At 35.3% G+C, this 72,089-nt stretch overlaps 6 protein-coding genes across 8 annotated transcripts; 5 read left to right on the top strand and 1 right to left on the bottom strand.

Annotated features, from left to right (window-relative positions):
• The first annotated feature begins 6,149 nt into the window (after positions 1-6,149).
• Positions 6,150-7,908, top strand: LOC121802574 (protein LAZY 1-like). The gene is made up of 5 exons (XM_042202262.1): positions 6,150-6,212; positions 6,286-6,352; positions 6,462-7,195; positions 7,268-7,532; positions 7,638-7,908. The coding sequence occupies exons 1-5, from the start codon at positions 6,207-6,209 to the stop codon at positions 7,655-7,657; spliced, it is 1,092 nt and encodes a 363-aa protein (XP_042058196.1). The 5' UTR covers positions 6,150-6,206; the 3' UTR covers positions 7,658-7,908.
• A 1,441-nt stretch (positions 7,909-9,349) lies between these two features.
• Positions 9,350-13,815, bottom strand: LOC121802451 (sphingosine-1-phosphate lyase). Its single transcript, XM_042202127.1, has 15 exons — positions 13,510-13,815; positions 13,374-13,419; positions 12,888-13,039; positions 12,716-12,775; positions 12,252-12,476; positions 12,024-12,165; positions 11,715-11,765; positions 11,543-11,634; positions 11,157-11,283; positions 10,718-10,733; positions 10,450-10,557; positions 10,314-10,368; positions 10,099-10,245; positions 9,933-10,011; positions 9,350-9,663 (listed from the first exon to the last, which is right to left on the bottom strand). The coding sequence occupies exons 1-15, from the start codon at positions 13,710-13,712 to the stop codon at positions 9,541-9,543; spliced, it is 1,626 nt and encodes a 541-aa protein (XP_042058061.1). The 5' UTR covers positions 13,713-13,815; the 3' UTR covers positions 9,350-9,540.
• A 7,282-nt stretch (positions 13,816-21,097) lies between these two features.
• Positions 21,098-23,446, top strand: LOC121802418 (probable WRKY transcription factor 75). The gene is made up of 2 exons (XM_042202090.1): positions 21,098-21,551; positions 22,856-23,446. Exons 1-2 carry the CDS (start codon positions 21,169-21,171, stop codon positions 23,031-23,033), a joined length of 561 nt encoding a protein of 186 aa, XP_042058024.1. The 5' UTR covers positions 21,098-21,168; the 3' UTR covers positions 23,034-23,446.
• A 3,040-nt stretch (positions 23,447-26,486) lies between these two features.
• LOC121802169 lies at positions 26,487-32,366 on the top strand. The gene is made up of 13 exons (XM_042201758.1): positions 26,487-26,736; positions 27,306-27,379; positions 27,487-27,564; positions 28,138-28,213; positions 28,892-28,956; positions 29,795-29,896; positions 30,673-30,762; positions 30,854-30,928; positions 31,046-31,078; positions 31,166-31,252; positions 31,331-31,387; positions 31,754-31,861; positions 31,934-32,366. Exons 1-13 carry the CDS (start codon positions 26,694-26,696, stop codon positions 32,111-32,113), a joined length of 1,068 nt encoding a protein of 355 aa, XP_042057692.1. The 5' UTR covers positions 26,487-26,693; the 3' UTR covers positions 32,114-32,366.
• A 688-nt stretch (positions 32,367-33,054) lies between these two features.
• On the top strand, positions 33,055-39,084 carry LOC121805927 (probable DNA primase large subunit). Its single transcript, XM_042205971.1, has 20 exons — positions 33,055-33,320; positions 33,734-33,795; positions 33,904-34,007; positions 34,110-34,191; positions 34,292-34,351; positions 34,443-34,491; positions 34,592-34,611; positions 34,804-34,887; positions 34,969-35,033; positions 35,149-35,197; positions 35,272-35,319; positions 35,405-35,494; positions 35,577-35,636; positions 35,965-36,024; positions 36,385-36,459; positions 36,822-36,907; positions 37,298-37,391; positions 37,481-37,588; positions 38,585-38,637; positions 38,863-39,084. Exons 1-19 carry the CDS (start codon positions 33,179-33,181, stop codon positions 38,603-38,605), a joined length of 1,359 nt encoding a protein of 452 aa, XP_042061905.1. The 5' UTR covers positions 33,055-33,178; the 3' UTR covers positions 38,606-38,637; positions 38,863-39,084.
• A 9,505-nt stretch (positions 39,085-48,589) lies between these two features.
• LOC121805466 (putative squamosa promoter-binding-like protein 19) lies at positions 48,590-50,644 on the top strand. 3 transcript variants are annotated; one of them, XM_042205334.1, is made up of 3 exons: positions 48,590-48,816; positions 49,380-49,695; positions 50,030-50,644. In XM_042205334.1, the coding sequence occupies exons 2-3, from the start codon at positions 49,502-49,504 to the stop codon at positions 50,487-50,489; spliced, it is 654 nt and encodes a 217-aa protein (XP_042061268.1). In that variant the 5' UTR covers positions 48,590-48,816; positions 49,380-49,501; the 3' UTR covers positions 50,490-50,644. The 3 variants fall into 3 exon arrangements, with proteins under 3 accessions (XP_042061268.1, XP_042061270.1, XP_042061269.1); XM_042205336.1 differs by having other exon boundaries at positions 48,590-49,005; XM_042205335.1 differs by having other exon boundaries at positions 48,590-49,283.
• The last annotated feature ends 21,445 nt before the right edge of the window (positions 50,645-72,089 follow it).

The raw sequence follows: 72,089 nt of genomic DNA, 5'->3' as shown, positions 1-72,089 counted from the left end.
TAGCGAATCCATAAATGCTCGCTATAAAAGGGTTTAATTAAAAGGACGAATTAAAAGGGTTTAATAAAAGGACAAATTTATAGTACTAGGCTAATTGTTTTTGGCCCAACATATTTACTATCCAATTCTTCCAAGACAAAACTATACATCAAATTCCTTAATGCCAAGATATGCTTTGCCAATCAAGCCCATTATTTTATCCAAAATAATAATAAATAAATAAACTTAAACTAAACATAATCCACCATGAAGGTAAGTGATAAGAATCAAATTATTATTTTTCTTTTACTTTATCACTTCTCCACCACCAACTTCTCCACCACCAACGATCGCATTATAAGAAATGATGCAGTTTGTGTAGAGTCAAGTAGGAGTCATCCAATTGGACAAGAAACAATGAAGCGAAGGGATCGGCCAGACACGGTGCGAATATAAGTAGAATGTTGGCAATAATTGAACAAACAAATAAGACCTCTTTGTAGAATTTGTAATCAAAGCCTTCAACAATAACACACCTCCATCTACAAGAAACAATTGCAACTATGGGCAACATGTTTCTTTGAACTTTGAAATCTCCAATAGAAGTTTGAGATGTCTTAAATTTTTAATTATGTGATTTTTTAAAATTTTATTTTAGCGCTTACTAATTTAAGTTGGATATATATATGAATATTTATAATTAAAAATTATATTAAATTAGAAAGAATTAAAAAATACTACTATATCAGATGAGACACCCTATTATGTCTTGTGAGTGTTTAATAGTAGTAGTATAAACGAAAAAAGTATGTCTAGAGAAAGATCTTAAATAGAGTATCCTGATATGACGTGCTTACATTGTGGTTACATTAATCAAAAAATTGACAATACATTGAATCAAGTAGTACTTAAAAAAGAATAGTACTCTCTCTATTCTACATAAAAATAGTATTCGGTTGTCTTATAAAAATAGTCATCTTCCTTTTATAGTACTATGTTTTTTTTTTCTCTTATAACGTCGGTTTCATTCTCTACTAACAATACTCCAATCACTTTTTATTTCTAAATTTTTCATACTTTATCAATTTTGCATTAAAACTCGTGTGTCACAAAACTTTTTATTTTTATGGGACAGAGGGAGTATAATTAGCCAATGATATTTTCATCTATCTAAACTATAATCATGGGGCTAAAATTAGCTGGTGATAGTATTTCCTTGGTCGACAAGAAAATAAGATTTTCCAAATCTGTTTTAGTAACTTAAACAAGGTCAACATGACATGACCTAAATATCACATTCCTAATCACTTAAACACCATGTCAATCTATCACTAATTAGAGATGTCAATTTTGGATGTGACGGAAAAAACGTGACATGAACATACACAAAGTTAATAGGTTGGTGTTAAACTTCTTGTCATGTCTGTGTCTTTATTAGATCGACCTAAGAAGGACACGAATAATTCAGATTAAGTTATTATAATGTAAGAGCATCCGCAGCGGTGCTCTTATGCAAGAGCACCCGTAGTGCCGACGGCAAGAGCACGAGCAGCCGACGTGGCATGCTCTGATTGGCCGTTGGTTTATCATTTTTATATTTTTTAATTCGAAAAAATCTGAAAATTTCAGATTTAATAAAAAAAATATTTTCCCACTTCCCAATAAGATATATCCATTTTTTTCCTCACTTTTAATTTATTTTTTCATTATTTTTATTCCAAAATTCACACTTTCATATATAAATACCTTCATTTCGACATAAAAAATCACACTATACCAAACAACTCTTTCAACCTCAATTTTCAGGATTTTAATTATGTAATTTTTAATTTTTAGGATTTTAATTATGAAATTTTTAATTTTTTAGTAATTTGTAATAGTATTTCGGGTATTTTTAATGCATTTTAATATTATGGAAATGTTTTTAGTAATTGGAGTATTTAAATTGAATAATAGAATGGTAGGACCCTTGAGCATGCTCTTGTGGAAGAGCATGGATGTAGGTGTTGTGCTCTTGCGGAAGAGCAGTGATTAAAAATGAATAAAAGTGGGTTCGGGCCCACATCCATGCTATGTGGCAAGAGCATGGATGGGGATGCTCTAAGGTTCGTGTCGCTACAGTCATATCATGTTGGATTCATGTCGCTGTCATGGCAGATCATGGCCGTGCCGTGTGCGAGTCGTGAGTTAAATATAGCATGTCAGGTTCGTGTTTGGATTTAGAATTTCCTTAGCAGGTCGTGTTCAGGTTTGACCTTAACAGGTTGAGTTATTATCAGGTCAATCCAATAACAACTCAACCCAGACAAATTACCTTAATAAATGACATATTACTGAAAAAATATGCTACCACACTTTGTCATGGATATGTGGTTACTTTGACACCACAAAACACCTTTCACAAGTAAGATAATGTGAATTATCACAACCATTAATAATAGTCATAAATCAGATAGAGAAATAGGACAAAGAGAAAGCCCAGGTGCAAAACTCCATCCAGTTTCCATGATGTTAGCTGCTGATAATAAAAATATAAAAATAAAAAACCAAACTATGTTGATTCACACCAAAAAAAAGTACAACTACTCTGTCTATACATCACTGGCAAAGGGTCACACTTCTTAGATTTTGGAAGTGAGATTTTAAGAAGATGACCCCCCCTACAAACCCTATAACAAGACAAATGATTTCCAACAAAATTTAGAAAGAAAAAAGTGCACAAAAGTGATGATCCATGCCATGCCATGCCATGCACAGGAATATAAATTATAATTTCTAATATACTTTCAGATAGTATGTGGACAAAAATTTCAATCAGCACAAGCTTGAGAATGATTCATGCAAATTGCATATAGGATTTTGTTGCTCTAACAGTATAATTTAATTAAGGCCCCTACTCAATAATTTGTGGTGAAAGGTACATTTCACTTGGCTTTGAGGCATATTCATTGGAGAGGACAGTGATTGTAAAAAATACCAGCAATTGGTGAGTTTAAGGTGATAAAAACAAGCAGCTACAGATTATTTACTTGTTAGATATGGCACTACCTTGGCACATGGTGGGAAAAGTGTATTGTTATCAATTATCATTGGTTATACCAAGATTTAGGATCCAATAAAGCACTTCCAAGGAAGAATGTTATGGAGGTAATGTTATGTTTTTATGGGGATTATGCGTGATCTCGTTCATTAAAGCGTAATTGATACGTGAAGAGAAGGACCAATTGGTGATATGAGTGATTCAGTAGGTATTTAAGTTGTTCTCCTTTTACTTCATATTTTTTATATGAGATAATTCACATGTAAATATCTGATCACGTCTCCTCACATTTGAGTCCCTTTCAAATTTGTTGATATTTGAACAAGACCACCCATGCCTCGTCACCTTCAAAGGTACATTCGGCTTGAGCATGGATGGGACTGTTCTCATGCCAACCCTCCCTCGTATATGAGTCATCAATAAGTATTTGTTAATATCTTAACAGAATCACCCATACCTTACCATCTCCAGCGACACCAATGTGAGTAATTTGTAGTGTATTAGTTAATATATGAAAATGATCACTCATGCCTCGTCAACTTCAATGGCACATTCGGCTCGAGCATGTGCTTGATTCCATGCCTTACATCCCCTCACATGCGAATCCTTCGTATAAGTTAATATTTGAATAGGGTCATCAATGCCCAATCACCTTTGAAGACATATTTGGCTAGAGATTGAGGTCTGCTCTGATGCCATTGTTAGATTTTTTATGATGGTTGTACGTTCATATTCATTGAAGTGTACCTGATACGCAAAGGAGAGTTCAATTGGGGATAGAATAAATGACATTTTTTTTATTTTTACATTTTCAATGTGAGATAATTCAAATATGATATCTCAACAAGTCATCCATTATTAAATTATAATGTTCAGTTGTACTACCATCCAACACAATGTTATCAAAGATGATCAGATCTTTACAAGATTCTAACCTTTCCAATTTACCTGACTTGCAGTTGGTATTTCTTTTTGTCAAAAATGGAATAAAGTAGTAAAACTTATTGGGCTTGAATAAATTTCAGGCAGTAAAAAACAAACAAAAAGCAATCAAATTAGATTCATCCTAAAAAATGCTTGTGGATACAACTAATGACCAAATCACACTATGACATAAGAATGTCAAGAACCTAACAAACATTTGCAAGAAACATTATTTTAAAGATGAAATTGGCTGCTAGTTGAAAAAGTGTCTAAATTCTCTTCCTTTTCATTCCTTTGAAAAATAATTTTTTTTACATCACACCACCATTCAACATGACAACATGGACTGTTTCTGAAACAATTCAAAGCATGTGGAAAGATAGATACTCAAAGATGGCCCTCCATAGATTGTCTCCAACTAAAAATCATCATCTGATCATTAGGTAAAATCATAATCCAAATATGTTTTCGCAAATTATCACATTAAGTACAAATTAATGGTGGGCCGGTGTGAAGTGTGTGATCACGAGAGCCACACATCAATAAGACTAAGGGTGCGCGTGAGAAGCCGGACGCCGTGCATATTATATGACCAATTTCAATACCGATAAATATTGTACCACCTTTTCGGTATTCTGGAATTTACGGCATACCTAATTCAGTATGCATATTATATACTATGATGTTGGTATATGCCGAAATTTTGGTATGTCGCGGTATACAATAGTATATGAAAATTCAAACTATTAACAAACCGGAATCCTTTGGTACGATGTCATACCATACCAAAAATTAAGGGTGTGCATTCGGGTTTCGGTTCGGTTTTTTGCCATAGTCGAAAAATCGAATTTAGTTCAAAATCCAAACCGAACCGAACCCGAAAAACCGAAAAATCGAAAACCGAACTTAAAAAACCGAAAAACTCGAACAAAACCTAAAAACCCGAAAAAAAATCGAAAAACCTGAAAAAAATAAATATAGTATAAATATATATTTATATATGTGTATTTCATTTTATTTTATATATACTAATAGAATATTTATATATAATATAAAATTAATAATACATATAATATATATTATATAGTAGAATATATTAAAAGAATATATATTATATATAATATAATATATTAAATTAATAGAATATATATATAATTCGGTTTTTCGGTTTTTCGGTTTTTTCTTCGCCCAAACCGAATTGAACCGAAAAACCGAAATTTTTTTATTTTTAAAACCGAACCGAACCGAAAAACCGAAAAAACCGAACCGAATTTCAAATTTTCGGTTTGGTTTGGTTCGGATATTCGGTTTCCGATTTTTTTGCTCACCCCTACCAGAAATCATGGCACACGAAAAATATGATATTTTCGATACGATATTTGTATTTTTGTCCACCCCCTAACCTAAGTACAATGCTTACTTAGGTGGCAAAATCTTCTCTAGGGTGATACTACTAAAATAGACATTTATAACACTTCATACTAACTAAAACCTAAACATGACAAAAAAAATAGCAAGCATTTCAGAATGCAACTTTGGTTCAGAAAAAAAAACTTTTATCCTAAACAAAAGCCTCATTGCTGGTATATTCTATCCAGAGTCCTCAGATTTGTACTTAACACTAAAACGAAGCGTAAAATCCATGGACCGGGCATTTCTGTCTCGGATTTTTAGTACAGGTCCCTTTCATGATCTCTGTCAATCTGTGGGCCTATGACTAACCATAACTGGCTATCAAGTTTTAACAGTTCTTGTGAACTTACAATCTTCCCTGTTGGCGCATATGTTGAAACGTTAGCATCGTACGAGATTCTTTACTGTCCATCCGCCTATCCGAAGCTGGGGCTGCTAGCAACAATATCAACCAAAATGCCAGAATTACTACTACAACACTGGGAATTTAGTAGTGAGTAAATGTGTGTGAAAAGATCTTGTTTTCTTACAATGAGAAGTAGTGAAGTACTAAAAGATGCATCAATGATTATAAGTGAAGAACATGACATGCATTTTTATGTCTGAATGAGTAAAATGAGCATAAAATATTGATTACAAAATAGACAGATAATTAAAAAAGGACATAGGAAAAGGAAAAGGGAAAAGAAGAGAAGTAGTTACCGATGTGATTTTAACTTGATAACTGTTGCTATTAACTCCTAATTAGATTTTTCCAACATGATTAATGGCCACCAAAACACTCAGTCTATATAAAGTTCAATAGTTTCACCAACTCTTCTTATCAATCTCTCTTAACAGTAAGCACAAGATGAAGGTATAACACTTTCTCTTTTCTTCTAACTCATCAAGTTTTCGCATTCGTCATCTTGATCTTGTCTCCGTTGCAGCTCTTAGGATGGATGCATCGCAAGTTCAAGCAGAACAGCAGCGAAACGCCAAAAGAATTCTCATTCGGTTAGTTAGTTAGTTAGTTAGTTAGTTACAACCTATAACTTCACATTACTATGTAAACATTCACAATATGTTTGTTTGGAGTATGAAGTCTTGATGTTGAAATTTTCAGGTTTTAGCGGGCAGCCCTCGTTGGACGACCTGCAGTCCTACCAGAAGGGAGGGTATGGCGGCAAGCCCTTCACGAAGGCGCACAGGGACATGTACCGGAGGAACTCCTTTACGAGCCTAGAGGCTGCGAGGGAGGAAGAGGAGGAACTTGAAGAGGAGGAAAGGGAAACTGCTCTGACAGAGCTCTTTCATGGCTTCCTTCACATTGGCACTCTAGGGACTGAGCCGGTGATCACGGACGTCCCACCAACCCCAACATTCTCCATCTCTGTGGACCACATAGCTGAGAAGGAGACCAAAGTGACAGAGAATGAGCTGAAGCTGATCAACGATGAACTTGAAAAGGTTCTTGCAGCAGAGGGAGACAGCTGCAATCTCTCATCAGGGAGGAACAGCCATGTTAGTGCTGGAAGGATCAGCCACTGCAGTGTTATTACACTAAGCGGGAAGCCGCCTCTCGACAATGCTGAGAGTGGGAGTGAGGCAACCATCTGTCCTCTACAGAGCTACCTTTTTGGATCAGCAATTGGGATGCAAGAGACGACTACACCACCGGTGCAGAAGGAGCAACGGACCTCTCTCGGGGAGCTGTTTCAGAAAACGAAACAGGCGGAAGAGAAGAGGACCGAGAAGGAAACAGAGAAGTCAGCAGTTCATGTCATGAAAAAGATGCTCAAGAGGAAAATCATTAATGGCTCTTCAAATCCAACCACAGCTGAAACCAAACTGCATAAGGTTTGTAACAAACTAACTAACTGACTAACAAACTAACTAACTTTACTAACAGAATGGAAAGTGGGATTGCAGATTCTGCAGATGTTCAATAGAAAGGTTCATCCCGAGAACTCGACTTGCTGTTCGCAGAATCATAACCCCAACAAGAATGAGGCGAAGAGACTCAGTGGTGGCCATGTGATGGAATACAGCAATGGAGGGCTACGGCCATCGGCCGAGGACATCATAATATATCCACATCAAGCAAGGGAAAACATGTTGAGCTACAAGAATAACCAATCCCAGAATGCAGCAAAAGCAAGTGGTGATGAGCTCTGGGTGAAGACTGATGCAGACTGTAAGTCGCGTAAAACTACTACTACTACTACTACGCTAAGGGCTCGTTTGGTTTGGTTTGATTGACATGACATAAACTAGTTTCTTTATTGTTTCGGATTTGTAGATTTGGTGTTGGAGCTCTGATGGTGATGGAAGAAGCAAGCTGAGGTGCATGGCTCTTATTGATGCAATAGTATTTTGAGATATTTGCAAATCTGAGATTTCCTGTGTGGATTTCATATTTGAGTGGTTGTTACTTTTTTTTCTCTTTCATGATGAGTTTGCAAGAATGATAATAAGGCAGGTACTGACTGTCTTGTGTCTGGTTTTATTGTGTGTAGAGTGAAAAACTGTTTTATTGTGTTCTATAAAACTTGAGATACTTTTACTGCTTAGATGGCATTCTATGTTTGAACAAATTTTTGGTTGTAATTTATTGAATAGAGAATGTGTTAATATAGATTGGGAAATTGCATTACATAAACATATTCTAAATTTTAGTAAGGATACTGTCTAAACTCAATTCATGTTAACATTGAAGGAGCACTCACTAAGCTATAGGTCAATTATGAAAATACTTAATAATCTGACAATAATAAGCTACACCAAACTTAAACTAACACAAAAAATGTGGAAAATAAAAAACATTGAAGTGATTTCAGGGCTACATTGTAGTTGGCTTGTGGTGATTTTCTCTTTATTTTTACACAATTTTTTATAGATTCCAATTTTAGTTATACATGGAAGATTTATTTATTTTTGTGCAAGACTTAATTTGTTCAAATTTTAATAAGATTCTTCTTGATTTGATTCTCTATATCTTGGCTCTGATTGAGATCTTCTTTTCAACATTCTCCCTCAAGTAGAGTATAGGGCTTTCCAATGCTTAAACTTTTCATGAGTGGCTTAGATTGTGATTTTCTGGAGTTAGGGGACTTTATTTTCCTTCTCCAAATTTCTGTACATCCTAGAAGGGAAATCAATCATCTTCGAGTCGTCGTCTCCCTTTTTCGTCGGCCATTGCGCGTCTCCTTTATTGGCGGCTCCACCTCAACATGATTAGTTCTATCATGTTGCACTTGATTATCTAATGCGTTAATTCTGGCTTTATTGTCACAAAAAATCTAGTAAGTATAGATTGGATGGGTGGAAGTCGAGTTCGATCAATAGCTTCAGTTGCCATAACATATTCCTTTGGCCAATGAAGATTCATCCCTTTGATCTGAGTACTTCGACACTTCAGAAGTATTTTCGTGCTCCCAAAAGTTTCATTAATAATTCCGTAAATATACTCTTTTTTATTTACCTTTTTAGCTCCCCATGCAAGAACGTGTTGATACCATCGAACTGATGGAGGGATCAACCCTCATTAGCACCAAGCGAAGCAACACACGAACTATATTAAATTTTGCAAATCTCGAAAAAGTCTTTGAATAGTCCTCTTATTCCATCTGAGAGTAGCATTTTGCTACCAACATGGTCATGTATCGTTCGTTCGATGGGTTAGTCTGGTCTCCGTTTAATGGTGAAGATCTACCTATAGCCCGAGGGTCACTTTCCATCAGGTAATTTGCAATTCCTTGTCAATGCGTCCATCGCCACCTTCATCTTCTAATGTTTGGTCTTTTGCGAACTTTCCTCTTCTTTATATAAAGCTACTTCAAAGGCATTCGTCGCTTTAGAGAGGCTCTCCCGACCTATTGGCCACTCAAAATATATAGACTTTTTAGCGATATGTTTAGGATTGTACCTCTTGGATGGAACTCCTCTCCGTAGTAGTAGCACATAGTGGGGAAATGTGGGAATAGGCTGAGTATTGATATTTGAACAGACTAGTAACAAATAATTGTGAATCTTCTCACTCAGATACCTGTCTCTCTCTTGAGAGGGTAATAATAATGTTGTAAATATGTCATGCAGAATTTTTTACATTAATGGAATAATATACACATGAAAAAGGGACATGGTAAATGAACGTAGAATAAGATTAGCAAGAATTTATTGAACAAATAGGGATACAGATTGAGCTAGCAGGAGTTATCCATGAAGTCGACCAACAAATCTTGAACCATTCCTCTATCCGGCATTTTTCCAGCAGCACCGTATATCGGAGCAAGCCCTCCTTTCATAGGCCCGGGATTCGCCTTCACCTGTTGCTTCATCCAGATATTAATACACAATCGCCACTTCTCTCTTAACATACCCCCTCCGTGCACTACCAATAGTCTTGGTTGCAGATGACATCGGTTTTAATGCAAAATTTGTAAAATAGGAAAGAGATAGAGAAAAGTAAGTAGAGAGAGAAACTTAACAAAAAAAGAAGGTTGTGGCAACTCGAAACAGAAAACAAGACTACTGGTTGTAGACGGAATGAGTATAATACTAGGTAAACCATCTTCTATGATAAGAACGGACTTACAGTTTGAACAGAGTCTGCCAGATCCTTGATGAAGTCGTTAATTACATTCACATGTTGAAGAGTCACACAGATATGGATGCTGATTATACAACATCGAGCAAACAGAATAATCAAGACAAATATCAACTAAATTCAACACTAGGACGGAGAGGAAAGATAATGTTACCTATTAGGCCTCTGTAGTGCATTCAAGTGCCATCCTTTCGATGACATGATGTCGTTCACTTCAAATATGTCCATGCTGTTGGACCCGAAAGCCACAAGTGTCATATCGGGCCTTCCAACGACAAACAGTTCTGGAATTTGGCGCACCCTGCAATGGAAGGGTTGGTGGTATAAGTTCAGCGATAACATTTTGAGGAGTTGAGTTGATCAGTTTACCCCTCCTCTAGTCTCTTTGACGCTTCCATGATCTTCCTTGTGTTTTCTAGATAACCTGTTAACCACAAATTTTTCGATTCATTCACGAGAAACACACCAGCGACAGTAAACAGGCAATGAATGTGAGAATTGTAACCTTCTAACCCAAGGGACATCATTGCTGCCCAAGCTCCGGCTATCAGAGCTCCAGGCCTGCTTCCAGCAATTGTCGGAGATACATAGAGCCCACCAGTCCACTCAGTGACTGGACAGAAAGCAAAAGAATACACATAGTAAAAACTATTAGCAACGGAATTATGTATGTAAAAAGAAGAAAAATATATATATATAATGGCTGCATGAATTAAATGCTTTATAGATTTATTTGGATGGAATAAAAGGTTTGGGTGGAGAAAGCAACTCACCAGCAACAAATTGATTCTTTACAAGAGAGTTCAATTGCCAAATGATCCAGCACCACGAGTAACCAGCAGAGTTCAAGGCAGGAATATCAGTAAAGATTATTAAATAGATAGACACGAATATGAGTAAAGATTATTTCAAGGGGTGTTTTGCAATAAGCTCTTTAAAACATCTTACAAGATGTCTGGACACTTGTATGCTCTAATTTCAAGAGGTGTTTTGCAAACTATGACATCACTAACATCTTGAAAGTGGTATTATCCAAACATTTCAACATCATATTTTAGAAATAAGTCGACATTAGCTCTAAGTATATCTTACCAGAACTTGTAAGCTCCTTTTAAAATAAGCTTTGACAAACACCATCTTAATGTAAAGACCAAAAGAAATACTTTGAAGCCACTTGGTCTTAACAAAAACACAAGCAAGTATATGTAGTACCTTCCGTATGTCATGGTCCCTGTATAGAACCACACTCGTTCCTTTAGGAGCCAGCCCATACTTGTGAACATCCACAGATATGGATGTTACTCCTCTGACAGAGAAATCAAATGGGGGCAAAGGATACCTAGGGACAAAGTCTGACGTTATTATCAAATATTATTCCTCACAATGAACAATAAGATATTCTACTCAAGATAAGATAAAAATTTATACACAACACTGCCATGATATCATGATCATATTTGGGAGTCGAAAACCAATCTCCAAAAGTCACAAGATAGAAGGCGTGCATCACAATTGCAGGAAAGAATTTGAAACAATTCCAAATAAGAATCATAAGATTCATCACTCATCAAATCATTTATGAACATTTGGCAACATACCCAAGCTTACGAGCAAAAGGCAACACAAACCCACCGAGGCAAAGGTCAACATGCAAACAGATCCCGTGGGTATAAGCTAATTCACCAAGCTCCTACAAAGAGAATCATAACGTCAAGATTTCTATAAAGTAAAAGAAGCTCGAGTTGAGCAAGATAATAGTGGACAACATGCCTCAATTGGGTCAATAATTCCATGAGGGAAGCCAGGTGCTGATCCAACAATCTGCAGAAACACAGTCACCCAAGGGGATCAAAATCGGCATCAGAAACTGATCATAAACTTTTACATTGAAAGCCAAAACTTTGAACTTCAGTGGAATCAAGCTGGCATGGACATTGAATTAGCTCTATTTCAATCAAAATGCACTATCCAAAATATTTATTGTAGTACCATTGAGGTCTTACAACATCAAAAGCAAATATCATAAACAACTAGATTATGTTACTTATGCAGCCTAAAGGTGTCAGAATAGAGTCTGACCATTATTGTGTTCCGGTTAATATGTCGTTTGATGGCTTTAACATCAGCTTTAAAATCTTGGTCCACAGGAACACGCCACAATTTGATCTTAAAATATTGTGCAGCCTTGTCATATGCTGAATGAGCTGAAACTGGTATAATCCTAGTACCAGAAAAGCATAGACTAGATCAGTTCTGTAACCTCTCATAAAACAAATTGGATATATCGACAGCGAAAGTTTCACTGACATTTCTGGGTTAGTTATTCCCTTCTTAGTTTTCATATAATCCCGTGAAGATTTCACTGCCATTAATATACTTTCTGTCCCTCCTGATGTCATATTTCCACATATTTGCCCACCAGAAGCCTTTTCCTTACTCCCAAGCAGGGCTGCTGTCATTGCCACGACTTCAGATTCAAACTTCACTACACTCTGGAATACATCTAGATGCAAAGGATTGGTATGCGCAAACCTGGAAAGCCATTCAAAAATCTTATAAGAGCATATATATAAAGACAAAAAAAAAATGATCAGTTACCCCATCCATATCGAGATTCTTAGTTCATGAAACTGGAAAATAAGATTATTTAGGAATACCACACTTCAACCTAATAGGTGAGAATTTATCCATTTACTGACAAGAGTTGCTGGCTATTCATGAAAGCTGAAATTGCTAAGCGGAAACTTAGTAAGAAGATACATCTCACTGACATGGAGCATGCCTCATTGATCAACGAAAAATGCCCTTCCTGTTCGCTTCCTGCAATGTATCTGAATGAAACACATAGAATTAAGAAAACCTGAACTATGAGTTGCAGCTAAACAAAAATTCTATATATAAAGTAACAAGTGTGGAAGGTGATATCATCGACGGAAGACATACACTGTACCAGAACATTTGCCCTGCCATGCCACATCTTTTAGCTTCTCATCTTTCATTTTATCAATAACCTCACCTCCTAAGCCTGCCATAGGCAACTCAGTCCTCCAACCGTCTCTCTTCGATTTACCAGAACCTTGCAACTTATCCACAACCTGCACTAGCAAAGTCAATGGTTTATATGAAGGTAAAAATTATTCAATCAGAAAACATATTGTAACTTGAACAAACATTTCTGTGCAGGAAAGCATGATTCATCAAATAGACATAAATAGAAGTTCAAACCATTAATGCAGTATTCTGGTTCAGAAAATCAGTTTATTTTATTCTTCTAGCCCCACTGCTACATTAATTGCTCCTCTCTTCCTCTTGCAGTTCAGTTAATGCAACAATCACACCTCATCATTTCATTTCAAACTTCGAGACTTACAAATTCCATATAAATGCTGAAACAAGCGGCAAAATATAAAATATGAACGCTAGTATTACCTTTTGCTTTTCAGCATCGATGTACCTCTGCACACCAGGCACCAATCTAATAAAACACAAACACGAATAAATCGATCAATTAGTCAGAGAAAACATTCCTTCACAAGCTGGATATGAATAAAATGTGAGATATTACTTGACAGAGGCCATGACCAGCTCGACGGCCGAAGATTTGAGACCTTTCTCGGAAACCACAGCAAGCATGGATCGAAGTAATCTGGCGAAGAAAAGCGTCGAGAGAGGTATGAGAAGCAGGGCGAGAGGCTCGAATTGAAGCAAGTAGGAATTAGCGGAAGCTCTGAATTGATGAAGAGAAGAGGATACGTGATGAAAATCCATGGTTGTGTTGGATGTTAGGTTTGTTGAGAGGGTTTGAATCTGGATATGATTCAATCTGATGCGTATGGAGTTAGAAATCCGTTTTATTATATAGTAGTATTAGTAGTAGTGTGATTGAACTGGCGTGGAATGAACATTCTCTACAGATTTAAATGCTCGATGAATATTATACTCCCACCGTCCCGGACTACTCGCTCATTTTCTTTTCGGCTCGGATATTAAGGAATGAGTGTATAGGAAAGTCAAAAATGACGGCTGTAGGTGAAATTTTTTACTAAAAATGGAAAGAGTGCAAGTAACTTGGGACGCCCAAAAAGGAAATAAGTGCGAGTAGTGCGGGACGGAGGGAGTATGATAGAGTCTATCTGTGTGGACTCGTCTGCGTAGCTTCATTTATGGAGTGAAACAAAGAGTCGTCAATTGAGTCTCTGCAATCATTAAACGTTTTGGGAATATTAAAATGCAAAATCTCCTAATCATTTGCTACCCAACCGATATAATAGTGCCAGTTGCATATTCTTTAAATATAAAATTAAGGATTAAAATTTTCATTAAATACTAATGTATCTTCTACTATACCTATATAATATTTCCACATAGAGAAATGAAATAAAAAGAAAATAAAAAGCAATACCTTAAATATTAAACCCTAAATCAATTATTTATCATTCACGTCTAAAAACCAAACAACTAAAACTATTGAACTTTACGGCGCATCAAAACATCAAAATTGCTTCAATTTGATTCTCTAATTAGAATTGAAGTTATTACAATGTATGAATCATTATATTATCTAATTTGTGATATGAAGTTTTGAATTTGTTTTAGTTAAATGATCTGTATTAGTTGAATGCGCATGATATTATATTATTATTCAATTTTTGGTGGACACATGAAGCTTTTGAATTCGTTTTAATTAAATGATCTTGATTAGTTTCATGCATGTAATATTTTGATTTATTTAAATGCACAAAACATGATTATACATTGATATATTATATTGGTATAGTAGAAGATATAATAGTATTTAATGAAAATTTTAATCCTTAATTTTATATTTGAAGAATATGCACATGGCACTATTCTATTGGTGGGATAGCAAATGGTGTATAAGGCGGGGACGTGATCCTCTCCGGTTATCTGGAACAATATTGCTTTTTATCACCAGATTTATTTAGTGCCCCATTTTAATAAAAACAAATATAAAGTAGTACTCCTATGATTTTGGTGATAGAAAAAAAACTAAAGTTGAAGACATGAAAAGAGTTCAAAAAAAATAGAATTATTATCAAAATGGTAAAAGTTGATGAGAAGAGGGGAAAAGGACGTTTTTAGCATGGGCTTGGGCTTGGGCTTGGGCTTGGGCTATCTTATAAGATTAGGGACTCATGAATATTGTATGTGCATTTCAGTCCAGATAAGTTTCTTATCTAAGTATTTACATGTTCCCCATAGACTTTTTCTTCTCATAAATTAGCTTCCGATTTATATTCCAACATATTTGAAAATGTGACACACCCTAAAACACTAATTAATATTATTATTTTTTGTCCTTTCATCCATGGTGTTCTTATGGAGTAATTAATAGTTTCAAATTTCAATACCCCACTACTTGATTTTGAGCATACATGTGAACTTAGGAAAATACATCTTCCTTTTGATCTATTGACCAATGTGACAATTACTTAGGCCCATCTTGCATCCACTTATAAGAAAGAAAAATTAAATTTATTTGATTGGGTGGAAATGAATGATGATTATATAATAGTACTATATTAGATGGAATATCATGCATTTGTATTGATGTAATAATATGTTGTCGTATTTTTGAGGTGGACGCATTTGGAATTTGTGGTGCCGTGTGTGACATTTGAATCAAGATTTTATTAGTGTGTAAATATTATATTTCGTGATTAGTATGGAGGAGAGATGTTCTGCTGAGCAACCAAACCAATTTTCTCCTTTTTCTTTTATTTTTATTGTCTGCAAATCTAATTCTCCATCAACATTATTCATAACCAAGCAGTTTCCTCTCCATGAATTTTTTCTCTAAAATAAAAATAGTGCTCCCTATAATAACCGATTAATATAAATCAAATAATGAGACTTTTTAAGTCTTCTTATGTTTTACCTTATTTAATAGACTATTAATGTTTTCGTCCTGTGCGAACAAAATTCCTCGTCGCATGTCATAGAAAGTGACATTTTTTGAAGAAAATGTATTTTAGTCCATTCAACGAAGAAAACCATAAAAATCCACACGCAATCGTATATTTTGCATTACTCGTCAAATTACGAACGTTTCTATTTCTAAATGTACTAATGTCAATTATGTCACAAAATATTATAAGTACGCGGTGGGGGCTAAATTTTTAAAATTTTATTTAAAAATAAATTTTCAGCTAATTTAAATTATTATTAGGGACTTTTATACACTAAAATGTACAAAATGTGTATAAATTTTAAAATTCTATAATAAGAAAAAAATTTCAAAATTGGATTCATTATAGGCTAAGAGCATCCACTATAGGCAAAAAGGGCGGACGCCCCGAAGGGGGCGACGACGGGGCGGTCTATAGTGGCCGGGACGTCCGCCCCGGGACGGACGGAAAAATGGGGGTGAGGACGGGGCGGAAAAGGCTTCGGCGACTAGGGGGCGAGGACGGGGCGATGGCCGGGCGATCTATAGTGGGGCGACAGGCGATAGGTGTCCGCCCCCTTTGATTTATTTATTTATTTATTTATTTATTTCGAAAATCACCCCTATAAATACTACTCCTTCACCCTCCATTTATTACTCCATTTTCACACACTTTCCCTTCATTCACGGAGAATTGGCGGAGGAATCGGACGATGCCACCGATTAGACGGTGGAGGCGTTTTTATTTGTATTTTTTTAACGTTCGTTGTATAATTTTACCTTTGTCAATACAACGAATATTCGGTCTCAATTACCTCATTTTATAATTATTTCCATTCAGCTGATTTTAAAACTGTACGAAAAAATTAAAATGAAAATTGGTTATGAAATTTCGGGGCTATTGGAAGTGTCCGCCTATAGTGGGGCAGTGGAGGAAAAAATTGGGGCTATGGACAAAAAATTGGGGTTGTGGACAAAAAAAGGAGGCGGGGCTATTGGGGAAGGCCGCCTATAGAGCATCCACATCCGTGCTCTTGCCAACGAGCACGGATGTGGGCCCGGACCCACTTTTACTTCTTGCTCTTAGGCAAGAGCACAACACCCACATCCGTGCTCTTCCGCAAGGACAAGCTCAAGGGTCCCACCATTCTATTATTCAATTTAAATAAAAACATTTTCGCAATATTAAAATGCATTAAAATTACCCAGAATAATATTACAAATTATAAAAAAATTAAAAAATTACATAATTAAAATCCTAGAATTAAAAATTACATAATTAAAATCCTAAAAATAAAAAATTACTCAATTAAAATCCTAAAAATTGAGATTGAGAGAGTTGTTTGGTATAGTGTCATTTTTTATGCTTGAAATGAGAGTATTTATATATGAAAGTATGATATTTGGGGTAAAAATAATGAAAAAATAAATTAAAAGTGTGGAAAAATGGATATATTTTATTAGGAAGTGGGAAAATATTTTTTTTATTAAATCTGAATTTTTCAGATTTTTTAAATTTTTTTAAAAAATAATAATAATAAATGATAAACCAACGGGTCAATCAGAGCATGACACGTCAACGCCTCGTGCTCTTACCGTTGGCACGGACGTGCTCTATGCATAGAGCAGCGCCATGCCGTCGGCAAGAGCACAACGGCGGACAAGGCTTGTCCTTGCCGACGGCAAGAGCACGTCCGTCGGCAAGGACACCACTGTGGATGCTCTAAAGCCCCTTCCTCATTGCATGTAGGTCCACCCATGGTAGGTAGTATATATGAATCTAAAGAAATTTGACTCTTGCGCAGTTAGTAGTGACACAAACATCACAAAAGAACACGAACACACACGAAATTGATGTGTTGGTGTTATGCCTTATCGTGTTTGTGTCATACACTGCAATTTCATGTTGGGTCCATGTTGAATTGGGATAACATGTTAACAGTTCATTATACGATTTTAATTATTTTGATTCTTAATTTTTTAATTTTTATAACTTTATTAGAGTTCAAATTAGGGTATTATGTTAACCACAATTAAAAAAATACAGAGGAACACCCTAAATTGAAACTTACGTGCATTTAAATACATGGTAGTACATCAGTTGAGAACTTCAAATAGAGTTCATCAATTAATATTTAATTATTATTTTTTGACCATTTATGTTTAATTTGATTCGCACACTCAATATATTGCATGGGGTAAAAAGTCTTACTAAAACGTAAGCAATTTGCATTTCAAGTGTCGGAAAAAATGAATGCATTGAAATGTACGGAATGCGCTCCAGTTGCAGTATATATTTTGTTTTTTTTTTCCTGCAATTTTCACTGTTTCCACGGAGAAATTGTCAATTTTGTGGACTTTAATTCCAGTTAATATCAAATAAATATGACGCCTTCTTCTAGATCTTTCCAGATATCGAATAGAAATATCGACGCAAGGCTTGTGAATTATGATTAGTAGTTTAGTACAATGGAGTACTATTATTTAGATCAATAGTAAACTCAAGATTGTAGGTGAATGACCTTTTCCTTTCTTGTTTGCGTATTACTATACGGACTTAATAACCAAGTGGAGTGGGTTTTTTTCCTTTTTATAAAAAGAATCACTAACGGTTCATCGTTTATTAATCAGAGAGAGATGTCTTACCAACTGAATTGTGCTTCATTGATACCTTCAAAAAAAGAAGTTAAGTGTATAGATTCTTGCATCCTTACCCGAAAATCAAGTGACCAAACCTTAATTTTAGGTATAGAATAACTTAAAATACATAGGTCAATTTGTTAAGAGGGGTTTTCCTCTCAACGGAATAGCAGAGTTTGTAACTCTGACAAAGGAGATAATCCGGCGCCCTACTTCGAGGGTCGGCGGCAATTTGGGAGGCTGAACGCAGGAGTATTCCCGTCAGCAGCAATTGGTCTAGGATTTTTGTGATTCAAGCCAAGTTGGGCGAAATACTCATTTCATTAATTGACTGAATAATTGAAATAATAACAATCTATCATATTTATAATACTAGAATACTATACCCTAACTTATAGAACAAGATAACAATATATGAAAAGATTTGGTGTATCAAAGATAACTAAATAATTGGGATATGATCGTATCACAATTATACCACTCTAAATGCACTTATAAGAGCATTCACTATGATTGGCCGATGGAGAGGCCTTCCCGATCAGCCCCCATCGGCCAACCATTGCGACGGAGGGGCCGATGATCGGCCTCCTCACCTTCCCCTCATATGGCCGATGCATCGGCTCTAGCCGATGAGAAGGGCTTTGATTGGCCCTCCATTGTGGAGAAATGGCCGATGATCGGCCCTCTCATATAATTTTTTTTTGTTTTTTTTCAAAATTTATTTTAATTTCTGTACATATACTTCCACTTCTCATCATTTTCATTCATCCCTCCACTTCCCATCATCCATCTTCTCATTCTATTTTTTAAAGTTTGCGTCTCGTTGTATTCTATTTTCCATTATTGTAATACAACAAAGAATTGTGTATTAATATTTTTGCATTTAAATTTATTTAATTTGATAACATATTAAATATACAAGTGCTAAAAAAATTAAAATAAAATAGTGATGATGTTGAAATGAAATGGAAAGAAGGCCCTCTGGGAGGGCCCTTCCATTACAAGGAGATAGGCCATTTGATAAAATAATGATGTGGAAATAATAAAAAAAAAGGGCCCTTTAGGAGGGCCCAACCATAGTGAATGCTCTAAACTGATAAGGTAACTTAGTCGTTGGGTCCACAAGTAGATGTTATAGTCAAATACTCCCTTCTTCTGACATTAAATGTCCATTTTTTTTCCTTTTTCGTCCGACCGTCAATAATTATCTCATTTCACTTTTAGTATAGTATTTGGTAAGTGGACCCTACATTCTACTAACTCATTTAACTCACGTTTTATTACAAAATTAATAGATATAAAAGTAGGTCTCACGTTCCACTAACTTTTTCTACATACTTTACTTTATAAAGCTAAATAATTTCTTAAAACCTGTACTGGTCAAATATGGGACAGTTAACCATAAACGAAGGGAGTATAAAAGAAGAAGAAGATTGAATATGAGATAAAATGAAACAACTAAAAAATAGTAGGACAATAAAATATGATGTGTAAGGATCGTATACACCAAAAATTCATACTACTTACCAAGACATATTTTAGTTTTATAAGCCGGAGGTAATAAATCACCACAACAACAAAAAATGTATAATTAGGAGTGGACGCTGAAAATAATATTATTAGTGACTAAATTTTCTTTGAAAATGTCTTTATAAGTAATTTAGATCATAACAAGCGCTTTTGCATAATAACTTATAATGTTGCATAAAAAAAATCGATGGAGGAGGGCAAGTAAAATTCAAAGGTCCAAGCAAGGAACACGTGCGGCTACTTGTGGCATCCTTGATTTGACTATGTTTTATTATGCAGCCAAGTTAAGTTGTTTGAATCTAGCCGCCTCCTCATTCTACCAACCACAATTTTTTTTTTTCAAAATAGAATTTATTATAGTCAATTTAATTAATTATCTGAATTAATTACTTTAACTATAGATAAGTTTTATGGTCTCGCTTCTTCTCTGCATAATAACGAACTCATTTCTTTTAATAAATTTAAGTTCATGAGAATAGTTCCTTTATGCATGGGTAACTATAATTTATATTGTGGTAAATTTATATCAGTTTAATTATATTAAACAGCTTTCATTAAGAATAACTGTGATTTTTGCAACAGTCATTTTTATTTATAAAAGGTGACACATTTTAAATAGAAACATATTGTGATTGTTATTCAAAAACAATTACTCCACTTTTATTTATAACAATAACCACCTCAACTTATATGTTTGTCTGTTTTTGATTGATTACTAGGATTTTGAGAGTGGTCAAGAGGGTTGCTTTATTGTCTTGATTTATTCTATATCGTGGAAGTTAGATAGAATGAAAATGTTTTCAGTATAAAGACAATATAATTGCGGCACTAATAATGGATAATTAATTGGTGAAAAATGAAAGTAAACCCTAATCTTGAAGGGAAGAATCAGTTGATCCTATCTCAATATATACACCAATTCAAAATCTACTAGTATAAGATTTTGACTCACTTCCCACCTCAAAACTCACCACAAACTAGTAATACTACTCCTATTATTATTCCACAGCCACGTCACGCCTCACTGTCATGTCTTAATTACACTTATTAAACACAATGATATAGAATTCTCTATAACCACAAAATCAATACCCAATATATAATTATTCCCTCACTTGCCCAAATCTCCACTTCCTTTTTTTTCTCATGGATAACTTTGCGTCCATGTCTTCTTCTTCATCATCTCTCTCACAAAATTCACATCTCTCCATCTTCAACATGATCATGACCTCCCAACCACACCATCATCAAAATCAAAATCAAGTATTCCAACATCATGACCAAAACAATGGATACTCAGGCTTCATCACATCCATGGAAGAAAACCAAAATATCAACGGCGATGCAGCCGGTGAGGGAGGCAGTCTGGCCGCGGAAAACGAGGCGAAAGACGGGAAGAAAAAGGTGGAGAAAAAGAGCAGAAAACCTAGATTTGCCTTCCAAACTAGAAGCCAAGTTGATATTCTTGATGATGGATATAGATGGAGGAAATATGGTCAAAAGGCAGTCAAGAACAATAGATTTCCCAGGTTTTTAATCCGTTTCATCGATTTCTCGTTTCGCTTTATTCGTGGATTTGACTTGCTGTTGACATATTCACATGTGAGTTATATCGGAATTTGAAAGATACAGAGATCAATTTAAGTAAGAGACACTCTTTTTATCGCCAATCCGGGTTTTGTGATGAAATCTCGTTAGGGTTTGGTTGATCTTCCATTGAGGTTGGATGGCAATTGGCATGGACTATAGCCTATATAAATGATATTATTTGTTTAGAAATAATTTTTTAAGTCTTGGATTGATTGTTAGTTCGTAAATGGCGGCGTACAATTTTGCATGATCTCAATTGTTTATGATATCATTTATATAGTTTGTAATTAAGAAAAAACTTATAACTAAGTGGACCATTTTATTTGAGCTAGTTAATAAAGTAAAAAAAAGAACATTAAGAAGTCTAAGAAATTAGTGGCGGATCGAGGATTCGGAAATGGAGAGGGCGGAATACATTACTAGCTTGGTTTATGGTAGAAATAACTATATAGTTTGTAATTAATAAAAAAACATAGCATTTTATTTGAGCTAGTTAATAAAGTCACATAAAAAAGAACATTAAGAAGTCTAAGCAATCAGTGGCGGATCCAAGATTCAGAAATGGAGGGGGTGGATATATTACTAGCTTGATTTAAGGCGGACGTGACTATTTTTTTGGGTCTTCGGGGCTACGTCAAAGGTAAATAGAGGGGGTGGACATGACAATTTTACATCCAGATAGGGAAAAATTAGTCTCCCCCTCCCAACACCCCTAGATCCTCCACTGCTTGCAATTAACATGCACTGGTTTTAGTTCCGTTTAATTTGTCATTAAATAGTCCATTTATTTTCCTCAAACCATATGTTAAATTTAATACTATAACACAAAAGTGAATGAGTAATGAGTTTATGGATTTTAGAACCTCCTAGAACCTCGTGTTAGCTTTTGAGTGCCCGTTTATTGCCTTTTGGTTTTGACACCAAGGGAGTTTGCTAGCTTGGATAGCTTTTGTACTTGGTTTTGCCGCCTTGTGAACTTTTGCTCACCACTCATGGTTTGAGCCTTTTATTTTTTATAAAAAAAAAGAACCTCCCAGAAGGGAGCAAGCTCTACCCAACCGGCCAACCCTTCGGGGTCTGGTATTCATAGTCAGTCATGACCGCCACACTGTCTCTGTCTTTTGATGTCGGCCACGACTTTTATAGATGTATTTGATCCCACGAGTTTTATATATTCTTAATCCACTATGTTATTTCATTATGACATTGAGAAATTAACAATTGATATATTTGTGTTTTGCAGAAGCTATTATAGATGCACACATCAAGGTTGCAATGTGAAGAAACAAGTGCAAAGGCTTTCCAAAGATGAAGGAGTTGTAGTGACGACTTATGAAGGCGTCCATTCTCATCCAATCCAGAAATCTACCGACAATTTTGACCACATTCTTAGTCAAATGCAGATTTACACTTCTTTATAATAATTCTATATATATACGCGCAATGACATATTCAAGTGGGGTCGGGATCGATCGACCCACAATAGGTCTATTAAATTCAATATTTGGGGTCGTCACTGACCATGTGGTGTTGTTACGTTGCACTGCCCCAACCCTTAGGGGTTGGAGTTCACTTTCGTTTTTCATTTATCATCATCCCATCAGTAACGATTTCCGCACCAACTTCTTTTTTTCTGGATCTGCCATAGTGTAGGCGCCAATTTGTGAAAATATTAGACGTTCATTTTCGACGTATACTCCAAGACTTAGATCTTTAATAATGTGAATTTTACTTGGATATTAATGTACTTGTTTTTAAATCCGTGTGTCATGTACTACTCCTCATTTGTTGAAAACTGGTCATTGTGTTCATAAAGGAATGTTGTTTTATGATTAATCGTAGCATTTTTCTGTAGTAGTATCGATTTACTAAATTTTTTTTTAAAACACCATCACGGTGGGGGGTTAAGGCGGACCCCCAACCTGTATATATAAAAAACCATCTAAAGAACATACATCAACCAAGCCCAAAAGTGACTCGGTCCGCACGAGAGATACAAATTACAAGAGCTAACAAAGCTACTATGGTATCCCCACAGACCGGGTACTAACCATCTAACTAACTAGAAAACAAACATAACAAAGCTATACATCAAAATAATACCAAGGATGATGGCAAAAATCGATTTACTAAATTTATAGTTCTTGAGTTTATATTTTTGGTTGATTCTACTCTCTCCGTCCCTTAAAATAGACAATATTATCCCATAACAATACTCCAATCATTTTTTTACTTCTCTCTCTCTCTTACTTTACCAATTGCACATTAAAATAAAAATATACTCCCTCCGTCCCATGCTACTCGCACTTTTCATTTTAGGCCGTAAATTTGAGATTGATTTTTTTGTGTAATTAAAAAAGAATTTTAGGTGTAATGAGACATCACTTAATAAAAGAGCTCTTAACTTAAACTAACATATTAATTAAATGCATTAATTCTAACTTAAATTATAAATAGTGTAAGGACTTTGTGACGAGCCGAAAAGCAAACGTGCGAGTAGCACGGGACGGAGGGAGTACAACCTCCGTCCCACATTAAATGTCACATTTAGTATGAGCACAGGTTTTAAAGAATGTAAAGAAAAGTGGATTGAATAAGTTAGTGGATTATGAGTCTCACTTATATATATTAGTTTTATAATAAAATGTGAGTATAGTTGGTTGGTGGAATGTGAGGCCTACTTACCATTTATGGTAAAAGTGAAATGTGACTCTTATTATGGGACGGACCGAAATGGCAAAATGTGACACTTATTGTGGGACGGAGGTAGTATCTACTTTTTTTAAGGACGGAGGAAGTATAATTTAATATGCTAGACCAAACTGATACAAAAAATGGAACAAGTAAAAGAAATTCAAGAAATGTGTCAAAATTCTAAAATCTCCAGCTTTACGAGACAAAAAATATACGGTTGTATTAACTTAGAGTAAAAATTAAGGGATACTGACGCCTAATATCATAGAACTTTCCAAAAATTTATTTTTTTTCAACAAACTTTAAACTTGACATATAATATCACAACCTTAAGTAGTAGTTATTGAATATTTTTCCCATCAGCAACAAAATTTGGCTACATTTAATTTATTATTACATCACATAAGATATGGTTACAACTAAAAAATGATAATAATGGGATTACAAGGTCCTAAGAAGCCACATATGATTATACATCTCATTTTAATGTAGTTCGATTTTATCGCCGGTGAGAAAAATATAACAATTATTTAAGTTCATGATATTATATAGCACGTTCAAAGTTCTCAAAAAAAAATTAAATTAAAAAAAATTCTTAATATTGAGAGCCAATGACCATATAAACTAGTACTACTAGTGAATGTTTTTATTATGGAAAATTCTCCACAAATAAAAATTTTGGCGCTCTTACAGCCCATATAACTTATGGGCTGGGCCCATTTATAAAAGATACGAACCAATCTATTTCTCCAATAAGAGACGAATTAAACAAATAAACTATTAAAAGACATTTTGAATAAATAATTAATCGCTTAGAGGCTTAATTACTGTACGTTTGTTCCGCACTTGCACAAGAATTGAAAAATAATCAAATAATTCGTATTAAAAATTTTATTTTCATATCAAATTACCATCCCATAAAAATATTTTTGATCCATCTCACAAAATTAATCAACTTTTATTATTGGCAAGATTTACTCTATGAACTACATTCTCCTAATAACATTTAATTTTTTTTTTTCTATCTCCTATTTGATCAATGGGGGTGGGATCCTCTGCGGTGCATTTCAGCACAGCAGCCCCTGCTGCTCCATACAAACAATTAAAATAATATATATTTATTTATTTAATTTTATTTAATTTCTTTAATTATTTTATTTCTTTGTGTGGAGCAGCAGGGCTGCTATGCTAAAATGCACAGCAGAGGATCCCCACCCTTGATCAATGTTGCATTAGAAGTTTAATACTCTTATTCCCAAAATGCTTAGTTTTATGGGACAGTGGCAGTATAAAAATACAAATCTAATAGTATTCGACTTGAGCCAATTACATGAATCTCGAGCTAATTTTTAGGCCAACTCTATCGATTTATAGACTATTGTCTTATCACTTTATGAATAAGTTGTAATTTTATCGGTTATATTTCAACCATATATAATCCTATAAAATAGACGTGTAATTAAATCAATTCATGAGTTTCAAATTGAATACTATAACAACTCATTTTATAATAATAAAACAATTATTACTCCATTCATTTTTTAAAACATGAACTTTAGAAACGATTTTAATGCAAATTTGGTAAAAAAAGATGAAGAGACAAAAATGAGAGTAGGAAAACATACAATAGAATTAGTGTTAGTGAATTGTAGGATCCATTTTTTAAAATGCAGAGTTTTTATTTTTAAGAAACATACCAAAAAGAAAAGAACCACTTAAAAAACTTACTACTTTTAAGGATACAAAAACCGAGATGCAATTCTTCCGGTGGAAATTTTTTAAAAATAACACCAATTTAGGACACAAAATAAATCGTCCCTAAATTAAGGACAAATGAACTTAATCATCATTAATTAACTTCATCTTTTGTCTTTTATGACGTTTCCATTTGCGTCCTCTAATTTTAGTTGAAACACCAACAATAAAGACGTTTTTTTGAAGATTTGGTGGTTAGTTTGAACACAAATTAACGTCTTTAATTGTATTAAAAATCATCGTTAATGACTATTGAGTTTTTTGTTGCAGTGAATTTTTATTTTTAGAAAATAGTGGGAGCATATTACCATACTTATAAATTATCATTAGAAAATACATCGATCTTAATTCCTACTACTATTAAAAATATGATAACAACTCATTGAAGACTTGTGTCAATTTATATTTCGGCTACAGCCACTCCAGATTTCATTATATCCAATACTAAAGTAGGGTTTCGTTAAGCTGCTCAATTTCAGAAGCCTTTCTCTCCACTCTACTCGATAATTACCTAAGCTCCTGGATTATAATTCTTTTATTTTGGATTCGATCCCTCTTTTTTCTGTGTGTCATCGAAATTTATGAATGTTTTTTTTCGTTAATTTCCTGTGAAAATCGCCACTTCTCCGCCGATGGCGCTTCCTCTCGGCAAGCTATCGCTCATCGTTGGTGCAGGTCAATTGTTTCTTTCAACAATTGTTATCGATTTGTTACAATTTTGCTGAAGCTTATGTTTCTGTTGATTTTTCGTGGTGTCGATGCTGCTGCGTGTGTATGTGTTTGACAGTTAGTTTTTGGACTTTTAGATCAATTGCCATTTTGCCAGTGCTATAGTGTGTGATTGATATTTAGCGTCTGTTGTATTTTGGATACTTACCTGATGATTTCACCTTTGAGTTTGATTTAATTAGAATAAATTGTGAGAAATAGTGGTTGAATGGCTGAATTCCGTTGTTGATTCCGGTTTGGTGGCCGGGTTTATTATTCACGAAGAGCTTGTAGTTGTAATGGTTCTCCCCCTTTATCTACCATCACCACCTACTCATAGCTGCTCTATTCGTAGCTCAACCTCTGGTGTTGGCAGAACGGAACCCATGTATACCTTTGAGTCATGTATTTGCCTAATTTACCACATGACTATCACTATAGGGCTAGCCGGCTAGCTGTAAAGTGTACATTTTTGTTATTGGTTATGCGTATTCATCACAAAATATTTTACTGAGGAGACCCAAGCACATTTGCAGGCCTTGTGGGATCTGTTCTTGCCAAGGAGGGCCGGATATCTAATGTTTCTGATTTTTTCTCTGGTGCATTTAAGGTACCTTTTACTTTGGATGTTTTTTTTGAAATCCCATTGAGCATGGACTATAATCCTTCAGAAATTTTTGGTTTTCTTAATTTTGCTACTCTTGCATTATCTGACAGATAGTTTTCAAGCAACTTAAACAAGATGTTCCCGCTACCTCCCAACCCAAACCTCGAAATGATTCTTTGATGCAACAGGTTTGGAGTTAATTCTGTCTTTGATTACTGTTATGTTGTTATCTTACCTACTAAAGAGGTCTTTCCCCATATTTAGATGGACCTTACTTTGTATCTTTTGTCTTACAATATTTGACTATTCTATTTCACTACTTCTAATTGTTAGACTATGGTTCTGTTCGTTGTTCAGTTGTCCTGGTTGGGCTTATCTAACGAGTAAAATAATTATGGTATTGGATAATTGCTTAGAACTTACTATGACAGAAAAGGGATAGAGTATCTATAGCATAGCCAAGAGAAAGATGCACCCTTTTCTCTACTGATACAGATTTACTGGTAGAATAGATTCCGAATGGGGAGAAAAGAGAATGTTGTAGTGTACTTAGTTGATATGACAATTATTTTATTACCTCAGATCTTCTCTAGTCGCGGTACGTTCTTGCAATAATTAGATAAAAGTTTAATAGTATTGGCTGTTTTGTTCACTTTTACTTGCCATCTTTCTGGTCATACTACATCATCAGTCATCACTACATTAACGCTTATGATAAAAGCTATTGGCAGATGAACTGATTTAAGTTTTCACTCTCTCAGGTTAACAACCTACGAGAAGAGCTGCAACTCTTGGCATCAAATAGATCTGTTACAATTGTTACCGGAGAACGATCAGGTCACAATACTTTCTAAAATGATAGTAAATCTCATCTCGTCAACTTTGGTGTGAAATCTTTGTTGATTTCTGTTATTATGTACTTGTTGCGTGCTATATTTGATTGGTGTGGTGTATCCCCCTATGGGAGAAATCTTCACATCTTTGTACTCCTATTTGTCAACATGCACATCCTATGTTTCAAATTTCTCCTTGTGCTCTTCCTGCTGACATCTTTTTGAGCTTTATGATATCACTTTTTTTTATACCGCCAATTTGTTCACATGCAGTAAAATCATTTTGGTAAAGAATAATGCACTGTTATGCATAAAAATCATTGGTTACATTATTAGTTTCTATCATATGTGTATGCATCTGTCATGAAATTGCCAATGCTCTAATTTTACTTTGGGAATAGAGCATCTTTCACTTTATAGAGGATTACTTTTGTGATTGCAAAAGGGTCTTATATTGGTGTTGCATGTTCTTTACTTGTATAATTAACTTTAACACTATTGTTCTACCAGCTATGCTATTACTCTTAGCCGAAAAAGCATAGATGGGCTTTATTAAGTTTCAATACTCTGCTACAGCTTCTGTATAAAATTTGAATGCCTGGATCTTCACCATGACCTTGTTTTCCTTTGGGAACTTATCAAATAGTGCTATTTGCTGACTGTATCTTGTACTCTTTCGCAGCATCTGGTAAATATGGAATGGTAATTATTACCATAGTTGCTGGATATGGCTACATTTGGTGGAAGGTAATTTTATACTGGTTTTCTCTAGCGAAACACTGATTTTTTTGAACTGAACTTTTCATATATTTATTGAACTTTTGCCTCTTATTTTTTTCTAGAAGCAAGCCGTGCTTGTGGCTTGCTTCTAAGTTAATTCTTTGTTGGTGCAATTGCAAAAAACTTAGTACTCGCAGGAACATCATTAGACCATATCTCTGGACTGATATAAAATCACTGACCGTAGTTCAGAATACTTGCTTCTGAGACTGACTGCAGCAATACATAATTACATATTTATACAACTAATAATTGTAACTTGGAATTTTAAAGATTTTAAAAACCTATTGTTGAGCTATTCTGGAAGTGTTTACATTGGTGCATGTGTGGTGGTGTATATGACTACATTGGAAGCACATATTTCTGGTAGATTACCTATGGAAAGATATGAGGATCTCGGTCCTACAAATGGATCAAGATCCACACGGCGCTTGAAAAGTCCCCTTCTTAGAGATGCTTGACCTGTAGATTTTTCTGTAACATGCAAGCCAGCTTGTCCTTATTTCGTAACTGAGATAATCAGTTTATTGTGATTCAGTTTTATTAGGTGCTAACTAATTATTTACATGTGGTGGAACATCTACCCTTATTTACAATAGCTAGGTTTATATGTTGCTTATCTTATAAGCCTTTACAGGTTGGTTTTGGTAAACCTAGTTGTTTTGTCATACCTTTGATAGCATAAGTTGATAACTCGAGATGTAATTTCCGTTTTGAGCATTTATTGATTTTAATATCTGGTGCAAATTTAGTGTTTGTACTTTGTACACATATATACATCTCTTAACTATTTATCCACTTGCAGGGTTGGAAGATTTCTGATATGATGTTTGCAACAAGGCGTGGCTTAAATGATGCCTGTTCTTCTGTAGCTAAACAGCTTGAAACAGTTTACTCCTCAGTTTCAGTAAGCTTTTAATTCTGAGTTGTGTTTATTCTTGTGATGGCAAAGCTGGAGTTTACATGTTCAAATGCTGACTGTTCTTTTCTTGCAAGAGGAGCACTCCATCATCTAAAGCTTTTTTTGATTTAGTACATCTGCCATCTGTTAATTCTATATATTTTCTTCAGTATTTATTTGTTATGCAATGCAACATGATACTTAGTTTTCTTTGGCTTTTGATAAAGAATTGAATGTTGAAAGTGTGATCTTTGGACTCTATACTTGAATCATTCATTCTTGAAGTTCTTAAACAATTATTCACAACTGCATGTATGTATACTGGTATTATAGATGCTAAGCAATATCTTTGAAGCATTTATTCTACAGACTTCACTTTTAAATCAAGCTATGACTTGCAATACATTGATATACCACTTACACCGGGTACTGGGTGCGAACCTTGCAATTGCAGCATTTGCTAACCTATGCATAGATCCAGAAGCTTTATGTTCCTTGTTTTTGTGTTGCATGGCAAGTATGCATTTGATTGATGGCTTTTTTGCTATTATTACTGTTCACAACTGAATTTTGTTATATACATAAGATCCTTTGTCCTAGAGTGTCTTTCAGCTTTCCCCATGCTTGCTTTGAAAGGATTTAAAACATGTGCAATTTGTCACCTGGGACCGGGGTGCATGATAGATGCAATGGATCTTGACAGTGCTATGTCATTAATGTGTTGTACGTACCATTTCTGTGCCTGCATGACGCCATGAACTGAACTTTTCTTTAACTTTCAGGTCACTAAAAAACATCTGTCCTCAAGAATTGACCGAGTAGATTGTAAAATTGATGAAGTTGCTGACCATACAACAGCAACGAAAGATGAGGTCAGGCAAAATTAGTAAACATTTTGGTGGCTCAGGTTTATCTCTTGTTTGTCCTGAACCTGTCAAGTTACTGACTATGAAATTTGCTCAGATATCTGATCTGCGAGGCAATGTAAAATCAATTGATTCAAAATTCCAGAATGTACATCATGTAGTGCGGTCATTGGTAACTAATATCTCCCCTCATAATTTCAATTTGCCTCTCTGGATATTTGTTCTTATTTAGTGATGCTTATCTATGGGTGATTCGTGGGTCAGAAACTAATGGCTAAACCCTTTACAGGAAACAAAGATTAGCAGAATAGAAGTGAGACAGGTAACTCTGTTCTTCAGCACTCTCTCTCCTAGTTGCATATAGTAGTTGTTATTCTTCGTTCTAACGATAGTTAATCGTTTAATGTAGAATCAACTGAACTCTGGAGTTGAAAATTTGGTAGGCTATGCATATAATCTCGAGCTCGAGAAGAGCAAAAGTATGGAGCAAATTGAGGCAAGAATATAATAAACCAATATTTCATATCCGCAACTATTAATGCACGTAGCCTAACCCTTAGAATGAAATGTGCAGGGAGCATCTAGTTCCTCCAGGCCTGCCCTTGAACTGCCAAAAGTATCTCCGACAAGGGTAAATTATCCGTCGTATGTAGCTTTAGTAGATAATAGATACTCTTTCCGTCCATGAAATAATGGCCTATTTTTCCATTTTGCAATGTCCACGATTTAAAACCCCATTAGTTTTTTTTTTTTACATTTTAGGTAAGTGGATCTCCACACTCCACTAAATTCGTAGACTCACATTCCATTATAAAACTATTAGTATACATAAAATTGGGATCCACATTCCACTTTCTTTACACGCAATTTCCTTCACAAAGTCAAACAATTTCTTAGAACCCGCACTTAGTTCTTGTAATCGTTGAAATCGTGGACGGAGGGAGTATCATACTAAATGTATATTAATTAATCTAGTTTACTTCTTTGCCCTTCTCAGTCCGTGTCTATGCCCATCAAGGCTTTAGGTGAGCCACCATCACCATCTACTGCTAACGGATCTCTTAAGAAACAGGTTACATTTCCGTCTCCTGCTTCAGGCCTCAAGGTAACAAAATATCCTTTTTAACCTCTCATGTTTTGTAGCCTTGCCAACCATCTCTCACATTGTCTTCTGCAGGAACTGTATGGAACATCAGACGATGCTGGAGTGTCGGACTCAAGCAGTCCACTGGGTTCGAATGGGACTCGTGCTTCTGAAGAAACAAATACAGACAACGCCACGAGTGGTTTGTTTGGAAGATTTTCAGGATTTTCGTTGCTTACAAGAAGCCGCAGCACGGTGCCAACTGCCAAGTAGAGTAGGTTGTAATTGCGGCCACAAGAAGCAATTTTAGGATATAAATTAGTAGATCCGAGGAGAGGGTTATTATATATCTCCTATATAAGGAAATGCCTAATATAAATGATCACCCGAATTTTGTATTGTATGCCTTTATATTCACATGTTAGCTCTTCGGATACTTGCTCATATTCTGCCTAGGGATGGAACTATTTTTCTAGAAACTAACAGGAGAAAGATAAATAAATTAATACCCTCAATTTTATTTTCATCTTTTCTTCCCTTGCAATTATCTGCATTTGATTATTTCATTCCCATTTCAATTGTAAATAACTAAAAATATTAGACAAATCACCTCAAAAGAAGTTATGATGTAATTATATACTCCATATTCTATACATATCTACATCAATTCTTTTCAATGGTAGCCGTGTTTCTAGAGAAATGAAAAAAAAATGAACTCAAAACAATTTTTCAGAAAAGTAAGAGCATCCGCAGTAGTACGGACTAACCAATAACCTAGCACTATCATTGATCAAAAACACGTTCGGTCACGTCACTAGGACTAATCACAATCTGCCACATCAGTAGGACTAACCACAACCCAGTAAGAGCATCCACAATAGTGGATGAGCGCGCGGACGAGCGCCAAAAGGATAAGCCAGACGGACGACCTCTTGTCCGTCGTGAAGGGAGGCGTATGAGCGCTCGTCCTACTTTGGGACGTCTGTCGTGTTAGCCTAACGCAATAGTGGACATCCCCACGCCCTAACCGCTAGTCCTACTTTTAGTCAGCTATCGGGGATGCCCTAAAATCTAATCGAAAAACTGTGGAGACATTCACAGACGACTTATCCCCCCAAAAAAATTGATTCGTTGAAATCTATAGTTTGGGCCTGTAGGGATTTAAAAGTGAAGTAATGGGCTTTACCATATGAAGCAGAACCCATAACAAAATGGAGGGAGCCGTTTCCCGCCATTTTTACTCTTGAGCACTACTTTTGCTCTCTCTCTCTATCGATCGATCCCCCCCCGTTAATCTTCTAGATCCTGCTGCTATCAAACAGTTAATTGGCTGTCGAAATGGAAATCATCGGCTCACGCAGGAAATCCTTTCTATCTCCAGCAAGCGACGCCGCGCCGACTATCCCGATATACCGCTCGGCGCCGGAGCTCGAAGTCCGGCTCGAAGATTTTGAGCTGTATGCTGTCCACCGCCTTCGAGGTTTATTTCTTTGTTTTCGTGTGTCTGGTCGATATTCGCTGCACGTTCTGATTTGTTTTGTGTGGATCTGTTGGATTGAGTTTATAGAGACTGAATTTGTTGCTAGAAGAGTACTTTTAATTTGAATTTCCTCGTGTTAAGTTCACAATTGAGCTTGGTAAACTGGATCTAGTGACGAATTTGGCTCCATTTGAATCGAGTATTGTTGATTTCTTTACATCTGGAAGCAGGACTTGGAGTAAAGTTATCATTTTTTAGGGTTGGTTTTGAGCTTTAGCAAAATGTCGGATAATTATTTGTATGGTGTTTTTCCTGATAGTTGTATTTTCTGAAAAATAGATGTTTTTTCCCCATAACTAGTGTTTGTTAACACGGAATGTATGAGTTTCATATGGCTTGATTTTTCTGTGCAGTTCTCAAAGGAATTTCAGATGCACTATCCCGTGGGAAGAAGCCAAATGAGATGGAAAATGTGGTAATTTTAAATCTTTTCTATCTGCGTCATTTCCGAGTCTTTTCTGATAAAAGGCAGAGAATCTTTGTATAGTTCTGCTTGTTTCGGGTTTGATAGTTTGCAATACAGGTAAAGGAATTATTGAAGGTACACATGAGTCACCCAGAAGCATCTCAAGTTATGAGCAAGGACATCATTTCCCACTTTGTTCTACGCCTTGTCTACTGCAGAGAGTAAGAGATGCCTTTATTTATCTTCCTTCTGCCACACTAGCATTTCTTGCTCCCAGAATTGCATATTCAGTTTCTAATTTTGATCTGTTGAATATTTGGAAGGGAGGAATTAAGGAAATGGTTCCTTTCAATGGAGACAACACTGTTTCGTTATCGGTTTCTACTTGAAACTTCTGAGGCTCAGGTATAATATCATTATTATTTATTACCTTGATGAAATTTGTTTTGTTCTTTGAATAATTTTAATAGGTTACTGACCTCCTGCATTTGGGTTTTCTCTCTAGATAGCATTGATGGCAGAGTTTGACCTGCCCTACAAAATTATAACCAATGCAGAATACGAGGTAAATAGTGCTATCCAAGCTTCAACCACATATGCAAGGTCATACAAGCTTTACTCTTAATAAAGTAAATATTCTTCTGGTTTGTTTTCAGAATCTTAAAGACAAATTGAACAAAGTAGCACGCTCAATGAATTCCAGTGGTATGTTTCTCAGTACTTTCTAGAAAAATCGAGTCAAATCTGAATTTGTTATTAATCTCATAGCTTCACCTTATTTGTCGTTATCTATTTGTTATTGCAGCTGATACCATATATTACAAGGTAATTACTAACTTCCTCTCTTCCCTACTAAGTAGTTTTATACTGCTTAGAAAAGTGCAAGTAAGACTCAACTACCAATAAAGTTTGGTGGAACACTAGAATACAAAATCAAATGTGACTGAGAACTATTATATTGGTTTTGGCTGACTTAATGCTCTTTTGGGTCTTTTTCTCCTATGTTATAACATAAAGGCGCCATTTGAAAAAGTTCCTGACCTTGTAGCAAGACGAGAAGTATTTATCATGAAGGGGTATGCTTATGTTGCTAGGTCTCAGGTGATTGTGCTGCTAGACCACTTTTATGCAGAGGTGGGTTTCTTTCCATCACTCTGTTGTTAAACTCTGATTTCTTTGCAGGTGGTTTCCCTCCTTGTGACACATTATCGCAGCCATCTCTCTAAAGCACTCATACTAACTAACAGGTCCTTCTCATTTCTTGGCTACACTGATTGCAAAAAATATAATTAAAAGTAAATTTCATTGTAGAGCATTAGATCATATTCTCTAATACATAGCACCTGTATTATTTGCTTTTAGAAAATGGACGTCTATGATCAGAGAGCAAGAGAAGGATCGCCTGACTCCTGTAGGTGTCCGTAAGTGATTCTTCATCAATATATATAAATTTCTGTAGCATCTAATTATCTTTGCTTTACTTAGATTGTCGAAGCCCTATCCACAAGTTATTTAGGTCCTGATTATAGCCAGGTAATTGGAAAGGATAAGATCATAATTTATTTGCATGTTTGTCCACGTCAAAATCAGTTTATTGACATATAATGTGTCCCTGCAGCCAAAAGATTTTGGAGAGATATCTCTTAGAGACATTGATCAAATCGCCAGAAGTTCATTCCCTCTCTGCATGCGTTATTTATTTGAAAAGGTAAATAGTGGGTCTGTGATTGTAAAAATACTGCTCCTTTACGGTGTTTTAACATTTGCAACCTCTGTTGTTTAACTTTCAGATTAAGGAGGATCATCACTTGAAGCATGGAGGGCGTATGCAATTGGGTCTCTTTCTTAAGGTCTTTTACTGAACTCTTTATATGTTGCTCTTGCTCATGGGTATAACTCTAGGATTAAGTTTACATATAAACACTTAAAAATCAAACTTATGCTAGTTAATTAAAAATGCCAAACTTCCCCTTGCTTAATGTTCAAAATCACAATCCTAAATGTTGGTTGTACTCGTATTGCAAGTCAATGGTATTCCTTCTGTATACCATACATATCCCATTACGTGTGTATAGTATTTGTGAGAGCTGAGAAAGTAATTACTGCTTAAACTTTGAGGCTATCTAGGAAACTCGTTGAATTTTTTGTAGAGGTGATATTGTTTGCATGTGTTATCAGGGCGTTGGACTCAAGCTGGATGATGCCCTTGCATTTTGGAAATCAGAATTTTCCAAAAAGGTAATCACAATTTAATTAATTTTTTATAATTGTATTTCTCATGCCTCAGTATTAGACAGAGAATCTTGAGATCAGTTACATAATCAGCTCAATTCTATTTCAATAAGATTGTAATCTGATTGAGTGAACGTATCACTTCTATTTTTATGTCAGAAAATTATCAATGTAGCATTTTCAGATTGTGCACATTGATATCTGCAATTTCGTTGGTTATGATATCTAATGCGCTGTCATAATAATCTCTGAATACCAATTCATAGTTTATGCTATTGTCAGCACAACACGCGAATGGAATCTACTTCACACTCTTTAATATTTTCTTCTCCTAAATTAATTCTGTGGGTTGTGCTGCTTTTCTAGGTTGGTGCTGAAAGATTTGACAAGGAATATGCATACGGCATACGACACAATTATGGAAAAGAAGGGAAGAGGACGGTAATTTGTTTCCACTGTGTCTGAATTATTAACCTTACCTCAACGGAGTCCAATCTGGAAGTATTCTTTCAGCAACCTCTATACATAATTAAAATAACTCGTGTATAGAGATCATACACCTGTTTACCTTATTTATATTACATGCTATCGTTGCTATCTAAAACAGCCAAGACAATGCTGTATCTACATGCATGACATCCATTATCATTGAATTTCTTCACTGTTGGTCAAAGAGTTTCATAGACTGAAAGCAGTGTTAATATATCTCTTTCAATAGTTTCTAAGACACTAGCCTTTAACTTATTCTTTGTATGTTTCTGAGTGCAATTATACTGTTTTTAAACGTATCCGTCAATGTGCAGGATTACACACCCTATTCATGCCAAAAGATAATATCATCAACACCAGGTGTAGGGGATCATCATGGGTGCCCTTATCGTCATTTAAGGTCAAATTTTATTATATGAAGCCATTGGATCATTACAAAACTCGAAAGAGCTGACCCTTTTAATTTCAAACTCAATGTACACCATACCATCTCCAATTAGCTGTGCAGAAACTTCTGCAATTTTTTTGCAGTCTGCCAACATCCTCCTAGACAACCCCTGCAGGAACTTTGAGAAACTGGTTTTGGAACAATACCAATAAAGCCTATCAATACCAATACCAATAAAGCCACACCTCTTTGTTTCTCATACATAGATTCCAAAAGGCATAGAAACACACTCGTTACATACTTACATTTGCTAACTACTGAATTCTCCGCTTTTTATTTGCAATGGCCTTGTCATTTTCATGCTATTCTGATAGAAGAAATTCGCCAATATTGCTAGAGCAGAGAGGAGAATTTGAGAGCAGCACTTAATAACATGGGAGTAGCTAACAGGGCACTTGAGGATGTGATGGATAAAGTGCGGAATAAACATTATCAGGTTATTGTTTGATACCAAAACTTGCTCGTATGTTTCCATTTCCACACCCTTCTCTTTTTAGTGTGAGTAATATGAGGTTTGTTATGCAGTTGGCATGCACCTTAACATTTGAAGCTGTGCATGGAGCATCTTGTGATCAGGGAATCAATCATCCAAATCAGTACTACAGCGACAGCAAAACAATTTTGGAATCCAGGGTAATAAATTTATGGACTTCCTTAATTTGGTTGGTTGGGACCTGTGCTGATTTCTATGCATAGCCAATTTATTAATTTTGTATTATACCAGGAAGCTTTATTTGGGTGTCATTTTGTATAAATTTCCCATCTTTCCTTTAATAACTCATCCATCAGTATATATTTAATTTTTAATTGTTTTTTTCATAGAATCAGTAATAATTGTTCATGTGCCTGGAATTTGGGTCCAGTGTGACCCAATTCTGCATGTGATGAAAAAGATATTGTTATCAGTAGTTAAGAAGCATATGTAGAGTAGATTTCAAAATATAAAAGTGAAATTTACTTGGACTGAATTCTGAATATGGTAGCCATTTTTAATCTTATGTATAAAGTAATTAAAACTTTCTGTGTCTTATTGTTTACTTTCTTTGTGGACGATGATGTGATAGCTATTTCAAGCTTATCATACCTATTATTTTCATTTTTTAATTAATGTGCTGTCAGAAAATTGTTAAAGATGCATTTTGAGTAGCTCAATCTTAGAAGGTGCTGTCAGAAATTATACTCATGAACCATGATCCTTCAGTCATGAGATAGCCTAATTCACCAACTAGGCTACTCCAAAGATTTCGTTAGCTAATAATGTCATTTCCCACGTTTCATTCCTTAAACGATCAATGCTGTTCAGATACATGGACAGAATTAAATTTCTGCCAGTTTCACTCACTTTGGGTGAAGCTGTTTTGATCATTAGTTGATATGGGTATAGTATTGTAGGCTCATTTCATTTGCTGCCATTCACCACTTTATGGCTAGCATAAAGCCTCTTATGTAGATATGACATGATTTACGAGATCTTTGCTCACCTGGACCCAGATATGTATGTGAGTGGATTTGTGCATGTTTGAGGAACTTTGTTTCATTGGTGCTTTATGCCCCTACTCTGCAATGCAGTTACATACACTAATTTGTTATAGTACACTGTTTCATACTAATTTAGTTTTATACATGCAGAATAATTCTAAGGGGACTTAGATTGGAAGTCTCGGCATCCAAAAATTTCCCTTGTAAGTGTACAAATCCCCTAAATTTCTACTTGTGAGCGGCTGCATTCTCCTTTTAAGTTTAATTCATGTAAGCTTGATGAAATTTCTTTAAAACAATGGCTCCAAAACTACCACGGCTTGCTACTCAATTTGATAACTAGATGGATGCTTGAAATGGTATGCTAACAAATTAGGAGAAAATGGTGCTAGTTAGCTTCTGTTGACATATTGCTTCTATGTGAGCAGGTTTATTACATGAAGAAAAATCTGCGTGAGATATGTCGTGGTGCAATACGAGCGCCACTCCCGATTATGCCCAAGTTGCTTCACTTTCCATGAATTTGTAAGTTGTAAATCAGTCTTGTTTAGATCATGACTAAGACTTTAGCATTTCACAACATAACATTTTATTTAAAAAGAAGTGGTTTTATTTATTTGGTAGAAGTAACAAGAAATGCTACTTTTCAACATTCTGATTTCTGTACATTCCCATATCATGATATGTTTAGTAGAGATAGAAATAGCAACAGAAAAAGGGAAACAGATATCAAATCCAGAGTTAGGCTGATGGAGATGAAAATAATTTCAAAAATATGCTTTAATCATAACTGTGATAGACTAATCAATTACAATTATAAATTTGGTTGAATTTATCACTCTTTGACAGCTACATATTGTAGAAATTTAATGAGAAACTACCCTACATATATATTAGGTCTTTGCCAATTATTGAATCTTGATAGGAATGGATGTTAAAACTTACACGTGAAGAAAGATGCTAGTAAAGGTTTATTTACATTAACGTACACAAACTTTACTATTTTCTCCTTTTGTATGCTGGGATTTGTAAAAAACATATCTATGAAGGCAAGAGAATAGGTATGTCGATCAACATAGGCACAATATTTTACATATAGCTAAAAAAAAATCAGAACCAAATTTTCTGTTGCGAACTTGCAATCCATATGGGTATCTAAGTTAACAAGACCAAAGCATTTAAATGACAAAAATATAAGAATTAGTTACTGAAATAGGATTGTGAATCACAGTATTTTTATATCAATTAAGTTTAACTAAATCATGCTTGAATTGATTTTTACCTAATTACTTTGTACAAAAACCTAACTGGTTCGTCCTGTTCCTTTTACCATCATATAGGTATCATGATACTCCCATAGAATTAGTATTCCATCACTCTTCCATTAGGAGTTTCGGTTTAACATTTTAGTATGTCTACAATTAGGAGTTTCGGTTTAACATTTTAGTATGTCTACAATTAGGAGTTTCGGTTCACTTTTAATATAAATGCTAGGTAGACTTCATATTTCACTTACATTCCACTATCCTTTTCCACCAACTTTCTTTTATACTCCCTCCGTCCGTGAACAGGAGTCTCGCTTTTTCATTTTAGTCTGTTCGCGAATAGAAGTCCCGGTTCATTATTATTCCACTAACTCATTTCATTTACATTTCATTTAAAACTAATACTCTCTCCGTCCCATAAAAATATGTGCATTCAATTTTTGGAAATTTATATCAATTTAATAATGTAGGTCCCACTATCCACTAACACTACTTTAACTACCATTCTCATCCGTTCTCTTACTCTACTATACTATTCTTCTTCTTCTCTCTTACTTTACCAATTTTGTCTTAATTCCCGTGCCAATGCACCTATTTTTATGGGACGCAGGGAGTACTATATACAAATGAGACTCACACTCCACTAACTTTTTTTTCCACCCATTTTTCTTAACATTTTTTAAAACCCATGCTACCAAGAAATAAGACTCATAATGGTGGACGGATGGAGTATTTCTTCAAACTCATGCTGAACTCAAAAGAGACTTCTAATGCTAGATAGATGAAGTACCAGTAAGAATTAAAAAGAAGTAAAAATGATTTTAGAAGCAATTGTGATTTTTCTTCGATGAAACATCTAAGGATCTAATATTATTTATAGGAAAAAAATAAATTTATACTTTAATATTTGAATTTTTAATAAATGTACTGTATATACTAGGAGCAGTGGGATTCGATTCGATTCGACATTTCACAATCTTAATTTCGGCCACATATCAGACATGCCGGGATGAGTTCACATGTGCAGGATAACTTTTTGTATTTATTAAACTGAGTTATTTTCCAGTTTTTCATGAAAGTTTTGGCTAATTTTTGGTTTTTCTAAATCCATTTTTTTTACAATTTACATAAAAAAATCATGCAGGTGTTTTGTACTGAATTTTTTCAAAACAACAAATAGCTCTAATGCTCGGGCCTTTGGTAGAGTATCGCGAGGATAGATGGAGAATTATTATTACTTTTATTTTCTAAGAAAAAAAAATGATTAGAAAAAAAAAATGAGAATAAGACATTTAAGAATGAAGAGATGACTCAAAATCAAATCCTGTATCCACCAAAGAATATTTCAACCCAAATATGGATAGGATTGAAAGCGACTTAGCTCTGAAAATTGGTGCCCACATTCTACATAAGTAAGTGAAAGAAACACATCTACCATTAAAGTTTTTGGCACTATCTTGGAACCATACAAATTTAAGTATAAAATTTTTATGTATCTTAGACAAACTCCACAATTATTTTCTCCAGCAAAATTGCTAAAACAACAACAAAATGCATGAATTTCCAACGAGAAAATAATTTGTTATATTAGTAATATACTTATAATCTAATTGCATGGTGGATCCCTTGTGTGGAAAGTGAAATTGATATAGATTGATAATTGGGCGTATCATGTCATAAATTCTCTTATAGTATGATTAAGAGACCACTTTTTTTAATCTTCTAAAAAGGCCACAACAAAAATAGGGAGAAAAATCCTATTTATAAAACTCGATAAAAACGACTCCAACTTAAATACAACTCTAACAGATAACTATACTAGACTTCTAAATCAAATCAAACTCCATGATTTGAACTTATATCTACCAAACACTTCATTTGATCCCCAATAAATATCTCATAATATTTTCTAATTTGACCGGACCACAATAAATATTTTATTTAAATTATACAAATTATATTTAATAGATCATCACATTCCACTAATTCTTATATCCACAATTATTATAGTACTAAAGAGTAAAGACTCACAGTCCACTAACTTTTTCCACTAATTTTTTTCATAAAGTTAAATAATTTTTAAAAAATTGCGCCATTCAAATATGGGATATCTATTTTGAACGAGAGGGAGTAATAAACTAACAAAATCTAATTACATATCTATATAAGAAACAGCGGGAAAATAAGGAAGCCTAGTTATAATTATACATAATTATTGCTTTGACAATCGAAAATGTGCATCAACTTAATAATTGGGAAAAAAATAATAAAGTGCATTTTTGTACAATTCACGTCATAATTTAATGCATATATTATATTGCCAACACGAATATTCCCAGCTAAAAATTGAATTTATTTAAATTTTGAAAACGAAATTAAAATATTGGATAGCATCTGTCAATAAAGTTATTAGTATTTGATAGTATATTTATTAAAATCCCATAATTGTGTGGACCACAATTTACAACATTAATAGCAATTCATGGCCATCACACATTTGTTCAACGTGTTTTGCGTTCCGATTTGTGAAATTGAATTCAAAGATGTCACTTTTCCATTGTTAATAGCACTTAAACTTTCAATGTGTAAATGATAATATTACTTCCACCGTGATCAATATTAATTGGACCAACTTAAAGAAATCAAGATAATTTGTGCATTATCTAATCAAGAATAATTGGATAAGGAATTGCATGATATTCAACACGTTGGAACAATTTAAAAATGCATTTTGTGTATTTTTGGGAAAGGAACTCATTTAACTCCATCAAAGTAAACTAAAATTTTTTATCAAAAAAAGTAAACTTGAATATAAGGTGTGAACTGAATCATATTAAATTTATTGTTGAATGTGTATCACATTTCCTAAGTCAACATTTTAACTAGTATCATTATAAGTGGGACCAAATAACTTCCTAACTTTTATTTATAATAAAAATAAATTTTCGGAAAAAATACTAACGTATGATCAAATTCTAATCTGTTTTGTAATTTTAAAAACCAGTCGAAAAATAAGGAAATTGTATTAGTGTGATAGCATAGTAAAAAATCAAGTTGTTTATGTGTGATACAATATTGATGTTTTCCAATTGAACAATGTTATATTCTTTATGAATACAGGACATTGTTTAACTCATCAGCTCTAGCTTTAAAATATGATTTTACGGCTGTCATATTAAATATAATTTCATTAAAAAAATCACTATGACATAATTACAAATAAATCTAAATTTCAACTGATTTTTAGGATTTTCCGACAATTCCTTCTAGTCACCTTGATGAAGTGAAATGCACCTTTGGAAAAGCCAATATGATATCATGGTAGCAAATATGGTAGACAAACTCACCTCAAATTTCTATTGATTTGTACTTTACTTTTTTCCCTCCTCACATAAAAAGTTAAAAAAAGATGAAAGGATTAAAAGTCACATGTGTATACACCCTGTCCCTTTCTCATCCACTCATTTTATATAGGGCCTATCTTTCTCCTTTCCCCAACTATCATTATAAGGCCCCCGCAACGCGTCACACGGGTGGCCCGTATTCCGTCATGAAGGAACAAGACGGCAGCGTGACGCGTTGCAGCGACCTGTCTCGTCCCCAGCCCGTTCCATGTCCGTCACGGCATGACGAATGGCGAGACGTCTCGCCACGCGCTGAGGCGATGTGGCGTGCACCGGCGCCATGCGTGACGCCCACTCGCCGGCCCGTGAGTGGGCATCGTCACGCTGACGCAATAATTCATTTTTTTTAAAATTTGAATTAAATAAAAAATAAATAAATAAAAAATAAAAAACGGTAATATTACTGTTTATAGCCGTTTTTCATTTTTTTATTTTTATTTTTTACTCTATAAATACTCATAATTCATCCTCATTTCACACACAACTACACATCTATTCTTCCCAAATCATCTCCATTTCCTCTCCAATTTTCACCTAACATCTCATCACAAAATGTCCGCCGACGGAAACTCCGGCAGTGGCGACTCCGGCGGGTGGGATCTCAATGCGTTCGGCGACTGGGGGAGCATGTACAACACATTGGGTGGTTCCGGTTCGTCGATGTCGGGCACCCAGGGTTCGTCGACGCCGGGGGTACCAACCACCCAATTTTGACGTGGATGCATACGCCCGTTCCTCTGCCCCGCGGTATTCGCAGAGATTATCCCAGATTCGGGAGGATTATTACGCTGAACCCATTCCGGAAGAAGGCCGAGGCGGGGGAGGAGGCTGAGGCGGTGGAAGCTCCAGGGTGGAGGTGGAGGCGGACGAGGAGGAGTAGGAGGATCTAGGCCGGCATCCGTACGGCCCCAAAGAAACACTGGCGGTGTACAACGCCTAGATCAGCGTCTCGTACGATCTCATCGTCGGGAATCAACAACCCCGGAAGTGCTTCTGAGAAAAGGTCACCAAGGCCTACCACCAAATTAAGCCGAAGGGGTCCCGCCGACGCACATATAAGATGCTCCACGATAACTTTGACCGAGTTGACAGAGAGGTCAAACGATTCTGCGCCATCCACAAGAATGAAGCGGCTCATTACCAAAGCGGAGCCACGTGACCCGACATTCTGAGGTCGGCTTTGCAGGTCTACTTCGACGACACCGGCAAACAATTCAAATATGTCGATGTTTGGGAGGTCGTCAAGGACAAGGAAATGTGGGCCGGTGGTGTGCGGTCCAACACGGGCTCCTCGATGCGCACGAAGCACACGGCGAGTGGCCAATACTCGTCTGGTGAGAGCGGTTCGGGCAGCGGGCCACAAGAGTTTACCTCGCAGGAGGTTGAGACCCCGGCAGACGATGCCGGGTGGTCCTCCCGTGGGTGCCGTCGGCCGCAAGGGAGAAATGCGGCGAAGGTGGCTAGAGGGAGGAGGGGCCGAGCCGAATCAAGCCAGGCGGGCTCGAGCTCGGGGGGACCCCCAACTCCCTTATGGCCATGTAGATGACTGCCACAATGACAGACACTTCCCGCATGACGCCTGCCCAATACCAAGCCTAGCTTAACGGAATTACGTTTATGGCAGCACAACTTGGCATTCCACCTCCTCACGGCTTCAGTGCACCTCCATCGCCTTCGGGGGATGATTCGCCGGCGGAGTAGTTTTTTTTATTTTCTATAAAATTGTATTTTAAATTATGTCATTTTTATTTTTTAGGATTTTAATTATGCCTTTTTTTATTTTTTTAAAATTTAAGTTGTATTTTTATTTTATGTTGTAATTTTATTATATTTTTAATGAAGTGTGTTTTTTTAATTGAATTTGGTTAGAAATAAAAAATGAAATTGAATGAATAGTAATTTAAGGGACGGTTAAGAGACGGAGGGTTGCAGGTTCAATTCCTTAGACCATCCACAATGCCGCCCAGCCGACCGCCCAGCCGAGCGCCGGCGCTGGGCGGTCTATTGCAGTCACCCAGCGGGCGAATGGAGAGAGAAACCGCGCAGCGCTGGGCGGTCGCGTGGCGCTGGGCGGTCCGCTCGACGCTATTGCAGCGCCCGGATCACCCAGCGCACCGCCTAGCGCGAAATTTAAATTTTTTTTTCCGAAACACTATATATACGCGCTTTGCTCGTCATTTTCATTCGCACCACTTGTTTTAACGAGTACTCTCTCTATCTTAATTTCTGTACAAGATCAACAAGGGAAATGGATCTCAACAACGAGCCTACTTCCGGGAGTAGCGGGTCAAAAACTCCGTCGATCCCCGTGGGAAGTGGATGGGGTCAGATGCCCGAGTACTACAATATGTACCAGTGGCAGCAGATGTATTCCGGGCCGCCAACGGGGGGGGAGTCCGCCGGGGGGGTATCCGGCGATACCGGGGTGGGCACCAACGGGATGGGCACCCGGGATGCAGATGATGCCCGGGGGGGGTACCGCCGACACAGGGGACTCTGGGGGTCGTACCGGCTACACAGTGGACTTCTGGGGGGTCCCCGGCGACGGCGAGGGATGTCTATCACCCAGTTTAGATTTTTCGACTAGTTCATCGCACACATCGACCCAAACGCCCTTGGGGTTTGATAGTTTCTCCTTAGATGACTTGGTGTTTGATACTCCCGGAGCTCTGGAAACTCTCGTTGAAGGGGGGGGGCAGAGCGGGGGCGTGGCGCCCCCGCGAAGAAGGGCAAGAAGAAGGTCGGCAAGTCGTCGCAGCCGGGTGAGGAGGAGGTACGGAGGAGGTGGACGGACGAGGAGAACGTCGCGCACTGCAAGGTGTGGGTGAGTGTTTGCGACGATCCTCTCGTTTCGAACGAGCAGAGGATCGTCAACATGTGGGGCAAGATAGCAGCAGCCTACCAGAGATTTTGCCCGGAGGGGAGGCCACGCAACGGGGAGGATTGCCGGAAGGCCTGGAACCGAATCAGGGGTGCGGTCTCCCAATTTTCGGGTTTGTACACCAACGCACTCCGCATGATGAGCAGTGGCCAAACGGAGGAGGACTGCAGGAGAATAGCTGAGAAAGCTTTCCCACTGAAGGGGGTATACAAGGACTTCACCTACTGGAACTGCTATCTTGTGCTGAACGAGTCCGAGAAGTTCCGAGTAGGTGTCGACTCTGGCTGGCCGAAGAAGCAACGACTGAACTACACCGGCGATTTCAGCGGCAGCAGCGGTGGTTCCCACGACCTCCCCGAGACGACGCAGGAGTTCCCCACGCCGCGTTCAGTCGGTGGCCGACCTCGCCCGATGGGGCGCAAGCGCACTCAGCGGGAGGCGAGGGGGAACGCCGGGGCTTCCCAGGAGGTCCAGTCAGCATCCCCCCTTGGCCAATCCACCGAGGATCTCAAATTCTTCGCTCGCACCCAAACGCGCGCTCAGTTGATCAAGACGATGGCCGAATGGCGGGTGGCGACGGATCCCATGGAGAAGAGCGTGCTTCAAACCTTGCTCATGAGCCTGCAGGACGAGTTGGAGGCGGCACGGAGGGAGACCGGCCGCGGTGGTGGTGGCGGCGGCGATGGTGGCGACAGCGACGGAGGCGGCGACGACGGAGACGAGGAGTGAATTGGCACTCCTTTTTATTATTGTATTTTTTTTAAATTATTGTATTTTTAAAATTATTGTACTTTTTAAATTTTTAATATTATTATTAATCTTTTCCCGTATATGTCTCGTAAATTAAATTTCGTATATTGTGTGATTGTTAATTATTTCATTTTGTATATATTTGTTAATAGTGATGTGGATATTATGTGGCTAGGCTATGGCTGAGCTATTGCTGGACTATTTGCTTGTTTAGATGATGTGGCAGGAGGATTTTGAGTGCTGATGATGTGGCAGTGGCTATGCTAAGGGATGGAGTAAAAAAGTACAATGAGGCCCACGAATAGTAATTTAAGGGACGGATAAGGGACGGTTTAGTGACAGCGTTGTGGATGACCTTAGAGCATCCACATTTCTATTGGCCGTTGGCATTTTTTTTAAAAAAAATCGAAAATAATACCAAAAATTAAAAAAAAAATTCGGATTCCCAAAAATATACAGATTTTATTTCCATTTTTTGAAATTTTTTAAAAATTATTTTAAAAAAAATTTAATCTCAAAATCATCTATAAATACACACATTCATCATCTATTTGGGTGAAATTCGTCCACGAGTAGTGGATTTTTTTAATTTTATGAATTTAATTATGTAATTTTTAATTTTTGAAGACTTTAATTATGAAAATTTTAATTTTTAGGATTTTAATTATGTAATTTTTAATTTTTTAGTAATTAGTACTAGTATTTTGGATATTTTTAATGTATTTTAATATTGTGGAAATGTTTTTATTTAAATTGAATAATAGAATGATGGGACCCTTGAGCATGTCCTTGCGGAAGAGCAGGGATGTGCGTGTTGTGCTCTTGCCTAAGAGCATGTAGTAAAAGTGGGTCCTGACCCACATTCGTGCTCGTTGGCAAGAGCACGGATGTGGATGCTCTAAACTCATTTCTTTAATCTTGATAAATTAGTTTTTAATCACTTATGACAAATCTACTACCCCAAAAGGGAAGGTGTACTTTTAGCTAAACTTGTGATCTTTGCTCTAAATCTGTTTGTCTGAAAAGCCCACATCTCTAAAAAGTGTAAAAAACACGATAAAAACAGCCAGCTTTCTTCCTGGCATCTTCCTTGCTTTGTGGACATGTGCAAGACTTTTACTCCTACTTTTTAATTTCAGGGTAAATGATTGATATTAAGATATTCATTTGAAAATACCCCATCGTTTAAGTAATGATTATTTTATGTTCATTGTTTTTTTTGGAATAAAATGTTTCAAAAAAATTTCGATGATTGAAATATCAACCTGACAACCAAACTTACGTCTTGATTGTCTACCTGACGATGATATAAGAGGTGTAATTAGCCATAATGTGTATTCAATTCCTCTCATCTTTTAGCACGTTTATTCAGTTTTGTCCGATAAAAATATTGAACATAGTATAAACAAAGTACACTTAAAATCAATGTTTAATTTTGTGCATAGCATATCATACCCTCTCCCTATTCCATAAAAATAAAACACTTTCATTTTCCGACTGTCCCATAAAAACCGCATATTTCCATTTATGGAAAGTTCTCTCCAACTTATTAGTTATACCCATATACATTAATTTATTTAAAACTTATGTCGTTAGGGTCCACTATTAAACACTAATAATAATGCAGGTCTCACTATCCACTAACACTATTTTAACTCTCATTCTCACCATCTATGTTACTTTAACAATTATGCATTAATCCCCATTTCGTCCCAAATATTCATATTTTTCTGGAACGGGATGGATACTATTAGTTTTATCATTTTAAATTAATAGACCTAAAAACACTCCAAACGATGATACAAAATGATCCATGGGGAGTAGATCTTGGTCTTCTACAATAATTCTCATATAATCTCTCATTGAAGACTATTTTGTTCTCTTATTGCATATCTCTCTGCCTTTCTCTATCTTGTCCATTTGACATTTATATAAACTCTTGTTATAACTACTACTACTTCTATTCATTTAAACCCTCCTTCATTAACATAGCTTTTGCTCATTGATCATATATAATGGTGACCTCAGAGAATGAAAGGCTGGGAAGACAAGTCAATCTTCACCATTTCCTTCCACTTGTCTGTAAGTCTTTGTTTATTAGTACTTGCTTCCTATTTCACTTTCTTTGCTTCCTATTTCAAGTATTACCACTATCTTTGTTTGATTTCTGAGGTACAACAGTTCCATCTCTCTCTGGGACCCTATACAGTTTACACTCATTTCCTAGTTTTACATAGTTGCAGCAAATTACTGTTAAACCTATTCAATTGAGTAAGTACTCTGAAATGAATATTACTGATTTCTGTGGTTTCTAGTGTTTAAATTCTGACAGGATACGAAAATTAATGTGTTTTTTCCTCCCTTTTCCCCACTCCCTATTTGCACTAGTGGGACATTCATAAAAATCAAGTCTTTGTTCATATGTTTTCAAGTTTGTATTTTTTTGTGGGATGTGAAATATGTTACCACTTTAGAGTTTCAACACCAAAAAAAATCATGTCTTTTTTGGCTGCCTAGCTACAATTTGGACAGGAAAGATCTGATTGGAGGTGGGAACACTAGAAAAATTCAAACTTGCTTTGGTTTCTCTGTTTCTTGAAACATTTAGTTGGTGACTTTTTTTTTTTAATAAATTTTTATGGCAGGCTAGCTAGAATGTTGGTTTGAAGAGGGCAAAAGTGGTTTGAGTAGATTAATTACTGTCTTGCCTTTACTAATTTTGCTTGGGAGAGAAGGAGAAAAGTTTGAGTGTTTGAGGTTGTTTGAAATGGAAGCATCATGTTCAAAGAGGGCCAAGGCCCCCCCTGCAAATGTGGCTCATTGCTTGGTGGACGGATGCAGCGCGGATTTAAGCGTGTGCAGAGACTACCACAGGCGGCACAAGGTCTGCGAAACGCACTCCAAGACCCCGAGGGTCACCATCGAAGGCCGAGAGCAGCGGTTTTGCCAGCAGTGCAGCAGGTTGCATCTATTGCTCTACCAACTTAATCAATTACAATTTGTTTTAACTACTTAAATTTTGTATGATTAGTCCAAATATGGATATGATTGACATGTTGTTTTTGAATAGTCCAAATTCAAATTCACTATAAGAAAACCAACTTAATTAATACAAAATGTTTACTTTAGTTAACTTTTGTATAATTGTATTTGTGATTGGTCCATATGTGGATATGATTGATATGTTGTTATTCAAATTCACTATGAGAAACATTATGAAATCTTAATACAAAGTGTTTAGTTTAGTGATTGTGATTAGTCCAAATGTTTTCCTGATATTAGAGTTGTTGAATAGGTTCCACTCCTTGGTGGAGTTTGATGAGGGGAAACGGAGCTGCAGGAAACGTCTCGATGGGCACAACAGGAGGCGTAGGAAGGCCCAGGCGCGTAGTGGAGTGGATGAGAGGCTCGTGTCATTCAACACCGCGCCACCACAGATTGTAGCTGCTGCTGGTGGTGGTGGTATGGTGGGATACCCTTGGGCCGGGGCGGGGGTGAAAGACGAGAATGTGATCAAAGGCTCGTTGCTGCAACAGCAGCTCAGCTACATGGATAATATAATGATCAGCAGCTCCTCGTCTTCCTCAGCCTTTGTGTCACAAAATGTGATGATGGAATGTGAAGGTGCTCTCTCTCTTCTGTCATCGCCGCCTCCTGCCATCGACTACCACCAGACCACCACTTCTCCCGCCTTGCATTTTCCTCACCAGAATGTGGGATCATCCCATCAAACTCTCTCCTTCATGTGGGACTGACTAGCTCAATCATCATCCTCATCAAGAAATGTCTTTTCTATCTCATGTTTCAATCATGTTTTTATCTCTACAAAAGAGAATGAGAATCACTGTATTTGGACTTGGATTAATGATAATATGATTCTGCAGTGATTCTTGGCTGCACCTAATATAAATTGTGAGTAATCAGATTTAATTTGGGATTGATAAAATTCAGTTGAGAATCAATAAAGATGCACCATATTGTAATTTGTACACAACTTTTAATTATTCTTTCTTAGTTATATGTGTATGCTAGATTCTTTTTTCCCAGTATTTGGATAAAATCCCAATTATGAATGGATTAGAGTAACTTTTTTTAATTTTTCCATTCTTTTGTTAGTTTTCAAATTCCAAAACTATGTCCTCATAAAGCAAGCCCATCACCTCATTTCTAGGTTTCTCTAATGGTAAAAATTTGAATGGATTAAAGTAGTCTTTTTGAAATCAATGTTTGATATGCTTGAACTTGATTTGTAATAGTACTACATCATTATTTATTTTGGCAAATTGGAATATTAAATTTAAGAATTGTGTCCAAGTGGATTCGAAACTCGAGGCCAAAATCAGACACGAAACTTTACTCTCCGACATTAACTACTTTATTCTCAGACAACATACAAATAATCACTCGTGCCTTCTAGTGTTATGGTTCAAAACCGTCGAACGCCAATAATATTTCCACGAAGATCAAAAAATTGCTACTGATAAAATAATTAATGTAAATAGTTAAATATCTCACCAGTGAGTTTACTTTTGACACAATATTTAAATTTAATATCGCATTAAAGTCGTGCAAATTTGCGTTGCCACACAAGTATAAATTGTGTTGTTGTAGTACAATGAAAGGTATTTTTGTCTATTTAACTCAAATTAAGATTTTAATTTTTCTAAAAGAAACTTCCCATTAGAAAAAAAAGCAATTTATAATTTGCCTATTTTAGCTATTCTTTAATGATGTGATTCAATTACAATCCAATTTGTTCGTTTTCCTTTTCTATGAAAACATAACTGAAAACCGAATTTCATTAAATTTTCAAAATAGCCATTTCTAAGTAAGGAACCAAATCACCAACAATTCGGTTGGTTTTTTACTATACGCTTACAAAACGTACAAAACAGAGGAAATTTAATATATTGGAAAAGGTAGATAAATAAGTTCCATGCCTTTTATTCTGAACTACTTCTATATTGCTATTTTGTCGCTCGATCAATTTTAATTTTGAGCATTTTTTATAGGAGTATCAAAAATTGAATAACTAAATCAAAAGGACGTGGTTGAGTAACATAAATCCATCCATCTTCAACCAAAGATCAGAGAGATGCCAACAAATCAAATCAGTTAGAAAATAGTAAGTCATTAGAATATTAGGACAATGAAATACCAAAAAACAATCACGGTTGAGCCTAGATCAAATTGAATAACCCCAAATTCATTGGGCTTGTATAAGACATGGTTAAACATTATTTGACCCAACAAAATTTTGGGTCACACTATTTTTGACACCTATATTAAACCTAGTTTGATAATGTCTCATTTGAGCCTTTAACTACATCGATGTCCATAAGAGTCGAAAACTCCATTAAATTAAGCGTTTGAAGTTGTCGCCGACCAATGGTGCGGAAACTCCACCTAACTCTTTGGAGTTGAGATCTGCTTTCGTTCTTTGTTCGCTATTTATTGTCAGCGACTATCTTCTTCACTGTATTTGACCTCACGAGTTTCATTTCTTAGATCCGTCATGTGTACTGTGACTCAATAATAAAATTTAAAAAAAAACAAATTAGGACACTAGGAATTGACAAAAATACCCATGAAATGAAAGATGTGAGACACTCATCATCACATGATGAAATGTAGTCGGACACTAGCACAACATTATCACATTCTCAACATTTTATCGATGTTTCATGTTTTTCAAAAGGGACCATCTTGTTTGTCCTTAAACACCACCTAATTAAAATCCTAATGTATAATACACATATATAAATTGCACGATGATCACGTTTGAAATTGCCAAATTCAGGATTACTAAAGTGAAAACATGCATGTGATAAAACTATAATGGAATTAGCTTTTACTATTGTGACACGTTATAATAAGAAATTGCATGTATATATCCAATATGGTCCCGGGATTTAGATCAATTAAATTAAGTTAGCTAAAACATTTATGAGTTTGAATAATTTAGATGGTCCATTCTAATATTTGTCTCACTCTAGTTTTTTTTGCAATGGTCTTAGATTTCAAAAAAGAAATATGCCCATATTGGGGAGAGCAATCGATCCCACCATCGCTGAGGGTCGGAAAATGTCATTGAATTCGGTTTTTTAGTTGCCTACGATCCTACGGTATGGATGTTCTGTTGTATTTTTCACTGTGGAGGTTCACTTTCATTTTTGTCTGCCATCTATTGGCAGCTATGACCCTCTCACACCATCTCTGTCTTCCGATGCCAATGAAGATCCTTTTCATTATGTCCGACTCACAAATTCTACTTTCTAAAATCTACATGGATGGAAAGAGTTAAAGGAAAGGAATTCATATCAACATTCCACTAGACAGAAATCTCTGTTAGGAATTCTTGTATTCATCTAATGAGCGCAGCGGAAATTGCAGACAATAATAACAATTCTAGATTCATAATTATATTGTAAGTTGAGAACGTAATACACAACGAAACTAAATCTTACTTGTTGTGTTGTTTTCTTCTACGATTGTGTCATGCAAGTTGAATTCACTACTATCGAGGTCCACGAGTATTATGATCCGATGCATGAACAATTCCTCGGTACAATCATTCTATAGAGAAAGCTAGGAAATCTCTTGGTGAACGTAGCGCCGTCTTTCTCTCTTAGAAAATTAGGTTTTCTGTGTGTTATGTTCTCTACAATAGAACATATATATAATAGAATAATTGTAACATTGGACCAAGCCCAATAGAATTATTTCCTATTAATCTAATCTAGCCTATTAATCTTTCAATCTCCCAGTTGGAATAGCATTAGATATAATACACAGCTCTAACATTGTATCCTTGAGCGGATCAAAATACACATATAGTGTGACCCTTTATATCGGATCAAAACTCCTAGACTGCGTTGGCAGCGTAGCTCGATATATGAAGGACGTTTACGTGAATTCGGTAAACAAGCCTTTACACAAAGTTTATAGTAATATCCTTTCATTCACGAACCACCCAATTGAGCCTAAGATTTGTCATGTGTCATCCAAATAGCTCAATCACTTTATCTCATCTTTATTAAATGACTCATTCAATCATATTCAATTACTTTAATTGAATATATCTTTGCATTGGCCAATGACTTAATGGTCAAGTAATATAGAGAATTTGAGTATTCTCTCAAAATTCTAATCAAGGAATGAATCTCATTCTTGGCTCAACTATCATTTCCATTTATCTTATGATATACCCAACACAGATCCGCGTCTCAATCCTCCTTTGGGAGGCAAAGCGTTAGACAAGATCAAAGCACACCACTCAACAAGAAAAATGTGTAATGACCTCACATCCAAGGACTATTACATAGTTCATGTACTAATAAACTGTAGACACTTAACAAAACAGTTTAATAGTAGGGTGTACCAATACTCTCCAAAGTATACCATGTGTCCATCACGAGTATCTAATATCTCATAGTTGTGAGAACAACTATATTATCGAAGAATGTTATGCAAACCCCATGCTAACCTATAACATATCATCAATATCCCATTCTTGATGATCATTGGTTAGGGCTATTTTAGAATTATACTATATCATTAATGTCTTACACCATTAACGACAGTCATAATTCAAGGGAACAAATATTTAGAATAAATACAAACATTTTAAATAATTATTCCGATAAGTGCACAAAACCCATAGGAAAAAAAATTTTCATATAATGTGATCAAGTAATATTGTCTCAACACAAAATGTTTCCAAGACATATAAAATTGTAACTCCCACTGATTCAAAACCATCTACCAACATGCTTAACACCTAAGCTCTCAAAGTGCTTGTTGTGTTTTGCTATACATAACGGTTTGGTGAAAGGATCAGCCAAATTATCATCAGTGGGTACTCTTTCTAATTTTATGTCGTCTCTTTCAATTATTTCTCTAATCAGATGATATCTTCTGGGAACATGCTTGTTCCTGTTCGTAGCTCTGGGTTCTTTTGCTTGCGCAACAGCACCGGTGTTGTCACAATACAAAGGTATTGCACCATTGACACTCGGAATGACACCCAGTTCTTTAACAAACTCTAACAAAGCAATAGCTTCTTTTGAAGCTTCAGATACAGCAATATACTCGGCTTCGGTGGTGGAATCGACAGTTGTACCTTGTTTGGAACTATTCCAACTCACTGCTCCACCATTGAGGATAAAAACATATCCAGACTGAGACTTATAGTCGTCATGGTCTGTTTGGAAACTAGCATCAGTGTACCCAGTAACTGATAACTCTGGTTGTCCACCATAGACTAAGAAATATTCTTTAGTCCTTCTAAGGTATTTAAGAATAGTCTTAACAGTTTTTCAATGTTCCTCACCGGGATTTTGCTGAAATCTGCCTGTTATGCTAAGCGCATAGACCACATCTGGCCTAGTAGAAATCATGGCATACATAATAGATCCTATAGCCGAAGCATACGGGATCCTTTTCATGTTGTCTCTTTCTTTGTCATTAGAAGGACAGTCATTCTTTGACAATACAATGCCATGTCCCATAGGAAGAAAACCTTTCTTAGAATTCTTCATTGAGAAGCGCCTTAGCAACTTGTCTATGTAAGTGGATTGTGATAATCCTAACATCCTATTTGGTCTATCTCGATAGATCTTAATTCCAAGGATATAGGAAGCATCACCTAGATCCTTCATCATAAAGGAACTAGACAACCACTTTTTCACGGATTGCATCATGGAACGATCGCTTCCCATAATCAAGATGTCATCAACATATATGATGAGGAAGACAACGTTTCCATTCTCGCATTTACTATAAACACATGGGTCCTCTTTGCTTCTGACAAAACCAAACGATTTGATTGTTCTGTCAAAATAAATATTCCAACTCCTCGAAGCTTGCTTAAGTCCATAGATGGACTTCTTTAGCTTGCACACTGCATTCGGCCTTTCTTTCGATACAAAACCTTCAGGCTGTGTCATATAGACGTCGCCTTCTAATTCTCCATTGAGAAATTCGGTTTTGACATCCATTTGCCAAATGTCAAAATTGTAGTATGCAGGAATTGCAAGTAATATCCTAATGGACTTGATCTTAGCAAATGGCGAAAATGTTTCATCATAGTCAATGCCTTCACGCTGACTATAACCCTTTGCTACTTACCTAGCCTTGTAGGTTTGTACTTTGCCATCTGCATCTCTCTTCTTTTTGAAGATCCATTTGCAACCTATGGGGTAAACCCCATCTGGCAAGTCAACTAGTTCCCAGACTAAGTTGAAGTACATCGAGTCCATTTCAGATATCAAGGCTTCAAGCCACTTCTCTCGATCGGTGTCTGACACCGCCTCGGTATAGGTCTTAGGCTCATCATCATCTAAATCAACTTCATCATCTTGGTTCTCAACCATTAGATTCAGTCTCTCAGGTGCACGACGAATCCTTCTAGGCATATTGAGTTGGTTTTGCTCTGGTTCAGGCTGTTCATTCTGTATGTGAGAAGGTTTAGGAATATCACTATGATCTTCTTGAAGTAGAGGTGATACAACTATTGTATCATCTTGTCTTTGATGCATCTCATTGTCTTGAGGAGGTTCTTCGAAAGTTCCTCTAAGGTCTCCTCTAATAGTAATTTTCCCTCCCAATAGATCATCAAAAACTCCCACTGAGTTATTGTTCAAACCATTTGATAATACCTTATTCTCAATGTTATCTTGTGGTTCTTGAATTTCTTCAAGATCTACAATGTTGTGACTTTGTTCCTTTAAGACATAGTTGTCTTCAAGAAACTTCACATTCCTAGAGATTATCACCTTGTGATCTCCATGGCAGTAGAATTCATATCCTCTAGTTTGTTTAGGATATCCCACAAAGTAACACTTCTCACTTTTAGATTCCAACTTATCAGTCATTTGTTTCCTAATAAAAGCTGGACAACCCCAGGTCCGCATATAGTTAAGACAAGACTTTTTGTCATACCATAACTCATATGGTGTTTTCTCAACCGATTTAGATGGAACTCTATTCAGAATGTAAATAGCAGTCAATAAAGCATGACCTCAGAGAAATAAATGAAGACTAGCTAAATTCATCATGGATCGAACCATATCTAATAATGTTCGGTTTCTCTTTTCAGACACTCCATTCATTTGTGGTGTACCGGGAGGTGTCCAGTCTGACTGAATTCCATGCGATTTCAAGTAATCAAGAAATTCTCGGCTCAAGTATTCTCCTTCTCGATCTGATCGAAGAGTTTTGATACTTTTCCCAAGTTGTTTCTCAACTTCACACTTAAACTCTTTAAATTTCTCAAAGGCCTCAGATTTGTGTTTCATAAGATACACATATCCATACCTTGTCAAATCATTAGTGAAAGTAATGAAGTACGAATAACCACCTTTTGTTTGAGTTGGAAATGGTCCGCACACATCTGTGTGGATCAACTCTAGCACATCAGTAGCACGCATCCCTTTCCCAGAAAGTGGCTTATTAGTCATCTTTCCTTTGAGACAGAATTCACAAGCATTATATGATTCAAAATCAAATGAATTTAGATAGTCTAACTTTCTCAATCTCGCTATCCTTTTCTCATTGATATGACCGAGTCTACAATGCCAAAGATAAGTAGCATTATCCGTATTACATAACTTAAGTCTTTTATTTTTCACATTGAGAATATCCTGTTTGTATTCAAGCATATATAATCCATTCTCTAAAGAGACATTTCCATAAAATAATCCATTATTAGAAAACGAGCATCTGCTGTTTGCAAAATGGAAGAAAAAACCTTCGATGTCCAACATCGGAATGGAAATAATATTCTTTAAAATAACTGGAACAAAATAACAATTATGTAAATCTAGTCTATGTCCTGAGGGAAGATCTAATCTATAAGTTCTCACGCGTTTGGCAGCAACTTTTGCTGCATTTCCAACACGTAGGTCTACTTCCCCAAGCCTCACTTTCCCGCTGTCAATTAAACCTTACACATTATTACAAATGTGTGAACCACAAGCGATATCCAATACCCAGGATTGTGAGTTATTCATAGACATGTTTATCTCAATGACAAACATAGCTGAGCTCCCACTCATTGCACCTTGTGCCTTGAGTTTTGGGCAGTCTCTCTGCCACTCCGTGAAATTTGACCTAGTCAATTTGTTTGTTTCCATCATACACTCATAAGATAAGTTTGACATATTATCTATACAGAAAATAAAATGAAAAGCAAATTAGAAAAGCATACAAAGATCACATCCGCATCACTAATCAAACAAGGGTTTATTGTATTGATTAGCTTCCACTAGTTTTAACATATATTATGATTTATGCCCCCAAACATAAAATACGAATTTATATCAAATATAAATTTTAGTGGTCTAAGATCCAAGTCTATATAGTTGTAGCATCTGCGAGAGCTGATGACTACAATAATATCACTAGGTAGGCCTCTAAGCCAATTGTAACCACAATTTTACAATTCTTGGTTTATTAATCTAATTAATATGCATCCATAAATCATTTGGTTGCGAGGGCTACTCAAAATAATTTAAGCAAGTCAACCCCATCATATGATGCCAACTATGTATCTATGAATGAGCCTTAACCTTGTGGATTTAGAGTAAACGCGAGGGCGCAAAACTCGTGGTCAAAAGGCTAGGAGCATCAACAATTGTGATGGACGACGCGTTTGTTTCAAAACAAGACATATATTTTGTGGGGAATAATTTTGTGATACTAATTGTCAATTTAATATCTAATATTAAAATCTTAAATAATTACTGGGTGCCGCCTACCCAGACATAGTATAACACAGACTACACATACTGGGCGCCGCCTACCCAGACATAGTATAACACGGACTACACATACTGGGCGCCGCCTACCCAGAAATAATATAACACGGTCTCTAACTACTATAGTTAAGTAAAACAAGCATAAATCAAATAGCATGCTTATCACATAAGATATCAAATAATGCTCAACAAATAAAATCAAATTTTATTCTCTAATTAAATGTGGATTTAATTATATTAATTCTAAATTAATATAATTATACACATTTAATATTAATTCCAAATTAATATTATGCTGTGGAGTATATATTATCATTTCCAGATGATAACTATGTCCCAATTTGTTAATCTAATTAACGAAATTAATCCAATCTATATTAATTCTAAATTAATAAATTTATAAATCAAGTAATAACTCCAAATCATCATCAAGCACATATATTATTTATTATTCCAAAATAATAATATTAACAAATTTTAGTTCATTAATCCAATTAATAAATTTATCATATAATCTATACAATTCCAAACTAATACAAACAGATACTTAACATTAATTCTAAAATAATATTTAAATACATTTACTATTATTATTCAAAATAATGATAGTAAATAATTTATTGGCTTGATTAATATTATTAATCCTAAATTAATAATGTGATTTACAGTGACCAAAACCACGATTCGGATCCGACCAGGATCTTCAAAACCCGCTAGGGTTCTGGGAAAAGAACAGACGCCCCCTCCATGGGGGCTGCCTTCACGCCGTATTCACTCCACCAACTCCGCCGCCCATCGCCATGGGCTCAAAGCCGAGGATCCCCGCCTCAACCGCCGCTGGAAGGCTGAAGAGGAGGCTGTCAAACTCCAGCAGGAGGCTCAGAAAGCGCCAGCTCTGCCCACGCAATTTCGCCAACAGCGATTCGTCAGTTTCTGGCAAGCTAGCGGCGCTGAGGAGCCTCATCCCCTCCGGAATTGGAGATGCGAAGCCTGACCAGCTGTTTCGCGCCCGATCAAATCAAGCTCAGGGAACAGATATGACTACCCCGACTCTCCTTAAATCCAACCCAGAGAGTACAGACTAACCAAAGTAGATTTCTCGATGAGAGATATCCATCACAGGGGCCAAGGTTGGGCACGAGCCCGGTTACTTAATATTAATTCTAAACTAAACACATACCCTAAACAGGCACTATTAATAAATAGTAATAATTTCTTGGCATGGATTTGTCGGCGAAAGCATGATTTTCTTTTCCAAATTATTCGAAAAATTTGAAGTCAAAATCCAAAACAGTTTGCAATTTGCGGTAATTTTTACAAAATTTTGTTAAAAGAATCGAAATCTAATTTCAACTTCTAAGCAATTATGAAACCAATTTCTTGAAAATTTTTTAAATCAAATTTCGAAGCAGATCAATCACATAATTCTGATTTCTAAAATTATTCCACAAGTAATTAGATTACAAAGTTAATTAAGAATCGAGCTCTTGCTCTGATACCACTGTTAGGAATTATTGTATTCATCTAATGAGCGCCGCGGAAATTGCAGACAAGAATAACATATCTAGATTCATAATTATATTGTAAGTTGAGCACGTAATACACAACGGAACTAAATCTTACTTGTTGTGTTGTTTTCTTCTACGATTGTGTCCTGCAAGTTGAATCCACTACTATCGAGGTCCACGTGTATTTTGATCCGATGCAGGAACAATGCAGACAAGAATAACAGATCTAGATTCATAATTATATTGTAAGTTGAGCACGTAATACACAACGGAACTAAATCTTACTTGTTGTGTTGTTTTCTTCTACGATTGTGTCCTGCAAGTTGAATCCACTACTATCGAGGTCCACGTGTATTCTGATCCGATGCAAGAACAATTCCTCGGTACAATCGTTCTATAGAGAAAGCTAGGAAATCTCTTGGTGAACTTAGCGCCGCTTTTCTCTCTTAGAAAATTAGGTTTTCTGTGTGTTATGTTCTCTACAATAGAGCATATATATAATAGAACAATTGTAACATTGGACCAAGCCCAATAAAATTATTTTCTATTAATCTAATCTAGCCCATTAATCTTTCCATCTCTAGGTTCGAAAGGTAAAAAATAAAGGCCAAACGTGCTGCATTCAATTATAAAGTGTTCTTTTGGAAAAGTTGATTTTTGAAATTCATCACTTCTTTCTTGTGAATTAAATCTTGCATCTTAATTTATAAAGCAGCTAGTAATTGCAGAATAAGTCATACCACTTGGTCACAAACACCCAGAAAATTAATTTTGAATATTGAATCACACTCTTTTTATAGTAGTTGCATTATCATTATATTAAGGGGTAACTTGCCATGATTATGCAAATGACCCATCATTACTATTTTATTAAATATTTAATACTAGTGTTCTAGGATATATTTAAGTGACCACTTAGTTAAGTTAAACTAAAATGCGATAATTGTAAGAATTTTTAATTATTAAAATGGTTACTTAATTAAGAACTGAGGAAAAATTTTAATCACTTATTGTGTAATTAGGAATTGAGACAATATAATGCACGCGTAGTTGAATATGGTTGTTTCTTTATACAAAAGCACATATTTTCAAGTAAAGGCAAGTGTTAGTGGTTGTCTATGTGATTGAATTATTGGGGCTAATGTAGTGTAGTCGATTAAGACATAAACTACATAAATCTATATCTATATATATGTAATGTGGTATATATAGTGTAGTCGATTAAGAACAACCAGTGGGGCTTTTAATTTTGATTTTAATTTTAATTTAAGAAAGTGTGTATTGTTCATTTTTCACCTTTAGTTCTTTCATTCACTTTCTAGTCATTTGAGCTTTTATCGACTATCGGGGTGTGACTTTGGATTTGGTTTGTATTGGAAATGAGCGATTCATCCCTTAAAAGGACTTGTAAAGGTTATGTAGATGAGATATGATCATCACCAAGTCGATGCATGATATATTTTAGAGATTTTAACATGCCACCGCACATGTTGGCCGGAATAACACATCAGACTTCATCACGTGCGTAGGCAAGACAAGAGATATAAGAGAACCATCATCAATGTGGGCCGAAATTAACATCAGTCTTCCACTCGTGAGGTAGATAAGATATAAAGAGATTTATCATCGATTTGGGCCCGCTCTGAGTAAAAAAATGACGAGCATTACAGAAGCAACTTAAAATAAAAAAATACTAGTAATAAAAATCAACAAAAAACAAAATACTGATAACTAAGATCACAAAAAAAACTGAAATTGCATCGATTCAAATGTTTTTAATCTTTGTTAACGGGCATTTACAAATAGCATATTTGCTATATATGGTGGCGTGGAATTGAAATGGACACCCAATTAATTATACCTAGTTTAAAGTGGAGGCATGTATATAGTCAGTTTAAAGTGGAGGCATGTATATAGTCATCGATCCTCAAGAACTTTGATTTCTTCATTTCTACAAATTCGTAGTACAACCAAGAAGCAATTTGATGGAGACTTAATGCACTATGCGTGCAAGCAATGCATACTCATCATTTATTATTACTACATAGAATGAAAATTAAAATAAGAAAAATATATAAGTAAAATAAAAATTAAACAATGTAAGCTGATAAAAAATTAAATATAATACTCCCTCCGCCCCACATTAGGAGTCCCGTTGACTTTTCTGAACTCGTTAGATAAAAATTATACTAATAAATAGTTAAAGTGGAGAAATGGTAAAGTAAGAGAGAGAATAATGTAAAAACAAATGTTGTGGTAGCAAGCCCGATAGTAGTTAACTCGTTACAAAAATATAGGAGTACTATAATATATACTTACGAAATATATCACGACAATCTGTCAACTTTCGCGCAATTTAGTGACGCTCGTCCCTTGAACGAGCTCGAAGGACTGCATCGCAGATGTCCTAAATGTATAAAATAATTAATGGTTTGTTCAACATATATGATGTTGGCCCACATGTTACGAATTGGTGACAACTGACAAGTGACCACACAAGTAGAAACTCTATGGCATATATTCTCAGGTTCAGAAGAAAATTACAATTTAAATCTTGCACTCTTATGCAAAAATTGACAAACACAACATAAAATAACCTAATTTTGCAATTGATTAGGCCGACAATAAGAACTTGTTTGTACCCTAAACATTGTCTATCATATTTTTTCCACTAGAGATATAAAAATAACATGATTGTATCAACAATTGATTTATGAGTATGCAATACTGTCTATTTGTTGATTTTGAATTGTTATTATGTTGCTAGCTAATTTTTTTGGTAGGACCATTATTTTTTGTAACAAAAATGAAATGTGAAAGGAGAAAAAAGAGATGGTGACATTTAGCCATAATTCAATATATGTGATGGGCCAAGCTATTGCTATTGGATGTGACTTACTTTAAATTCATCTTCCCTTAATTGGAATACTATTCACGTGTCAAAGGGGGCTGACAAAGAAAGTGTCTGCCCATTTAAGCTTATATTTCAGACACTATTTTGTACCTTTCACTTACCACCACTGCCCATATATTACACTCATTCAATTTTTTATCAAATATTTGTTGAAAATGGGTGTCAAATTATTTATATTTCATTAGTACAATTTATTAAATGAAAATAAATAAATTAATTAATATCTGCATGTATTTTCTTCAATTTTAATTTTAATTATAATTTTTAAGTGTTAGTGGGAGGAATAGAACATGTATTATACACTAAAAATTGGAGTTGATGTGAGACCATTGTTTTGGTGGATGAGAGTGGAAGACAATGCCAAAATATTTGTTGTTCATTTGCTTATAGAATTTGCATAGCTAGAGAGTTTGTTTTTGTTCTATGTGATGATTTTGTAATTTTTTTAATTAACATTCATATTTGCTTCTGAATTGCTGCTTTATAGCATGTACTCCCTCCGTCCCCAAAGAATATGCACTTTGGATTTGACACGTATTTTAATGTAAAATTGGTAAAGTAAGAGAGAGGTAGAAATAAAAAGTAATTAAAGTATTGTTAGTGGAGAAGGAGTCTCACCTCATTAGAGAGAAAAGACTTTCCAAAATTAGAAAGTTCATATTCTTATGGGACGGACTAAAAATGAAATACTTGCATCTTCTTGTGGGACGGAGGGAGTAGTATTTAGTTTGAGCGTTTTGTAATACAAAAAAAAAATTTAAACCGAAAAAATAAGAAATTACTACTATTGAAAAATTGGCTAATTCTTTTTTAGTTTTCTTGAGTATAGGTTTAAAATACAAACTTATCACTAGCAAATGTTTATGAATGTAATTAGGGCATAGAAATATACACAATTACAAATTTTATAAAATGTGAATTAAAAGAAATAAGAGATGCAAGTGATGATCGAACAGTGTAAGTCATGAGATGAATTAGTGAAAGGCCAATCATACCCTGCAAAAAAAAAAGAACGGCTAAGTACATTTTTTAATGCAGAATTTAATATGGGTGTCTAATTAAACTACAACTGTAACATCCCTTACCGGGTAGGTAAACCCATCGAATAAGTGATGTCACGTTTCAGTATCGAAAACCCATGCTGAAATTTTCCTTTTTCTTTTTAGCTTAAAAGAACAATTAAAATCTATTACATTTAAAAAAAACTTAATATTTATCCAACGAAAAACTAAAGACTTAACAATTACACAACATGTCACGACTACTAAACCAAGTTGACCACCAGTGACCCGTCAAAGATGTGCAAAGCTGCTCAACACCACTGACAGAATATCAACTCTAACTTGCAGGGGGAAAAAGGAGGGGGAGTGAGCTCGGAAGCCCAGTAGCAATATCCAAACTACAGAATCCAACCCTCTCAGCTAAGACAATAGTAACTATAATAACTATATTATTTCATTATTAATCTTTTGCTTGTTTTTATTTCAATTTCACAGGTTTCCAAAATTTCTTACAATCTCATTATATCAAACTTATCTGTACTTCTGTCATACAACTTTTCCATATTTCTTACTTATGTCTCTTCAGATATTTCATTCTTACTATCATTTCCTTATCATCTTGATTTATTATTACAATATATATATATATATATGGATGTATTCATTTCCTTTTTGTATCTTTTGTTCTTTGTTCTTTGTTCTTTTGAATCTCAGCCCCACGATTTTGTCATCTGACGGTTAGATTGGTGCCACATGTCATTTAATAATGTAGATTTCAGTTGAATAATGCACCATTATAGTGTAATAATGCAGATCATCTGGACCGTTGATGAATGAGATCTAACGGCTCATATTAAGAAGAATAAAGGATCTACGGGATGAATATGAGAATATATATATATATATATATATATATTCCAAATTCTCATAATTTTCACGCTAGAGCATACTTGTTCAGATACCCACACATATTCATCATATCTTTCTTGTCATATTTGTCTTATGATCTCCTGATAACAAACTCACTTATTTCTTCCTACACTACCACATTTTCATTGTATCTTATAGTTCTGGTTTTCTCAAGATTTCGCATATCATCATATATCATTTTTCACAAATCACATATCATAGATCGTAGATCATTATTCACAATTCGTCAGATATTATTTTATATATCTCATAGCACCGATCCTTATTCCTAAGTCATCAGATATTATTTTATATGTATCACAAATCACATATCACATATCCTTATTTCCAAGTTATCAGATATTATTTTACATATCACAGATCACATATCTTTATTCACAAGTCATCAGATATTATTTTATCTTATTTTTATCATATAACACAGATTACTAATTACTGATCCTTTATTCAGAAGTCATCAGATATTATTTTATCTCATCTTATCATATAGCACAGATCACAGATTACATATTATTTATTCAAAAGTCATCAGATATTATTTTATCTCATCTTATCATATATCACAGATCACATATTACATATCTTTTATCACAAGTCATCAGATATTATTATTATCTCATCTTATCATATATCACAGATCACAGATCTTTTATTTTACAAGTCATCAGATATTATTTTATCTCATCTTATCATATAGCCCCAATATCTGCTTGGTTTAAGGCAGGGTATACGGACCAGATCAGAAACAGAATCAGATGCAGACGCGGATTTTGTCCTCGAGAGGACTCCGCACAGACCACCCATAGGGTGCATATCAGACAGATGATCAGACCACCCATGAGGGTGCATATCGGAAAGATCAGATAGGGGCCCATCAGATAACAGACGATCCTCGCTTCGAGTATCCAGAAGATGAGTGATCACAAATAATGCAGCGCTGCTGTCCTATGGCATGCCAATTGTACCCAACACGTATGACCAAGCAAACGGGACATTTTATTTCATATTCTTCTTTCAAATCTCCTTTTCACATTTATCCCATTTCCAAATATCACTTCAGATAATCATTCTTATTGAATTCACAGACATTCTTTTATTGTATACTTTTATAACCTTTACATATTATTCTCTTGTGTTCATTTTATTCAGGCTCTACCTATCAGATCACCTCTTTTTCATTTACATTCAGATATCTTTTCATAATCTATTCAGACATATTTCACATTATTCAGATCTTCATAATTTATTACATTTCAATGCATATCATATCCATTGTCTTTTATTCATATTCGTACCATTATTTCTGCTGATCATTCATATTAAACTTAATAAGTATCATAACAATCCACATATTAAATTATAAGCATATTTAAGCACATTATTTAATTAACATCGCACAAATAATCACATTATAGCACACATCATCTCAACCAAAGGAATCGAAAACCATAGAGAGGATACGCTACCTCGCAGGCTTATGAACATAAACCTATTTCACCTTTCGACCCTTAACTATCTTCTAGGTCCATTCATTTCTGCACGACTAGTGTTACAAGCTTCTATGCCTTATACTATAAATATCGTAAATATTAGTAACATATACTTATTTTCATCAACTTCAGCTCATTAAGTCTTCCAAATAAAATCACTAAGTATTCTGTTACTATTCACAGAATACTATTCATAGAAAGTATATAATCATATTATTAATGTATTAAAGTTGCTAACCTCAATTAGAAAGTTCCCAAAATTTACATTAACACTCATATTCATTCTAAATCACAATTTCATGATCAAACATCTTAAATGAATTCATTTGCTCTATTATCTTAATATCTCACTTATACAATAACTTTCTAATATAACAACTGCACTGGACTGATTCGTCATAAAACTTCTATATTCATTCGGAAGGATTTAGAGGCTTGACATAATATTTTTAAATACCCAGAGAAGTCCAGTATATAATCCAACAAGATTTATTCAAAAATTCCCAATGGTTTAAAAGATATCACCATTTCCCCACAGACTACCAAAATCAGATAATTTCTGGCAGTATTTTCTATAATTTTTTTATAAATGATGTTTGTAATCTTTAATTTATCATAAAATTCCCAGAACACCTGGACACCATATAGTTAATATAAACATTATTTATTCAATTTTAACTCTAGTTAAAGTACCCAGAATAATTCAAATAAAACATACGAAAATAAGGCAGTTTACCAGAATTTTGACAGTTTATGGTCATATGGTTCAAATAATTTATACACATAATAAACAAACTCCTAAATTCTCCATAACAATCAGGGATCCTCTAGACTCATCATAGTTATTATAGAAATTGTTAAACCAAATTTTTCACTATTCTACTCATGCCAAACAATTTGAAACTGGTCACTGAAAAATAGGGGATTAAACCTTGTTGATCAAATTCTATTTCAATTCATGTTAAATCAACTCTTAAATCATTTAATTCATCTATCATGAACATCTAACCATCAAACCATAAACCCTAAAGTATATTTTCAGTCTCAACATCAAGTTCATACCATGGCAATTTAACTTTGAAATTACCCATCAAAACGTGGCATACGACGTCCATACACTACGTATTCAACAATTAATCGAACATAAAACCATATATCCATCAACACCTATGGGGCTCAAAATTTTTAGATTTCTAACCTTAATATATATTTAATTTTATGCTATAAAAATAGTATAGGAAGAAAGGCCTTACTTGATTTCATAACGTTTACGCGATTGGATCGATATTTCGACGAAAAATCGAAACATAGGATTACCATGAGAATTCACAGTTCTCTCTTCTCCCATGGCTTTTGATTTTCATCCTCTTTCCCCAACAAAGAAGAAGTCAAGCTTAATAGATAATGATAGGTGACAACTTTTCTAGAAATTTCTTTTAATTTCTAGTTATTTAATTAGTTAAATTAGTTTAATTTCTTGTGCTAATTTATTTCCATATCATATGATTCCACATTTATGAATTCTATATACCATCTGGTAGCACATTAATTCTAGTTTAATCTAAAATTACTCCCGTCCGAAACCTCAAATGTTTCGACGATCGATTTTGCGAAAAACCGAAATAATTGGCGAAAAAAATTCCAATTACCCTCAAATGGCCCAAAATAATTCCTCACATTATTTACAATTATTCTAGGCCATGATTTATAATTTATAAAATTATTAGCCCTTAGCTTCGATTTATGATTTTACACGGACAAAAGAAATTACCGAAAATTGACTAATCGGCATTTCGTATCAAATTTATACCTTACGGTTTAACTTAACTACTATTCCTCACCACATATCCAAACCTTTCATCGAGCCCTATAATTGGGGATGTTACAACAACGTTTCATAAAGTTTCCTTATTATTAGTGTACCGACTGAAATTAAGGGACACAAAAAGAAGCGTTCGGAAAAAACAAAAGATTAAGATAATTTATTCTCAACTTATGGACACACTTCTACATCCTAAATTATGATTATTTTTAAAAGATTTCAAATGCAAGTAATTGCGTCTCAATTTGTATGTCCTAAAAAGATAAGTTTTTTACAGTTATGTGTTCACACACTGTGGAAGGGTGTTGAGCATACGAAGGTTGCATGTATGAGTGCTTGCGCAAGCTAATTTGTGGTCAAACAAAGGGTGTGACATGAATTTAATTTTTTACAATTCAAATATTAGATTTTTCATATATTTTGTTTTTATTCTTATTTTTCATCTATAAGTACTCTCATTCTCCATTTTTTTACTTATTTTAGTTATGAAATTTTTGTTGATTTAATTAAATTTTAGTATTTTTTTGTTTATTCTTAAATCAATTTAATGGAAAATTATTAGTACTATATGAGGAATAACTAGAGAATACAGTTGATAAGGCTCGTTTCATGCATTAGTTTTAGATCTAAACTCTGTGTTTTCTGGCTCGTTTCATGCATTGGTTTTAGATCTAAACTTTTTGTTTTCGGTGCACTAATGTATGTTTCTAAGTTCAGGTTCGTAATAAATCTGCCGGACTCAGGAGTTTGTGCTAATTGACCTGGCAGATGTAAAAGAAATGAATTTTGAAGTGAAATGACTGGAGTCGTCGCTCGGACCTAGAAGAATCAGGAAGTTGGCGACACGAGCAGAATGGAGCAAGAGCAGACTTTAAAAAAAGATCCTATTCAGGGGCACAAGTGTCAATTCACCAAGAAGATGCCCTAGGGATCAGAGCCTTACCTGTATAAAGAGCTCAACATTGAAGAAGGAGGGGATATACTTTTTGGAGATCACTTTTTAGGAGGCTCCTAGCTCACTCACTTAGCTCTACACTTCAGAAACACATTTTAGTTGTTGCGCACTTGGAGATGGGGTGTTTTCCAGCTACCGTGGTGGTTCTAGTTTATTTGCTGCTGTGTAACACCACCTTGCGAAGGCGACGAAATAATATTTTACATTTGCTTTGTTTAGTTCTCTTTCCATTTCAAGTACTCGTTGGTTTTTGTGCAGTAATTTATGTCTCTTGCTTAGATTTGTTGGAATCAAGCTTACTTTTATATATTATGGAAGTTTTTGTTGGATTTTGTTGGATCTCGTGAAGTTGATGCTTGTTTGTTGCTTTTCTTTTTCGTATTTGTTGTTTGTTGGATGTTTGGAGTTGGGTTCTATTGGTTTGTTGTTGGAATTGTTGGATCTGATTATGGGGAAGTTGGGATTTTGGAGAATCGTGATGGATCTGGAGTTTGCTGTTTGAATTCTGCATGATTATGGTTGTTTACTGTTGTTCTCGTATCTGCTAGGCCCAGTAGTTTAGTTCTGTTGCGTTTAGTCTTAAATTCTTGTTTAAGTTCAGATCTGGAACTTGCTCTGTTTTCATGGTGATTTATGCTCTGTTTTATTCTATTTTTCCGTTGGATTCCTGAAGAAGATGAAGTTTGTTAGTAGTTATGATCAAATCTGCAATATGTCTATTCTCTCTGCTTGTCCTTTTACTTTTCTGCAGCTTTTCAGCACCTGGCTAGTTAGGGAAATTGGTCCCCACGTTCTGTGCTAGTCTGTTCGGTCATTTTAGGAAAGTCAGTATAGTCTCCAATTCGTTGATTTGTCTCTCAAGTTGATTTTACATTTTGAGTCATGCATGTGCTGTACGTACCCGTTTCCTGGACCCAGTAGATAGAGTAGTTAGCTTTCATTTCCTAAGTCCAGTAGTTTAAAATTCTCGACCCACTTGTTGTGTGGTAGCAGCCAACCCCTCCCAAAACCCTCCAAATGCATGCTAACTCATCCGTCCTCGTGGGATCGATCATTTGCTTCTCTATACTAGCCAATAGTGTAGTGGGTTGAGGTTTTGAAGCGGAAAAGTGTGTGTCCAACGACCGAATTCTGAAGGTTCCATGATCTCCTAGACCCTGTGATCTAACGAATCCTCTGGACCTAGGGTTTGAGATATATCAATAGCACGACATAATTCTACTACTTCAACAGTATAGGAGTAGGTGAATAGTGTAACTGTTCAACTTCGTAGTGCTCAAGGATTGTGGATAATGCTTCAAAGTACGTGAATAATGTCGTATTCAACTTCTTAGTGTACAATGGTTAGAGAAGCTCTAAGATGGTGAGTGTTTTCGTGACGAAGGTAAAAGATGACTGAGACGTATGAATAGTGTAAGTGATTTGACACGATATTATTGTCATTGTGGATTACCTAATTAAATTTTGGGACTAGATCTTGTACAGACATTTGGGATACTTTCAATTTTTTTATTTCTTTTAATTAATTAATTATTAGGTAGTTATTGATGCTTAATAAATTCCAGTTGAAAACTTGCAAATTCTAATTAGTAATTTTATTAATTCTTAATTGAGGATTAATAAACTCTTAATGAACATAACTAAACCCTAATCATCCTTAATTAATTACATATTGAAATTTAATATTAATTGCGGACGTGGCCAAGAGTTTTTGTGTAGATCCCCAATTCCTTTTGTCTCGTCGGTTGAGCCCCAGAATTGTAAACTAAATAATGACATAAGTTGAGAGGGGATAAATGAGTATATTTAATTTTAAATATTTGGGAAAGAAAGAGGTGGTGATATTTAGTTAGGCAAAATGTAGGTGAGAGTACGATGATTGAATGTTATGGATACTGTATAAATATCCTTGTCTAACATTATTAATGCCAAGACCATTTCCCAGCCAAGAAGAGTACATATTTTTATTACATTTGCAGATGTAATAAATATAGATTTTAATGTCACTTAATTTTTCCAGTACAATTCTTCAAATATCTTGGAACTACTCATCTTAATTTGACTCAACACATGGTGCAAACTGCAAAATAATAAAAGTAATGAAAACGAAATTTCTGAATTTGAGTTTCTTTAGAGATTCCTGACAATATTATGTCACGGTTATTAGAATAAAAGGAGTATTATAGTATCTACTATTTTACAAAAAAAATCATCTGATTATCTTTCCCCTTTGCTATTTTAAAAGATGTATATACAAATTCACCTATCTTCACCATGTCAAGACACCGACTATCACATTCTTGGCTAATTGTCGTCTTTACAATATGGACTACTATCTCGTTGATGATCTATCTAAAGTGGTCGGAGTTCGTGAAATCAATTATGTGTCCCTTACAGTGCCAACACGTGTATTATTTTTCTCAAGTGCAAAAGGCGACGTATGGGAAAGGATGTTGATTGTGTTTTTAGTGTACTCCAATCATGTTAGGCGATCATGAAAGGTCCAACGTGTATGCAGTGTTGGTCATGCATTGCGGACGTCATGTATGCATATATTATCCAACATAAATTGTAATCGAGGATAAAAGAAACATATTGATGATGAAGTCACATCTAGCTCGGCAACTGTATGTGGCAACCCATCTCAAGGTTAATTTTTTTTTATTATAGTCCATTGTTGATCTTGATTCGAGAAATCAAGCTCTTATAATTTAATTATGGCGATGAATTTCAACATCCAGCCTAACAATTATTGAAAAAAAATTCGGGTCTAACAAATGCTATATATGCTGTAATGTTCAAAAAATTGCAAATTGTTTTGATGGGAAATTAGGCCAAAATATGTGATTTAAAAAATAATTCTCCCTTCATAGATTTAAATAAAATTCCATTTGTGACTTTAGATTGTTTTAATTTTTAGTATGTAATTTTTAAAAGAAGTAAGAAAAGATACGAGTGGGACGAGATTGTTGCTGA

The sequence above is a fragment of the Salvia splendens genome, chromosome 5, assembly GCF_004379255.2.
Source record: "Salvia splendens isolate huo1 chromosome 5, SspV2, whole genome shotgun sequence".
In the NCBI taxonomy this organism is placed as follows: Eukaryota; Viridiplantae; Streptophyta; class Magnoliopsida; order Lamiales; family Lamiaceae; genus Salvia; species Salvia splendens.
The sequence above is the reverse complement of the archived record's forward strand: the minus strand, read 5'-3'. Positions and strand labels throughout refer to the sequence as shown.

Bases quoted from the DNA above. Each gene is read 5' to 3' on its own strand.
- LOC121802574 (XM_042202262.1), top strand. The intron at 7,196-7,267 runs GTTTGTAACAAA...GTGGGATTGCAG, and splicing joins CTGAAACCAAACTGCATAAG to ATTCTGCAGATGTTCAATAG. The intron at 7,533-7,637 runs GTAAGTCGCGTA...TCGGATTTGTAG, and splicing joins GGTGAAGACTGATGCAGACT to ATTTGGTGTTGGAGCTCTGA.
- LOC121802451 (XM_042202127.1), bottom strand. From the start codon at position 13,712: ATGGATTTTCATCACGTATCCTCTTCTCTTCATCAATTCAGAGCTTCC. The intron at 13,040-13,373 runs GTAATACTAGCG...TTGCTAGTGCAG, and splicing joins TCGATGCTGAAAAGCAAAAG to GTTGTGGATAAGTTGCAAGG. The intron at 11,284-11,542 runs GTATGTTGCCAA...CTTTGTCCCTAG, and splicing joins CCTTTTGCTCGTAAGCTTGG to GTATCCTTTGCCCCCATTTG.
- LOC121802418 (XM_042202090.1), top strand. From the start codon at position 21,169: ATGGATAACTTTGCGTCCATGTCTTCTTCTTCATCATCTCTCTCACAA. The intron at 21,552-22,855 runs GTTTTTAATCCG...TGTGTTTTGCAG, and splicing joins AAGAACAATAGATTTCCCAG to AAGCTATTATAGATGCACAC.
- LOC121802169 (XM_042201758.1), top strand. From the start codon at position 26,694: ATGGCGCTTCCTCTCGGCAAGCTATCGCTCATCGTTGGTGCAG. The intron at 30,763-30,853 runs GTCAGGCAAAAT...AAATTTGCTCAG, and splicing joins CAACAGCAACGAAAGATGAG to ATATCTGATCTGCGAGGCAA. The intron at 31,253-31,330 runs GCAAGAATATAA...TGAAATGTGCAG, and splicing joins AAAGTATGGAGCAAATTGAG to GGAGCATCTAGTTCCTCCAG.
- LOC121805927 (XM_042205971.1), top strand. From the start codon at position 33,179: ATGGAAATCATCGGCTCACGCAGGAAATCCTTTCTATCTCCAGCAAGC. The intron at 33,321-33,733 runs GTTTATTTCTTT...TTTTCTGTGCAG, and splicing joins TGCTGTCCACCGCCTTCGAG to TTCTCAAAGGAATTTCAGAT. The intron at 34,492-34,591 runs GTATGTTTCTCA...TTGTTATTGCAG, and splicing joins ACGCTCAATGAATTCCAGTG to CTGATACCATATATTACAAG.
- LOC121805466 (XM_042205334.1), top strand. From the start codon at position 49,502: ATGGAAGCATCATGTTCAAAGAGGGCCAAGGCCCCCCCTGCAAATGTG. The intron at 49,696-50,029 runs GTTGCATCTATT...GTTGTTGAATAG, and splicing joins TTTTGCCAGCAGTGCAGCAG to GTTCCACTCCTTGGTGGAGT.